The sequence below is a fragment of the Mus caroli genome, unplaced genomic scaffold (assembly GCF_978045245.1).
Source record: "Mus caroli unplaced genomic scaffold, Mus_caroli_1 scaffold_20, whole genome shotgun sequence".
NCBI classification, from domain to species: Eukaryota; Metazoa; Chordata; class Mammalia; order Rodentia; family Muridae; genus Mus; species Mus caroli.
The window spans coordinates 39,850,014-39,922,102 of record NW_028227275.1 but is presented as its reverse complement, the minus strand read 5'-3'; the positions used below and the strand labels follow the sequence as shown (position 1 = coordinate 39,922,102).

Here is a 72,089-nt window from a genome sequence, read left to right as displayed (position 1 = left end):
GCAAATGACGTCAAGAAACAAGAAACAAGAAGTGTCACTGTTTGAAATCTGACAAAATGGGCTTCAAGCCAAACAGATGAGAAAAGATTTCTTTAAAGATCTCTTCACACTTCCTAGGGGAACAACCCACTAGGACGGCTGTGCTTTGCTTGTCTGTTGCTGGAGTAAAACATTCTAACCAAAAGCAGACTGGGTAGGAAAGGGTTTCTTTAGATATATTCATCAGGCTATAACCCATCCTAAGCAGAGATCACAGAGAGTTGTTCCTGGCTCTCTCATATACATTTTTTTTCCTTGTTGGTTTGTCAAGATAGGGTTCCTTTATGTAGTCTTGTCTGTCTTAAAACTAGCTTTGTAAACCAGGCTGCCCTTGCATGCACAAAGATCGACCTGCCTCTGCTTCCTAACTACTGGGATTAAAGGCATCCACCACCACCATCTGGCCTTCACATACTTGGCTTATATAGCAGAGGCCCATCTGCCTGGACTAGCACTGCTCACACTGAACTTGGCCCTCCTACATATATTAACAGTAAAGAAAATACCCCCACAGATATGCTTAGAAGCCAACCTGATGGGGGCAATTCGTAGGCTGAGCGTCCCAGTTCCCAGTTTGCAGTGATATTAGTGTGGAAATATCTCTTGATGCCTCCCCAAAATTGAACTTTTGGCAGACCTTACAGCAAAGTTACTAATAATCCGTGGGAATCATTTGAGACTATGTATTTAAGCTGCTTTGCTACTGTGTATTCAGCCTGATTTAGTTTAATCTACCTTTAAGAGAACAATGTGGCAATCTTTCTATGCCTTGGATTGCCCATGTGATCAGTTTTTATAACCCAAACCTACCTATAACTTTTATCTTAAATTATGAACTCTTATGCCATAGATTCAGAGTAATTTATGTGTATATTGTGGTAATCGTTGTCCCAAACCAGCAAACAGGTTGGAAGAAATATTATACAACAATTATATATCTTAATAAGTGTTGGAAACAACATGTGGATAGAGCTTAAAATGTCTGTTTGTGGTTATGTTTGCTAATATGAGTCAGTTGAGGTCAGTAAAAGGACTTCTCCTCTTAGAAAACTCTGTTAGCATTTTCTGTAAAATTTGTCATTCCTTTCCCACTAAATGTTTTCTTTCCTTTTCAGTAAATATAAAGCAAAGCCCTTGGTTAGGGGCAGCAGATGGACAGACAGACACAAACACAGTACAGCCACAGATTCAGACGCATGCACGTGTCAGACCAGGCAAAGACACCTAACAGATTGCAGATAGGCAAATAGTCACAGAACGTAAACAGCAAAGATACAGAGAAAGAGAGAACTGAGGATTCAAATCAGACTCGATCTTCGTCAAATTCACTCAAAAGAAAGTGTTTCCATTTCTTTTCCTTTTTTAAAATTAAGTCATTTTTATTAGATATTTTATTCATTTACATTTCAAATGCTATCCCCAAAGCCCCCTATACCCTCCCCCCACCCGGCCCTGCTCCCCAATGCACCCACTTTTTAATGGAGAAAATGGTATATCTTGGTGACTCTGAAGTTCTTATATGTGTGAATAAAGGCATCAGGTGACTCTAATTTGTTTAACATTGAAAAAGAGAACTAAAGCCAGGCATCTGGTAAAGGCAGATCAAGCCAAACCCTAGTCACTAGGATAAGGGTAAAAATTAACAAATGGAAAGAAAAAGTTAATAATACTAAGAATCAACAAAACAAAGAGTAAGTTCTTTGAAAAGATAGACAAACCCTAAACTAAAGGAATCCAAAGAAAGAGGAAGAACCACATTCATAAAATTAGTTTGCGAAGCCAATTTACCCTCATTTAAAACATCCTTCGTGTGGACATTGTCTTTGATTGGGGAGGGCCGGTGAGATGGCAAATGCCACTTGCGGGCAAGCCTCATGACCTGAATCCAATCCTCAGAGCCTGCATGGTGGAAGAAGAGAAGAAACTCGAGTGGGTTGTGTTCTGGCCTATACATGAGCACCATGGCATATATACAACCACACACACACAACCACACACACACACACACACAAAATGAATCTTGAGTGGGTAGAGAGTTTAGCAGTTCATAACTGAATAAACAGAGGTAGGTCTTAACCATATCAAGGAATTTAAACCATCGTGCTTCACCTACAGTGATCTACTAGCACGTCCTGGGAGTGTCCCAAAGGCTTCACCAGATGTCCCATGTTAAGTGCCTATTTCACAGGACTCCAACAAAGGTCAATTAACACTCTTTATAAATCAAGTCAAATAATTCCATGCCACCCAATTGCTAGGCTGCTTCTTTATAAACAAGTAATTGGTACATTACTTTTCCAGGGCTTCCATAACAAAATAGCATAAACTGGGTGTCCTAGAAGAGCGGTTTGTTTTCTCCCAGTTCTACTTTTCAAAATTCTGAAATCAAAAATATTAGCAGCACTACATTCCCAAGAAATTCTGGGTTGACTCCTCCCCAGACTCCCTACGGACCTCCCCTTACGAGTAACCAGTGTTCCTTGTCTGGTCATCCCACCAGTCCATTGCCTGTTCCCTCTCTTCAGATGACAATCCCTCCTGTGTGTTTCATTGTCCACACTGGATAAAATCTAGCATCATCTTAACCAGTTCAACCTGTAACAGAATACAAATAAAATTAAATAAAAGACAATGCCCACACAAAGAATGTTTTAAATGAGGGTAAATTGGCTTCACATTGTCCTCACTTATTAGCTGAGTAACTAAAAGGAAAATTTGTGTCCAGTAAATTCTGTGTCCTTGGTTCACACACCAAGTGGATAGTGAGGAAAAAAAAAAAAAACTGGCTCCCAAGCACTTCCTAAACATATCTGTGGAAAAACACGGCTATGGCTGGAAGGCAAAATATACCCCACTGCCTGAGAATATGTCCTGAGAATTGTAGACATATTTTTCCAACTGAAATTGATTTTATATACCATTTAGAGTGAGTCAGGTCTCCTACTTAAGCAAGAAACAAGAGCTGAAAGATTAGAAATTATTTCCCATCATTTTTATTCAGAAAGTTTTAGGGTAAAAATATTTATAGGTATTTGTGGGGATGTTGCTTCTTAGAGCATGGGTAAGAGACTGGACAAGAATACAAGGTGTACCATGAGCCTCTTGGTTTGGGACACGTTGAATGGGAAGACAGAAAATCCTGCTGTGGTTATGGTTCTATGCCAGAGTTAAGAGGAATGCCTTTATGATCTGTCTCATGTCTAATGAGAAAGTCATAAATGTTCAAACACTACTATTAAATGTTGGGAATTAAGCTTTCTGGTAAACCCCTAGAACCTCCTTGCCCCCCCACCCCCATGAAAGATGAAGAACAAACAAAATACCCATTCCTTCCTTTCTTGCCCAGGAGTGTGTACTTACAGAGTAAATAAACACAGCATCTTCCTTTCAAGTTAGTAAGATATCAATACACATAAAACCACTGACAGCCACATACAGATGGTAGTGCATCAAATGCAAGGCAGTTTCAAGAGAGATTAGTCTAGGCAAGCCTTTGAATCTCTGAGTGCCAATTGCAAGGTCTCTGAGCCAGAATCTCCTTATCATCATAATGTTCATGCTGTATGGAATAGCTCAGTACTTAAAATTCTAAAGCTTTGCTCTGTACAAAGTTTCTACTCCGAAGTCATAAACCACACATACACATGACAATTAGTTGAATGGTTAAGCTAAGCAAGTGTATGATGTTTGATATATGAATATAATGCTGACTAAATTCGAAGAATTATTCAAGAAAAGAATGGAATATGCTTAATAAATTATTAAAATTTTTGAAAAAATATGTATTTTGTGACCTGTTTCCACTAGTTTAAGTTTCATGTTTTGATGTACTATTTGACTAACACACTTTCCATGTACTTCCATGACTGGCAACATATAAATTCCAAAATAGCTTGGGCAAGTGTTCCTGTGTCCCCTGGAGGGCTACTTAGTCCTCTCCTTCCTGGTTCTTAATCTATAATTTAACCATTTATGCAAGATTATTCCATTCCTAAATAATCTATACCAATCATCATTGTACTGTACAGGAGAAATCTCTTCCTTGTTATAAAGGAAAATACTTCAATGCCATCATTGACTGAAAACCAGTTTCCTTTTAGTTGCAACATTAGGTCTCCTCTATCCCTAACTATTGTCACCCTTTCCATTATGAACTGTGTTTGCTGAATGCTCTGAGTTTCAGCTTGGAAAGCTTGTGGAACAGTAAGAGGGAAAGGTTTACAGACAATATGGGAGTTGTCTGTTAACCATGAAGCTGATGGATCCTCTGAAAAAACAATGCGAGAACACAATATGTTTTCTTTATTCCAATTACCTAGGGATGCCTTGAGTTTTGTTACTACTCCATGAGCAATCCCAATAATGTCTTGTATACAGACTATAAGCCCATCAAATTCCAAAACAGCTAGTAGCCATTAGACCAAAGCTAACTAACAGGCACTGCAACTCACAGCTTTCAAAGATACAAGTAGGGGCTTGCCCTGTTTGATCTTATAATGGAAGAACAGAGGAAAACCTAATTGTAGAAGGTAAATGCTGTACCCTAAACAACTGCAAAATAGCCAGTTATTCCCCCTTAGGAATCCAAATTAAATTTGGAGCACAGCATGGTAGGAAAATATGCTTTCATGTTAAGTCCCTAAAGACTGCTGATGCCACTCCTTGCGAAGCAGTTCCTCCCCACTGCTGGTCAGCAGGAAATACAAATGTGCAGATTAAGTTTGTGGTTTAGAAGCCAGAGTCAAGGAGCAAGGAGTCTGCAGTTCAGAAGCTACAGCCCCTACCATGAATGAAAACTCGAATTGCTGCACCCAGGATAATGAGGTTTATTTCAGCCTCTGAAATCGGGAGTTGCACTCATAAATGAAACAGTTTGAGCAATAAATCCATCTTTACATCCATGAATGACATTACATGAATGACATCACTCTGAAACAAACTAAACCAAAACTGTGTGTACAAGGCTGTAATTACTATGACTTAAAGGAGAAGAGCAGAGGAACCAGCCACAAGAACATCAGAAGGGACACTGTTGGGATCTAAGGGTCACCTCCAGCCCAGTAAACAAACACACATTTATGAGAAGGGTTGGTTAGGCAAAAAAAAAAGGGCCTACTGAGGCTGTCCTGTTAGCACGTGGGGTTACATGGCCAATTAATTTACAGATATGAGAATAAGAAAACCTTTGCTTTTTCCACAGCATCATTGATGCATTGTCCTACTAGGCTCCCCATCAATGTGGACCTGACCATCCAAATGACCGAAGCCCCTGCAAGTGTATCCTGTCATTCAGTGGTCATATATTAGTAGGGCCCACAGAAAGACATATTTCTTGAGGGGGGAGCAGGTCGAGAAGCAAAGCATGCTTGCTGTGGCTTGGATATGTGAGTCCCTCCATCACTAATACGTTTGAATGTAAATCCACATGATTAATTACCAAGAGGGCCCTCTAAGAGGCAAGTAAATCATGTGCAGAGCCCACATGAAAGGATTGGTGACCTTTGAAAAGGGCAGGAGGAGAGCGCTGGGCCCTTTCATGTGTTTCTTCTGTCGCAGGAGGACACGGCATCAACTCTGCCCTTGGCGTTTCCATCCTGTGGATATATCAAGGTTTTACCAGAAACCACAGCTGCTGGTTCCCAACCAAACTATGATATTGGACTTCCCAGCTTCTGGAATCAGAAGAGTAGGTTTCCAATGCCTGTCCAATACCTAGTTTTGGTCATTTTATTACAAGAACATAAGCTGATTAAGACAGGTTGCCTTAAAATCATAAAATTCAGAGGGAACCATGTCTAATAAACTCTTTTGAAGTATTTTTCAGGCTCAACTCCCTGTGTCTCCTTTTGACTCCCATCTTTTATTTCATTACGCTGAGAAATCTAGATGGTGTCTTCCTCTTGCCTTCCCTGACCCAGACCTCCTGGTCTCAAGCAGCTGGTGTTGTATAGTCTCAGCACAGAGCACTCACCTGACCCTTTGTATCACAGCAGCCCAGTTGTGCTGTGCATATTTGGTCAATGATGTTTGTGTCTGAGCTCTCCTGGGTAGGTCATATGTACTTTCCCTGAGGCCGAGGTGGACACAAGACAGGGCTAAAGGTACATTGTCTATTGAGAATTCTCTCTTCTCCCATTGTGAAATGAAAAATAGTACTTCCTAACCTTAGTCTACTAAGATTTGACTTTCATATTTAGTAAAGAAAGGAAATGTCTTGTTTTAATTTAAATCTACTCTCATGGTCTTTTGAAATGAATGTCATCACAAGTTTAAACTGAAATGCCAGGTCATTGTGCAAAAACTACAGAGGCTAATTTATCTTCTCAGGAACAGTTCATTTTAACTCTGTAGACAACGATTGTTTGTTTGTTTGTTTGTTTGTTTGTCTGTCTGTTTTACTAACATGTAGAACATACTCAACAAATGGGACTCAATGAATTCTTGAGGAGGCAGAGGCTAACAGAATGAGCAAGGGCTCTCCCACTTTCCCATCAAGAAAATAGAAATCTTAAAACTATTAAGGTTGTCACTGGTGTTGTGACTCCTGATACCTTTATATCGCCATTTCTAAACTTTCGTAATTTGTATATTACTTTAAAGATTTTTGCCATATCTACATAGCAGCTATACAATACTATCACTCTATAATCTGAATTAACTAATTGCTCAGTGTTTAAATAGGCAACTGTATCTTGAATGTTTGTTTATAAAAACACTTCAGCTCAACATCCATCCATAGGGTCCCCTGTCAACACAAATCTCCAACCCTAGCCCTTCAGATCTTCCAACTGGAAGGCAGGACAGGAACAGAACAGGTCTGTTTCACACCATTGTAAGTTCAGGCTTCCTGTGGGGCATCCTGACCATGCAGAACACAGATATCCCAAAACACCTTTGACCTCTGGATTTGTCCAGAAACTGAGAGAAGGGAAAGTACTGCACATACAGGTGCAATTTATTCTGCCAGCATCCATCAGTAGTGAGCACTTGAGGAGCTTCGGCCTCTCTTGTTTCGTATTTTATTATATGTGTACAGGTATTTTAACTGTATGTATGTCTAAACACCATATAAGTGTGTGGTGCCCATGGAGCCCAGAAGAGAGTATGAGAATCCCAGGACCTAGACTTGTGACAGTCATAAACCACCATGTAGATGCTGGGAATGGAACCCAGGACCTTTGGAAGATCAGCTAGTTCTTAAATGCTTAGCCATCTCTCTAGATCCCACTTCAGCCCCTTAAAGAAAATCCATAACTGCCAGTTTTCCAACTTGTCTTAAGAACAGACACCATGACCAAGGCAACTCTTACAAAGACAACATTCAATTGGGGCCTGGCTTACAGGTTCAGAGGTTCAGTCCATTATCAACAGAGTGGGGACATGGTAGAATCCAGGCAGGCATGATGAAGGAGAAACTGAGAGTTCTACATCTTAATCTGAAAGCTGCTAGCAGAATACTGACTTCCAGGCAGCTAGGATGAGGGTCTTAAACCCCATACCCACAGTGACTCATCTACTCCAACAAAACCATACCTACTCTAACAGGGTCACACCTTCCAATTGTGCTACTCCCTGGGCCAAGCATATACAAACCATTACACAACTCATTTCTTTCTCTCCACTCTATTATTACAACCTTTATTTTCTTCTGTCTTAGTTCCCCAGCCTGATTCCCTGCAGAAATCTCACCTGGCTTACTAAATAAATTTGTTTACAGCTATTGCCTCCTCCTGGGATACATATCACTGTGTATTATCCTATTTTCTTTCATGACTGCATCTGAATCAGTGGGGCTTCTAACTTATTATGTTATGCAGAAATCCCAGGTCCTGGGCTTGAGCTCTAGGACTGAAAAGAAAAGAAAAAGACAATAACAATACACGGTAGGGGAAAGAGGGGAGGTCAGATCTGTACACGTGTACTACAAATACACTATTAATTTGTGTTTGTTTGTTTGTTTGAATAATTTTTATCTTTGCTTGCTTGAGTTTGTGGCTAAGCAACCCATATAGGCAGAGCTGGTTGCATGGTCATATCTGAGGGGCCTTAGTTTAGGATTTCAACATAGAAACTTAAGGGAAATTCAGATCTTTCTAGTGCATTCAACATACTTAAGAATATGTGAGCATTTGGTTCAGCCCTATCAGAATACATACGAGCCATACATAGTTCAGGCAAGGTGTATATTCTATATTTCTAGTACATCCTAGTCTGAAAGTAGGAACTTCATTTGGTGTTCTAGCTGCCCAAGAAACTCTAGCTAAGATCAGTTGAAGTTACCAGGCGAGTGTTCCCCAACACACACACACACACACACACACACAAACACACACTGCAGGAATAGTTAAGTGGGCTCACCAAGAGTGAGACACATTGATGAAGGTGAAACTCTGAAATTAAAGATGCTGAGGCAGAAAGTCAGCCCCAGGGTTGGAATGAGCAGGCCTCTGGTTAAGTCAGTTAGAACCACCAGACAATGGATTACACCTGCTGTTATACATGCCTAGAACATGCAGGGGAGAAGAGCTGCCTGTAGGCAGCTGGGCGCCTAAAAGATGGCGCCAGCCCTACTGCGCAGGCGCTAGCCCGAATCTGGCGCCAACCCCTCCAGAGCAGGTGCATACAAATTAAAGTGCTGGCAGACTGACCAATCCCAGGAGGACACATAGCTCTCCCCAGTGCTGGGGTGTATATAAGCAGTCCTCCCTGGGTTCGCGGAGTTCCCGTAGCATTGAGGCGTTCCTGCAATAAAGCTGTTGAGAAGAATCCGACCTTATCTCTACCATGATTCTCACTGAAGTCATTAGGAACCAGCAGCAAGGGCTCTGACCCTCCGCTCAACACTACACACCCAGGTGATGTGTTGTTGAACTCAGAGAGGTTCAAGGAAGACACAGACTTGAGTACAGACTGTAGATATGTAGTTGGAGATTTTCCCTACAAGTTCAGTTGTGATAGTTTTGTCTCACTGCCATGCATGCAAAACCAACTCAAATCAAATCAACCCTGGTACTCTTCAATCAGGATGTACTGAAAGTACCTGTGAATAGAATCTGTCCAAACCTAATTCTCATCAAATGGAGGAAGAAATCCTCCTATTGCTGAGAGAGATGTATGTGTTCAGTTAGGAGTCTGGGGTCGCTAGGAGCATTGTTGGAGGGCAATGTGTGTGCATTGTATTTGCCAGTGAAGTGGCAAGACTGTGGATTGCATTATTAGGAGGGCAGTGCATAACCCAAAACAAGTAGAGTCCAGGTAATTAAACTATTTCCTATGCTTGCTTGCCTGGTCAACACCATGAGTGAAGCACCTTTTACAAACAGTTTCATCATTGCCAAAATCTTATTGGCTCTATTCAACACACAGGTATGGGGAAAAAAAATCATGTTCCAAGCATGTATTGAGAACTGTAAAACCAATGTTGAACAAGATTTATAATCTATCAGGAAATAGATCTTAAACAAATAATTATACAAGTAGAGATTCAATTGAAGAAAAATGCCACAGCAACCAACAGCTGAAGGCGTGCTCCCTGATCAAGCTGGATAGAGGGTGATGAGAACAGAATTCTTTCCAAAGCAATTTACTATTAGGGTAAGATCGTTTGGTCAGAGATAAAAAGAAGGAGAAGAGAAGGAAGGTTGCTCTCATAGCATAGACCATGTCGTGGCCAGGAATTTACTAGCACATTGAACAACACTGGAGGCAGGGATTCAGAAGAGGCACAGATAGTGAGGCTGTTAGACTGTTCTAAAAGAAGTGACAATCCATTCATAAGTTTTTGCAGGTTTTGTTTTCTTGTTTTGGTTTTCTTTTGTTGAGATGGGACCTTGCTCTGTAGCCCAGGCTGTTCTCAAACTCTTTTTTTTTTTAAGATTTATTTATTTATTATATGTAAGTACACTGTAGCTGTCTTCAGACACACTAGAAGAGGGCTTCAGATCTCATTATAGATGGTTGTGAGCCACCATGTGGTTGCTGGGATTTGAACTCGGGAAGAGCAGTCAGTGCTCTTAACCACTGAGCCATCTCACCAGACCCTGTTCTCTAACTCTTAATACCCCTGCCTCCTACTCCTGAGAGCTGGGATGACAAACACTCACTACCAAGCCCAGCTCATTTGTGAGGTTCAAGCAGCTGTCTAAGGAAAGAAGAAAATTAAATTTAAGACTAATGAAATAGAGAAATCAGTGCTGAAAAACATGGATTGATCTTGCAGAAAACCCAGGTTTGGGTTGCAGCAACCACATGGTGGTTCACAAACACTAATAACTGCAGTTCAATGGGACTCAGTGCTCTCATCTGACTTTATCTGGCATGTGATGAACATTCACTCAGTCACACACATGTACACATACATATAAAATTATATACATATATATATATGCATATACATGCCTATACATGTATACATTATACATATACATATATATTGGAACATGCCTTTAATCTCAGCACTCAAGAGGCAAAGAGAGGCAGGGCTCTGTGAGTTTGAGGCCCACTTGGTCTATATATCAAGTTCCAGAGCCAGTCAGAGCTACACAATGACAACCTATCTCAAACAAAATAATACAAAACAAAGAGAATAATGATGTGAATGTCTAAATGAGATGCCACCCACATTCTCATGCATTTGAAGGCTTGGAAACCCTCTTCCAAAAGGCTTAGGAACTGAGGACCTCTTGGAGGAAGTATGTCAGTGGAGGTGGGCTTTGAGGTGTCAAAAGACTGATACCATTTCAAATGTGCTCTCTGTTTCTTGCTTTGTGATTTCAGATGAGAGCTCTCAGCATCTAGCTCTAACCCTCTTGCCTGCCTCTTCATACTATGCCTATAGTTAAGAGCATGGTTTAGTTGCTTTGTATTTAGCAGTAGGTTAAAAGGTTAATGTCATTGTCTCACAGCCAGTTTAACTGGATTCAGACTGCAAGCTCCACCACCACGTTGAGCACTGTAACACACCTCCATTGCTAAAATAGAGCTCCTGTTACACAGGTTCTTTAGGAAAAATAAATAAAATCAAGTATACTTAACATAAAAGTTGTTATAATATTGCTAAGTAGGAAAGTCAGACAATCATTTACTCTGTATTTGGAAGCTAGGCAAAGATAAACTTTTAAGTTATTTGTTATATCAGGAAAATAACAACTACACCACTGTTTTAAAGTGTGAATATAAAAATTAGTTGCAAACAAAAATCTTAATTTCCTCCTCAAATATATTTCATAATGCCAAAATATAAGCACTCATGGAATTCTCTAGATAGTGTTTAAAATAAATGGTTTGGATTAATAAGAACAATCCAGGATCAGGGATAATCACAACTTTTTACATTTTGTATAAAGTATTTGCTAGAAAAAAAAAAAAAAAAAAAAACACCAGTCTTTCTCTTATAGACAAACGCAATGCTTTCACATCTTGTGGGTGCAAAGCGATAGTACAGCTGGGAATAAAAGAGTGGGGCATGATTATTAACAGAGGTGGGAGCACAGGGATTATCCCCTTATGTTGCCTAAACTACTCATAAGAGGAAGAACTGGAGCAGGTACACTTGAGCATTTTCAATTTAAAGGGCATGCATCCAAAAGGAAAGGTGGAAGATGCTAATATTTCTGGGCATGCTCAGTTCAAGTTCTAGTGTGCATGCATGGTCAAAATTGAAACATGAGGTAGATGTGGTCACATATCTTATAATTCCATCACTGGAGAGGCAGAAGTAAGAATAGTGTCTCTATGTTAAACCCAGATTAGCCTACAGATTTTCAGATCTGCACTGGCATCAGCTACATAATGAAATCCAGGCTCAGAAAAGAAAAAGGGAGGTGGCAGACACTAACCACTAGCCACCCTAGGCTATGCTCTGTTGAGTATTATGAAAAGGCGTTTTCTTTGGTTGCCTGAAAAAGTGGATCTGTGGTTTAGTAACGTTAGCTGATAACTTGCAAGTCTCCCCAAATAAAAAGAACCATGTCAAAGGTGTGCTAACAGTCTTTTGAAGGGGATGGAACATTCTCTCCCACAAGTGTGACACTTCCCCTCATAGTGCCAGCCTTGCTCAGCAGCTGACATGTTCTTTCTATTTTTAATAAGTGTAGTTTGAACTTGAATAGATTTAAACTGGTTGATATATTTGCTCCACCCTTTTCATCTGTGCTTAGTATATATATATATATATATATATATATATATATATATATATATATATAGTCTGCTGCTTTAAAAAAAACAAACAAACATACTCTTTGTGGCTAAAAGTAAGAACTACATCTTGTTTTCTGGTCACTCAGTCACAGAACAGGGCCAGTCTCCCAACCAGAAATCAAGGTATCCTTGGGTACCCTTCTGGTAGGCTGAAGTAACAATTTCTTTTCTGGCATGAGGTTGCCTACTTTCATGGGTACGTGGTCTCTTTCTTGTGTTAAAGGGTAATGACTTTGGAAAAGTCTTCCTCACATCTCACCTTGGTCTCCTGTCCCAAATAGATGGCTTAAACACAGGGTTTATATCTCAGGGGCCTGGAGACTGGGTGTCTGAGATCAGGAAGCAGCGTGCTCAGGCTGGGATACAAACACTTTCTGGCTCACAGATGGCTGTCTTCTTTCAGTACCCTTACATGTCAATGCCTTCTTAGAAGGGCACTAATCACAGCATCACTGGAGTTTCCCAACCCGTGAGCTCCTCCAACTCTAATCATCTTTCAAATACCTTGTGGTGGTTTGAATACAAATGTCCCCCATAGGCCCATAGGGAGTGGCACTATTAGGAGGTACAGCCTTGTTGGAGTAGGTATGGTTTTGCTGGAGAAAGTATGTCACTCGGGGTGGGCTTTGCCATCTGAGGACTCAGCTGCTCAAGCCAGGCCCAGTGTCTCATTCTCTTCCTGCTGCCTGTCAATCTAAATGTAGAAATCTCAGCTACCTCTCCAGCATCATGTCATGCCTTCCCACCATGATGACGATGGGCTCAACTTCTGAACTGTAAGCCAATTGCAATTAAATGTTTCCTTATAAGAGTTGTTGTGGTCACGGTATCTCTTCATAGCAATAGAAACCCTAAGGCAGACCCCCATCTCCAAATCACACAGGGTTTTGGAACTTTTACCTCTCCAGTTGACAAGGGTGGGTACACCATTCAGTCTGCAATAAGCCTTGCTGTCCCAGCATCCTCTTTTTGCTTCCTTTTCCACATTTAAAGACTTGTCATTACAGTGGGCCCAGCTGGATAATCCAGAGACATATCTCTACTTCAAGTCAGTTCATGAGCAAAGTTAATACCCCTTCCTGTTAAGGTAAAGTATTCACAAGTTTTAGGTTCCTTAGATGCTATTTTTCCTCCTGTCACAATAGTATGTCTTCCACGAATGCAATGAGTCCAGACAAGGTGGTTAAACTGGAAGAGAAGGAGTCCAAAGTAATGTTCCAATGTGCTTTATCTTCCTGTGAATTTTAACAGTTTTTTGTTTGGGATATTTGTTTGTTTGTTTGTTTTTGTTTTTGTTGGTTTTAGACAGGGTTTCACCATATAGCCCTGGCTGTCTTGGAACTCTCTGTGTAAACCAGGCTGGCCATAAAGTCATTAAGCTACTTGCCTCTGCTAGAATTAAAGATATAAACCAACGTGCTGGCTGTTCCTGTGACTTTTAAACTCATACTACAATAAACTTAAAAATAAACTAAGGCTGGTAAGATAGGCAGTCCAGCAACCTGAGTACCATCACTAAGAATTCACATAGTGGAAAAACAAAACAACCTCCTACAAGATGTCCTCTGATCTTGAATAGCAATATAGAGAGAAATTTGTGTTCTAATGGGAAACACTCCATCCTACATAATGGATAATTAGCTCCCTAAGCTAAAAATGTAAACAACTCAAATTTAAGGAAATCCTTGAAACTGACCGAGGTCCTCTCTCCTCAAGCTCATATGAGTAGCAAGAAGTAAGTGTTGACATTTTCAAACAAGTCGGGGTGCTTAGAACAGGCACAGACCAGCTAAGTTGCCTTGGAAGAGACACTAGCAAACCTGTTGATCAAGTCATGCAGTAAGATCCTAGATTTCACCTTTCCTGCTGGGGTGGCTCTTAGTGATATAGCTTTCTCTAAGCCATTTCTGTTCCTGTAAGTAACCCCTCACACATATTCCTATAAGTAACCCCAATAAAACTCATTAATTCACCAAGTTGAAACTTTAGTGGGATCCTTATTTTGGTCTGTCATTGGTCCCTTTTCTGGAGTGAATAAATGTTCATTCATGTCTCCGTAAGAGTAGTGACATAAAACAGACCTCTGCATACATGTATACACACACACACATACACACACACACACACACACACACACACACACACACACACACACACACACACAGGGAGAGAGAGAACGCAAATGTAAAATAAAATTGAATTATCAAAATTTATGAAAGATGTTATCTGCTTGTCATACACTTAGAACGTAAATAATAATGTATGTTATAAAGTAATGAAGTAATGAAGATTACTTTCAATCACATAGGGGGACTTTATCCAATCAGCTGGAAGCCTTGAAAGAAAAATCTGAGATCTCCTAAAGAAAAAGGAATGTCAGGGCTAAAGAGATGGCTCAGTGGTTAACAGTACTTGTTGCTCTTGAAGAGAACCTTGGTACTATTCCTAGCATCTACATGGTAGTGTACAAAACCTTTTAATTCCCAGGCACTCACATGGTACACATTCATGCATATAAAATAAATAAAATGAGAAAAGATGTCGGCCTTCAGGCTGCCATTGCAAGCGTGGCTATGAGACTATCAGATCTTTTGTAGAATTTCCGGCCTTGGTGGTTTTGAGACCAAGTCTTGTTATGTTGTCCAGGCTTGCATCATACTATATAACCTAGGCAGTACATGAGCTCATATCAGTTCTCCTGCTTCAGGCTTCCAGGCTCTGGGATTGCAGGCGTGAATTGCTGTGCTTGACTAAGATCTTCATTGCAGGAATTTAGCAGTTGGATCCACTGCTATGGAAAACAATAGATAGTACTATGTGAAATTAGTGTCTGAAATTGTCATAATTCAAAGCCAGTATCATTTTCCAGCAGAAAGGTCACTGTGAGCTTCAGGCAAGATTGATCTACAGAGGAAATTCCAGACCATTCTAGGCTACAGAGCAAGACTGTTTCAAAGAAGAAAGAAGGAGGAGGAGGAGGAGGAGGAGGAGGAGGGAGAGGAGGAGGAGGAAGAGGAGGAGGAGAAAGAAGAAGAAGAAAAGAAGAAGAAGTAAAGGAGAAGAAGGATGAGGAGGACGACGAGGAGGAGAAAGTAGGCATACCTGCCTGTAAGAATATAGTCTTCTTGGAAACCTGCTTGAGAAGAATAATGATGAAGCTGTCTTTTTCTTAGTGTGTCAGCCTTAGTATTAAGAATCTAAAACATAAATAAAAGTCCAATACTTTTGTACATTTAGGACATAGTCACAGTCCTTCAGTTTTTCACAGACTTGCCAAAAAAGATCCCAATATTAAAAACTTTGTCTTAAATTGTGTACTGAAACATGTTTCTTCCTAGTATGTGACCATAGGTCAGTCAGGCTCTGGGTGGGTATGCCAGAAGGGTCACAAGTGCCTTGTCAGACTTTGTATAAGAAGAAATGAGCAATTCTAACACTCAAAATTCTGTACTAGTGCTTTTTCGGGAAAAAAAAAGGAATCTATAGAATTCATCATGAATTAGAGTAATAAAAGAGAAAAGAAAATGTGCTACCATTATAATTTTCAAGTTGTCACAAAACTAGGAATTTGTCAGTTCAGTGGATTTCTCTAGCTTTCAAAATGTCTGCTAATCGGGCCCTAGGGACCCTTGAGAAAACATCTGTGTCTAGCTGTCTAAAGTGACACTTTTTAATAAAGGACTAGAGAGGAAGGTCTCTGCTTTTATGGATAGCCTCAAGAAAAGGGCTAAAAAGATGGCTCAGTACTTAACAGTACTTGTTGATATTGTAGAGAACCTGGGTACCACTGCCACAACTTCCACAGAAAAGCAACTGAAAGTCATTTAAGAAAAGAACAAAGCTGGGTGCCCATTGGAGTGAACCTTTTTACAGTTTCTACCTGCCCTAGACATTACACTGATTGTTTCCAACTATGAATAAATGTTCAAAGTCATTAGTAGAATAAGCTACACTAAACAGGCAGCAGGCAAGGCCTGGGCATGAGGATGAAGTTGGTCCATCCTCTCCATAGACAGCAAACCTTAACCTCAGTGAACAAGGTAAACTTTAATTTCTGGAATATACCACTTAATCTCTAAATGTAGAGGGGAAAGACATTTCTGAAATGAAGGTATGTAAGTAGCCTTAAGATATGTGGGAAAAAATGTTCAGTATCACTAATCATCAGGGAAATCAAAACCATAAGATACTACCTCACTCCAGCTGAAATGGCTGTATCACAAAAGCAAAACAAAACAAAACAAAACAAAACAAAACAAAACAACCCAAAAAAACAAACAAACAAACAAAAACAAATGAACACTGAGAAGACGTAAAAAAACAAAAGACTCTTCTGCACTGTTGGAGGGATTGGAAGTGAACTAAGTCAGCATGGAAAGCAGTTTGCAAGGTTCTTTAACAAACTGAAGAAACGTACTAAGGGTTTGAGCCAGCAGTCTAACTTCTCAATCACAAAGGAGAAGAAGCCAGAGTGCCAAAAAGACATTACATGCTCATGGTCATTGCAGCACTGTTCACAATAGTCAAGACAGAGCAGCTCCCTGGTGTGAAGTCATTGTCATAGTCATAGTTGTCATAGTTGTCGTCATCGTCGTCATCATCATCATCATCGCTGTCATCAACTGACAAATGGATGGGGAAAACGAGGTACGTACCCACAATGGAATACTCTTATACCGTAAAAAAAAAGAATAAAATCCTGTCGTTCAGGATAACACAGAAGGAGCAAGAGCTCATCACATCAAGTGAAGCCAGCCAGTCACAGATAAATGCCCCATGGTAAGTCACAGGAGCGGAGCGATCTGAAAAGGAGAGGGCACAGGGTAGAACAGAGGTAACTACTACACTGCTACCGGTCAGATCTTCAGTGTTCTCCAAAGCCCTGTGCATTGAAGGCTTGGTCCCCAGTCTTTGGTGGTGTTGGTGACACTCTTAGCAGTTGAAGCGAGAGTATTTATTAAGATAGTTGAGACATTGGAGTTGTGCTATTGGATGGGATATTGGAAGCCTGACTGCTTCCTGCTTCTGTTTGATCCTACACCACCATGAAGTAAACTGCTCTCTTCAGGTGCGTGATCTCAGAGCAGCCACCGCTCAAAGCTACAGAGCCAAGAGAGCACTGGCTCACACTTCTGAAACCCTGAGCCCAAATAAACCATTTTGCTTTTATTCTTTCAAATACCAGAGGCTGAACCCAGAACCTCGGGACAAAATAAATCTTTTCCTTTCTGATGCCGATTGCCTCGGTTATTTTCTCATAGTGAGGAAACCCGGCTAACCCACAGGAGCTAGGGAGAGTGGACTAGACAGAGGAGAGCAAGAACTGTGCCAGCTGGTACAAGTTTGCTGATCAGAGGAATGTGCTCTGATGTTCTACTGCATGGGTACTACAGGGTGGTTATAGCTAATAGAATTGTTTTGTATATTTCAAGTAGCTAGAAAAGATTATCTTAATTTTTATTACCACCAGGGAATGAACAACATAGGTTAGGAATTTGTGTTCACTATTCTAATTTGATCATTGTATTATACATACATGTATCAAAACAGCACTCTATGCCATAAACATGTAACTAGTGTGTGTTATTTAAAAGTAAATTTTTCAAAAGAAAAAATAATTCAGTGTTAAATCACATCGATTATCTATATACTGTATCGGAAAGCTGCTTCCCTGGTACAGCCACTTGTCAATATTTAAGATACAAGTTAATAATGGATACATTCATTCACATATTTCTTCAGTTAGTATGTATTGAATTTCTAATGTGTTTCAGAAAATGTATGAGGGACTCCAAAAACAGACAAACGTTTGAAATTTATAATGCTCAAGAATTTGGATTTATCAAGTTAAACTGTTTTAATTTACAGAAATGTTTGACTTTGGTTTCTATTCTTCCTTCCTAAGCCCAGCAAATGTATAGTCAAAAAATAAACGAGATGAGATGGTGTCAGCCTAACTCTGAGGTGTTAAAAATGGGAGTGAAGCAAAAACGGAATTTAACATGAATGATAATAAACCTTCTGACTAAAAGTGGTGAGGAGCCACCACTTGTTTTATCGTGTGTTCCAACGGTGCCTAATTAGAATCACTGGAGTGGCTCTGCTGACAAAGGGATGCTTTGCCTTCCTGCCCCATCTCTAGTACCATGAAATTAACTTTTAGTTACAATGACGAGGGGGTAAGTTCACATCTTTCGGGCTACCATTCATTCATTTATTCTGAGAGTAGGACATAGCAGAGACAATCTGATTATCAAAGTCTATTCAGAGGCTGCCTCTTCACAGCCTGACTTGGAAAATTAGCCTGTGTCTAGTTCCTAGTGAATAGCTGACATGCTTACATATCCACCATGACAGGGACAAGTATGTGACAGGAATAGACAGTGGAAATGTTATTTGGTACACTGTGGCTATTATAAGAAATTATTCCAAATCCACAGCTGCAAAAATGTTAACTGTAATATACTAAAGAGTTTTCAGAAAAAATGGGTTATAAAGATAACATTGATAGTTAAATCCAATTTACTTAACTTCACATTCAACTTTCTCAAGCTGTTCTCTAACTTCAAATGTGTCCTGTGGTGGCACGCACACCCATGTACACACACTCACGCCAACACTTTTTGTTGTAAGGCTCTATCAGAAACTGTTACGGTACATTTAAATAAGAGCATATGGGAGTGGGAAACTGAGATTTCATGTCATTATAATCCAATGTGTTAATTATTCAGAAGGTGAAATAAAACTATAAAATACCTTAAACTAGAATAACAAAAAAGCTATTGAATAGAGATCAGGAAAACATATCTGAGAAGATAGTAGTTTAACAGTTTTCTGAAATTAGTGAAAGACACATATATGCTTGGATTTTGAGAATCACCATGCATATAAAGAGATAAATCTGAAAAACTAGTAAAAGAAATAATTTACGCAGAACTTACTATGCACTTTACACTAACCACTACTCCAAACTTCCACTTCAACTCGAACCCTTGCTCTTCACGCAATCCCACCCTGTCTGTACTCCCTGGACAAGTGGAGATGATAACAGAAGCTAAGAGAGGAGACATAGTACTGGAGAGGTTATTACTGTCTTGGCGCTCGCAGGTCTAGGAGAAGAACCCTTCGAACAGCTGTTGAAAAGGGTAAGAGAGACATTTTCAATGTCCTTTTTAGAGTCTGATTTTCTCACCATGAAATCTGGCCACCCTCAGGCAACAGAATTTAATTCTGGGTCTGAATCGAACTTCACACAAGTATAGTGTTTTCTGGAAGTAAATGATTCATCTTTAAGAGGTAGAGGTACTTTTCTAGAACAGCCATTAAGTTTATCAAAGAATTATAGCTATTGATTGACACAATGCAATCATTGTGCTAACTCCTGCCTTTGGCGAGGGCAGTCTATAAAGTCTGTGGCATGCTTTGTAAATCATACCCTGCCTCTTCTCCTCATCCATCTCTACCTTCTTGCCTATGGCAACTTCAGGTAAACCTTGAAGTTGTTCAGTTAAAGGCATCCACACTTTAAACATGGCATCTTTTTTGGCAATTGAAAGCTCTGGACTGATATTGCCATGTGCAACTCATTGATCAACTCTTGATAGTACCATGTGCTCCCTTAAAGAGTTTTACCCATTCCTATTTTCTAGCTTTTATCTGCTCAATATCTGACTTCTGCTGACACTCATTCCACAATACCGTTCTTTTGTATTTTGTTTTTATTTTATTTTATTATTTCTTTGACAGTCTCATACATGCATATGATGAATTTTATTCACTTTCAAGGCCCTCTCCCCCATTCTACTTTCTCATCCCCTACCATGTCCTTCTGAAACCCTTCTCCTTCCAGACAAATCTTCCTCTTGCTTCCATGTCTTTTATGTGTTTGTGTCCCACTGAGTTTAGCTATGGCTGCCTGCATGAGCATGGGAGGGAGGTCATTTACTAGGGCTTGAGAAACTTATCAGTGGATACACCACTGAAGAAGGTGACACTCTCTGTCGCCCAGGAACCAGACTATCAACAATCCCTTAGAACCAGATGGACTTCCTCTCTATTCCAACATAAAATATTGATGAGCCCAATCTTCCACAGTCTTAATCACAGCTGTAGCTCATGGGTACAACTGCCACGGCATGTCAGGAAATAGTTTCCCAAGAGTATTCCACGGACTTGATATTCTAGTGCTGTGTACTGGAAATACATGAGAATGTAACCCACTTATTTTACTTTAATTTTTTTTAACTTATTCAAAATTTTAGAACAACATGGGTAAAGTAAATTCTAGCAATAGTTTTTACTGGACTCCGGGTGCCCAGTAGTATTACTAGAGTATTCAGTCAATATTTTAAAATTATTAAGAATATAATTTACATATTTAAAACTATTTGTTTGTTTGTTTATATTTAAGACAATTTTCTCTGGGTAGCCCTGGCTGTCTTGGAACTCACTCTGTAGATCAGGCTATCCTCAAACTCAGAGAACCGCCTGCCTCTCCCTTTCGAGCCACCACTGCCCAGCTTAGTTTATGTACTAAATTCTCAAAATATGGAGAGTAAGAAGATGGTTCTGTGAGTAAGAACATTTACCATGCAAGCATTAGGAACAGAGTTCAAATCCTCAGCACTTACATAAAACAGTATGGCTATGCATAGCTGTAACCCCAGAGCAGTGTGGAGTCCAGACAGGAGGATCATTTGCCAGCCTAGCTCCAGGTTTGCTGAGAAACCCTGTCAAGGGCATAATGCAGAAAGCGATAGAACACGTGTCTTCATCTGCCCTCCACACTTGTACACACAGGTGCATGCACCTGCATATACATTTGCACACACACACACAAATAACACATGCCATACTCTCCCACACACATGATTTTTTTTAAATATGCATTTTATATTTACAGTACATCTTAGTTTGGATGAGTCATATCTGAGAAGCAACCATACTTAATCCTGCAAGAGGATACGAAACAAAATCAGGTATTCAGACAAGCATCATTTGTTTGTTTCAATTTTTAAATTTTGACAGTTTCTTACTTGTACAATATATTGTATTCATATTGTTCATATCTCATTAGTCTCTTGTCTTCCTCCCACTCTTGCCAACCCCTTTCTTCCCTCTTACTTTCCTCTGACTGTCTGTCTGTCTGTCTGTCTGCCTGCCTCTCTGCCTCTCTGTCTCTCTCCCTCTCTGTCTCTCTGACTCTTTCCCTTTCTCTCTCTCTCTCTCTCTCTCTCTCTCTGTGTGTGTGTGTGTTTGTGTGTCTTTGACAGGTGACCACAGCTACTGTATGTTAATGGCTATAGCAGCCATGTTACAATCAGAAGTTCCTCCCTCTTCCATCCATCTCTAAGCCTTTCCAACCACTTTTTCACAATGTTCTTCTGGCTTCATAAGGTGGATGTCCTATGTAAGGCTAAGTACTTGGCAGTCCTTTAGTCTCCTGACTTTGATAGTTAAGGTGTTCCTGTTTTGACTATCAACAACTGCCAAAAAAAATCTTGTAACCCAAGGCTGAGTGCAACATCAGTCAGAAAGCAACTTACCTATATTTCCCTTTAGCATAACATCAGTAGTAGATGTCCTCGTATGGCCCACAGCTTTCCTAGTCATAGCCTTTTGACCAGGTTTGCATTCTCTCTAATGGTCTCGGGTCCAATCACAAAGTAGTTGGTTACACCAGGAATAGTCATACCACTACATCAGTATCTTGGCCAGCATGTATTGTAGTGTACAGGGTTCACATCTGGATTAGATCTTTGATGACTTCTCTCCCCCTACAGCTTGGATGGTACCTTCTGGAACTATGAACATGAATCAGCAGGTAGGAAGTTCAGCTCAGTTTGCTAGTCTTTAATGAGAATATGTGCTTTCTTCACCAGGAGTGTCTTACAATCCATTTCTAACGGACAACCAAGAACAACGGCAGTAACCTGTGTTGTTTTTGAGAAGCCAATTCTCTGGCAGTTAACTTATAGGGAGGTATTTCTTACTTGGCACAAGAATGTGGACTCAATAACCTGTAAATTATGGGGACAAGATTATCCATTCACGAAAGATAACTCCATTAAAAAAGAAAAAATATAGTTTTATTAACTTATAAAGTATTATATTCCTACATGTCTTTTCCATACATCCTTAGTCTTAGTTGACTCTGTCCCCTCCCCCAACATGAATCTGTCCTCAGTTAAATCTTTCCACCCATGGTATTCTTCCCCTTTATTTCCATGGCAACCCCTCCCTTTGGTCCTCTACTTCGCCCACCTCATGACTGCTTTTGTGGGTTCCTGGAATCTGCAAACACTCCAACTTAGACACAGACATTTAAAACTTTGAATATAAACTCTGCATATGAAAAGGAAAGTATGTTTGTTTTTCTGACCCTAGGTTACCTCACTCAGGGTAATATTTTTCAGTTCTATCCATTTTTCCTGCAAGTTTCATAATTTTACTTTCTTCAGTACTGAAGAGAATTCCATTGTGTAAATGTGTCATATTTTCATTACCAATTAGTGAATAAATCATTAAATGATATCAAGTATATAGAATATCCTTTTATCCATTTATTTTTGTTTAATTTTTAAAATTAAAACACATAGTATTAGATTTTATTATGGCATATTTTTGAACAAAATTTGCATTTTTAATTTTCCTGTCCTCCTTTCACTTGTGCCTTTTCACACCTTAAAGCCTTCTTCCCACTTTCACGTCGTTCTGTGGATACTGGAAGTCACCTAGTGGTTTGCCAAGCTCATTCTATGATATGGACAAAGAACTAGACACTCAGGGAAGACAGAAAGTCAAGCACCAGAGAAAGACAAAGTTGCTTCTCTATTGCTTTGGGGAGGAAGGAGCTCCGTAGCTGTAATTCAGCTAAACAGGCCCTGGCTTGGATGTTTTATAGGACTCCTGAATCCTCCCCTTTCCCTTACTGGTCCAGTTCAGATTCCCATCTTCAATGTCTTCTGTCTAAGGGAGACTTCTTTTGCTTTCCTTGTGATAGTTTGAATGTGATGTTCACAACAGTTTAGAGCATTTGATGACTTAGTCAACAGTTGGTGCTACTGTTTATATAGAATTAGATGTGACTTTGTTGGAGGAAGTCTGTCACTGGGGGCATGCTTTGAGGTTTCTAAAGCCATACACTGTTACCAGTTTGTTCTTTTTGCTTTAGTTATAGCCCAGGATGTTCTCTCAGCTACTGCTCCAGGAGCCATGCCCGCCTGCTGTCACATTTCCCACTGTGATGGTAATGGACTCTTATCTCTCTGAAACCATAAGCTCAAATAAACCCTCCCTTCTATTAATTGCTTTGTTATACAATTTTCTTACAATAAAACAATGTAAAGGCTTGATGCCCCAGTATAGGGAAATGCCAGGACCAGGAAGCAGGAGTGGGTGGATTGGTGAGCAGGGGGAGTGGGAAGAGGGTGGGGAGCTTTCGGAGGGGAAAACAGGAAAAGGGATAACATTTGAAATGTAAATAAAGAAAATATCTAATAATAAAAAACAATGGAAAAGTGACTAATGATTGTCTACGTCCCTCTAACTCTCCTTCAGTGTCATGTGTCTTAGTCTCCTCTCTACTTCTCACCTCTCTCCTCTGTTATGGCTTTCTTTCTAGTTTTAAACCTATATTTACACTCAACTGGCTATATCTGAATACATTTAAATTTGATAAGCTAGGATTCACACACAGAAAGAGAATATATAATTTTTGTCTGACTTTGAGTCACCTTTCCAATTTATATCTGTTTTCCTACAAGTTTCATAATTCCCTTTTCTTCTCTACAGTTGAGTAAAATTCTATTTATTTACCACATAGAAATTATGTATATTTATTATATTTGTATTATCCATCTGTCTGCCGATGAGCAGCTAGTCTGGCTCCACTTTCTTGATATTGTGAATAATGTAGCAATAAACATGAATGTGAAGGTTTCTCTGTGATAGGATATGGAATTCTTACAGTATAAACCCTAGAGTGGTGCAGCGTGGTCCTGTGGTAGTTCCATCTTTAACTTTTCATGAACCTTTGCATTGATTTTCACAGTGGCGGTGCTACTTTCCACTCTGCCACCAGTGAGAAAGAGTCTCTTAGGCCGGGCAGTGGTGGCGCACACCTTTAATCCCAGCACATGGGAGGCAGAAGCAGGTGGATTTCTGAGTTCAAGAATAGCCTGGTCTACAGAGTGAGTTCCAGGACAGCCAGGGCTACACAGAGAAACCTTGTCTGGGAAAAAACAAAACAAAAAACAAAAACAAAAACAAAAACAAAAAAACAAAAAAGCAAAACAAAAACAAAGAGTCTCTTTTTCCCCACAACAGTGCCAGCATTTGCTCTTGCCTTTTTTCTTAATAAAACCATTCTGATTAGGATGACATGTATCCTGAAGTAGTTTTAATTTGCATGTGCTTGGTAATTAAGGATATTGGATACTTTAAAAAAATACTTATTGGCTTTTGTGTTTTTAATCTTGAGAACTGTCTGCTCATTTTAATAACCCATTTGTCCCATAGTTTTACTTTCTTTTTGAAGCTCTTTATGTGGTATAGCTATGATCCTTCATTCTGATATGTGGTAAAGATATTCTCCCATTCTGTTTTCCAAATGTTCAATATGCACTCCTTTTAAAAGTGTTCTTTCTCCATTACTATACTCCAATCCATCCTTATCAACAAGATAGAAATATCCCCCCTTCCCTCCCCCAGGTTGCTTCCTATTGCTGTGATAAAAACACCATGACCAAAACAAACTTGGTGAAGAAAGACTTTATTTCATCTTACAATTCATCAGAAAGGAAGTCAGGGCAGGAACTGAAGCAAAAGCCATGGAGAGACACTGTTCAGCCCCTTGCTCCTCACGTCTTGCTCAGTTTGTTTGTTTGCTTGCTTGCTTTTGTATATAACCCAGGACCACCTGCTCAAGGGTGGTACTGCCCCATGAGATGGACCCTTAACAGTCATTAAGAAAATGCCCCATAGATTTGTGTATTAGGCCAGCCTCATAGAGAACTTTCTTCAGGTGAGGGCCTCTCTTCCCAGATAACTCTAGTTCATGTCAAGTTGACAAAAAACTACCCAGCACATCAACCAAGTTAGTTCCCATCTTTCACTCTCCCTTAGCTTGCATCTTCATTTCATGAGTAGGTGAACTGGTACCAAGAAAGGCTGACAACTAACCTAAAGCCACACAGTGGTTAAGAGCAAGCACCTGCATCCTGTCTTATGATGCCCAGGTTAAAGTTTGGCTCACTGCTTTAACGAACTAAGCCTCCCTTTCTCATTTCTCCCTCAGTCCAACAAGAAACAATTCTCTCCTTCTCAGGTATGGCTAGAGCTCAGATCAATAGTTGAGTATAGGAATGGCCTAGTGGAAGCTCATACAACCACTTCTTTTTTCATTTCTTTAAATAAAAGACTAATCCACCCCAACCTAGGAAAGTAATTCACACACGTATTTCACCGCTACAGTCATTTTCTATGGTAATCTCCCAGGTGCCAGAGGCTGTTTGCTAGTGTTGTATATCTGTAGACTTGGATATTTTGCTATGAATATATGTATTTTTCTCTGTGCAAACAAATACTTCATGATCTGCGACTAATGCCTTTTATAAAGAGACAACCTCACCATCCAGTCTGGCAAATTCTCTCAGATCTAAAATAGAACCCTTTACAAAAACATTTAAGGGAATTATCAAAAATGTTTTCCAGGGTTAGAAATGTAGAAACAAGAACATGTTGCAGCTCTATAAAAATCACCCATGTGTATAAAATGGCTTGACAGGGTTCCTTCTGGATTGAGTACCCAGAGAGCTTCACATACATTCCTATCAGCAGAGAACACGACCACACCTGAATGCTTGAGCAGTCTGAAGGGGGACTATTGACTGTCTACTCCCAATAGCAAAACGTGAAAGGGAATGGTAAACAGGATAGCCCAATTCAGATTTTAATATCGCAAGACGAAATGTACTGAGTTCATTGCATGAATTTTTAAAGGTATGTATATGTACTGTATATATTTTCTTTTGACTTAGTTAAGTGTATTAATGAAGGCTATCTAGAGGAACAGAACCAGTATATGCATATATAAGTGATACACACACACACACACACACATATATATGTATATGTATGTATATGTATATATATATACACATCACAATGTAGGCTTACAGAATATGGGCTGAGTAGTCCAACAGTGGCTATCTACACACTGGAAAGGCTGAGAACTCAATAACTGCTCAGTTAAATGAGACTGGATGCCTCTGGAATCCCAATCTGGCAATGGATGATTGCTAGAGAAACACTGGCCTTTACCCCATTTGGGAAGAGTAAAGAAGATAAGCTCTGACATCAGACAAGAAACAAAGCCTCCAAGCAACAGAGTAAATACATTCACAAGTAAGGAATGAAGGAAGACAAGACAAAAACAGCACTGGGTTTCCCTCAGATCCATTTATAGTGGAACCTCAAAGGTGCTGACCACTGTGAGTGAAGGCTTCCCACAACTTCCGTTTGCCTTCCAGGAAATCCTCTCACAGGTTTCTTAGTTTGGATTCCAAATCTAATCAAGTTGGCAAAGACTGACCATCGCAGTAACCTTAGAACTCTTTCATTGACCATTTTCAATAAATTAAAAATCAAGTATCCTAAAGATGACTCAGGAGTAAGAAGTCATTACAGGTCTTGCTGAGAATCTACTTTGGTTCTCAGCACCCATGTTGGGCAGTTCACAACTTTAATGCCAGCTCTGGGGCTCCAACCCCTCTGGCCTCTGTGGGCACCTGCACTTAGGTGCCTACACACACACACACACATCTATACCATACTCAACTTTTACCAAACAGCTGCTAAAAGAAGCATACGTTGTTTCAGATAGTTTAAACTTTTGTTGCATTTATTTGTTGATGCTTGCTTATGTATGTGCGTTGGTGCACACATGCCATCATACATATGGTCAGAGAACAACATGCAAGAGTTGCCTCTCTCCTCCCACCATGTAAGTGCCAAGAACCAGTCACAGGTCCTCAGGCTTGGCCACCTGTAGTCCTCTGCCTGCCGGGCATCTCACTGGCCCCACTGCAGAGATTTTTAAGCCGGGGCTTACATTCTAGTAGACGGGAAGAGTTAAAGAAGATGGGAAACTGAACTGTGGAAATTTGAAGTTAGTTGTCCCGGTTTTCAAATAGTAAGAGGAGACTATTATCAGGTCCTGTCAGGCATGGAGTCTCTGCTCCAGGGAGGCCAGCTGCTGTTGAGTTTTGTGCTGTGACTTACCTCAAGGGTTTTTCACTGCTTCTTGTTTGGTTCGGCATAAATAAGGATTTTAAACAACCTTTTTGTTTTGTTTTGTTTTCAACCCACTGTGCTAAAATAATTCGATCACTGCATGTACCTTCTGTTCTTTAAAAAGATGGTTTTAAATAAAAGTGTCCTGAAAAATAAGCCTTCTTTGAATTCTTTTTCTCCCCCCTTGACCAATTACCACAATCAGAACTAATTTTGAAAAATACTCAATTAGACAGCCATTGAATGTGAAAAGTAACCTTTCCAAAGATTGCCAAGCACTGGGCACACTGACTTTTCTTGATTTCAGAAATAATGTGATGTGATGTGTGTGTGTGTGTGTGTGTATGTGTGTGTGTATTTTTTAAATGTCCATGATATAATTCTGAGTGAAAAACTCCCCATAAATTTCATTTTATATGTAAAATAAAGAAAAAAGAGAGCAATCTGGAACAAAAGTTGCTTACAATTTACTCCAGATGGAAGAAAAGAACATTCAGTTTTTATGTAACAGACTTAATATTTAACTGTACATCAATAAATGCACAACTTTAAAAAAAATAAGCCAGTGAACATTAAGAATATTTTTTGCTGAATTCTTTAATCAAGTGAATTAACCACATGGTATTTTACAAATGAACGATGAAAAATTATGGGCCATATGAAGCATTGTTTATGGATATGTGCTTACGAGGTACTGATTGAATCTTTGAAAAGCTCATTGGCTTGGGTGGGATTTTTGTTTGTTTGGTTTTGTTGTTGTTTGTTGTTGTTTGAATATGGTCTTGCTATATAATTCAGGCTTGGGTCAAACTTACTATATATTTGTACTTGAATTTTTTGAAGCTGAGCATCAATCACTCTATAGCCCAGGTTTACCTCGAACCTGTGGTAGTTCTTCTGTCTCTGGCATCACTATGCCTAATACGAGCATCGGTACTACAGCATGTATGTAGAGATCAGAGGACAACCATGGGTATATGTCTTCACTATGCACTTCTTTGAGATGGGACCTCTCTGTTGTTTTTGTACTGCATAGGCCCATCTAGATAGCCTATGAACTTCTGCAGATTCTTCTATCCGTATCTCCCATCTTCCTGTGGTACTAGTTGAATGGCAGATGTCCATGCTTCCCACCTGGCTTTTACATGAGTTTTGGGGATTTGAACTTTGATCTTTACACTTGAGCTGCAAGCACCTTTACCCACTAAGCCAGCTCCCCAGTCTTCTCACTCCACCAGTTTTAAAGCAGGCTTGTAGTGGTACTTTTAAACTCTTAAGTCACCACACATGTAACTAGCTCCGTAATCACCAATGCTTAGAACTGTAATAAGATAGCATAGTGGAAATAGGACCTTACAGAACTGTGCTGCAACTGGGTGAAGGAGAAAAGTTATAGAGGATTCTTGTAATAAATAAATAAATAAATAAATAAATAAATAAATAAATAAATAAAAAGACTGGATCTTTCTGACACTTGTGGCATCCAAGTAAAGTTCTAAGAAGAAAAGTATGAGGTAAACTCAGAATTGTTCTAGACATGGCTTTATCATCATCGCCGTCATCATCATCGTTTTAGATTTATTTTTATCCCTTATGTATGCACACCATCTTTGTCCCTAGTGCCTCTGGATGTCAGAAGAGGGCATCTGAGACCTTGAAACTGGAGTTATGGATAGTTGTGAACCACTATATGGGTGCGGGGAACTTAACAAATGCTCTTCCCCAATGAGCCATCTCTCCAACCCTCACACCTGCTGCAACATTCAGATGACCTAGAAGATAATGCTTATTAACGATATCATAATACAAAATCATAAATATAGTAAGTAGTCATATTATAATTACAGTGTGGACGACTGCACCCAGTAGGCAGGATTTAGGAGAGCATGATGTCTTCCACCAGCTGAAGCCACACACATTTATCTGTACTACATTGTTCAAATCACCCAAGAACACAGTTTTCAAACCACTCTTTCAGTGCCTAAAATTGCTTAACTCCAATAGAAAAAAACAAGCAAGTAGAGACACACCTATTAATTCGTGGAACAACTAATCCTTTAAAAATCTACTAGGTGATTGGGGTTCTGCCGATAAATAAGTGAAAAAAATTTAAAAAGAAAAACAACAAAAAATGACATAACATGCTTGGATAACTTCTGCATTCCAATTCACACAAAAGACATAGTCATTAATATCATGCACTATCTTTAAATAAAGATATTATGTATTCAAAAGTATGATCTGCCTGTGGCCTGTGAACAATGCCTGACATGATGACATACATCTGTAATCTAGCATTTGAAGGGTAGAGGCAGGAAGATTGGGGATTCAAGATCGTCCCTGGCTATAAGTATCTCATAGTACATGAGATACTATCCCAAAACAAACAAATAAGCAAACAACTTCAATACAAGGGTAAGAGCATTACATATAAGTGCTGGCTCCCAGAAGTGCTGTATTATTATCAGTTATAACAATTATTGTGTATTATGTACCACTACTAGAACTATGTTGGAAATTAACTCTATCCTCAAAACAGCTCTGCAAGGAGGTGTTATTTCCATTTTACAGATGATTTATCAAGATGGTTTAACAGTGCTGGGTTGTGCCTCAGAGTAGATTGCCTAGAATTCAGAATGTCCCTGTTTTAAACTGCACCCCTCCTACACACACACACACACACACATAAGCATGCATGCATGCGTACTCACATGCACATGCATACACAAAAGGGCTTATTATCTGTAAAGTGGGAAGTTGATTTATTCATACTTAAAATGATGAATTACATTACCACTCTCAGTACAAACCGTGGTATTCTGAACAATACACCATCTCAAAGCAACAGCTATACATGTCCCTGTGGAGTCCCAGTGGCCATCTGATGAACTCCTGTTCTGCCCCCATACTGCTCCAAGCCCTTTACACTCATCATTTTGTTCTTTCAACAATTCTCAAGATGTATAATGATGTCCTGCATTACAGAGACAGAAACTCTGATTCAGAGGGTCTAAGTAATACATCCCAAATCATTCACCCTGTGGGGCTATTAACCAAGAGTTTGTCTAACTTTCAAACACTCTGTTATTCTGAAATGTTCTTTGTAAACTGCTGCCACTTCTTCTCTGTGCCTGTTGAAGTTATGCCCCCTCCCCAGCCTCTTCTCAGTCTTCAAGACCAAACACAGTTGTTCCAGCTTCAATCTCAAACACCCCAGGCATTATAACCAGAGAAAATGTGTCTACTTTAAATCTAACACTTATCTTGCAGCACTGTGATTATTTGGATATTTTTCTCTCCCCATGGGAGGTGAAAACCTTGGCTAGAAAAATGTTTCTTACTCACTGTGAGTTCCCAGTGCATAATGCACAGTTAGGCTCCTAGGTTGACACTACATGTGACCTTTGGTGACAGACATGACAGCATGGGGCAAATTTAAGAGACTTCCCCAAAGAGACAGGACAGGTTCCCCCACCCAAGGTAGAACCTAGTCTTGATTGCTTATGTTTACTTACTTACTTACTTATGTAGTTGATCTATTTAAAGATTCTCATGAAATGTTAAAAATCTCTCTCCCTCACTGTTTGTCATTCACCTACTGGTCATTCTATCTCTATTCTCTCAGGTCAGTCTCAGAGGAGTCTGCCATTTCACATCAAAAAACAATCAAGCAAACAAACAAACAAAAAACCACAATGGAGGCCTGGGCCTAGGGATAAAGTTGAGGGTAGCATGTATGCCTCCCATGTACAAATTCAAGATGGGAAGTGGAGAAAAAAGAAAGAAAGGAGAGAGAAAGGGAAGAACGGAAATAGTGAAGGAGAAAGGAAACAGAAAATAGGATTTTACTTATTTATTTATTTATTTATTTTACAAAATCTAGATTATTTTTTTTTCTGGTTAGCTGGGTATAAATGACCAAAAAAAAAAAAAAAAACACCCTTCTCTTTCTTTTAAATCTATGGGTTCTCAGCATAGGGAAATGAGATAGCCACAAAACATAGACGTTTATAAAGAACCCCGTTGAATCATGGTTTGCCTCAGCCTTGCACATAGATGAACATGCCTGAGCTAATGTGTGTCCCCAGAGCATCCACCATGTTTTGTGCTCCTATATGAGAAAAGTAACTGCTTTCCTTCTCCCTCAGCAGCTTAGAAAACTACAACACGGGGAAATGAACAACCCAGTCCATACTGTCTTGTCCTACAATCTAAAATTTAATCCCAAAGTTTACATTGTCCAGGTTATATACAAACCCAAGGCAAATTTTCCAAAATTAATTTCAACTATAGTATTTCTTTAAAAAGACAACCATATCAATATAATTAGGTCATTCTTTTAATAACTCCTTTCTGCTTTAGAAAAGACGAAGAGATGCTTAGCTCAGGCTTCTATGTAAAACAGACTAATAGAAAGATCTGGCTTTTTTTTTTTAATAGAGAAGTTCAAGGATAATTGGCAGTTCTGTCTGGACAGAGTGTTACTGCTTTGTGGTCTAAAAAACACAGCCTACTTGTCCAAATTAGTTCAAGAAATCTCCCATTTCTGAGATTGGGGCTGGCTGCCAGCTCTATAAGAGAGAAAAACAGCCTCTGAGGAGATGAGTCAGTGTGTGTCACGTTAAGCCTGAGTTGTGCACACACGGGCATCTAAGAGATTGCTCAAGACTTGCCAACTATCCCCCCAGCATACATAAGGTGTATCTTTGCCAACCAAGTTCAGCCTGTTCTTTTCCTAGCTAAACTATTTACCAAGAACATTGCCACATGAGATTATAAACAGGGTCACAGTAGGGACTTGGAGCTGATGTCAGAGGACACATAGGCTAAGCTTGGGTGCCTGACACTATTGGTTTTTTGCCAAACCCGTTTTTAGAACAGATTGGTTGTCCTTATACCTATAACTGTTTACTTAATCTCATTCCTGAAATGCAGCCTTCTTGGGGAGGAAGATATAATGAAGGCTTCCTGTTCTTCAGAAATATGCCTCACTCAAAGTGTGACCAGGAACAGAGGGGAGGTCACAAGGCCAAAGAAAAGGATCAGTAACAAGGTCATTTGCCAGAAGTGAGAGGGACACATGGGTACCTTTATTCTTCTTCTTAGCCACACTCAAAAGTACACTGGGTGAGCAGATGGACAAGGAACAGTAGATGGAAATGAGACCAAAATAGTTTCAAACTCTTAAGGCAAAGATTCCAGATGTCTCAACACACATTCCTTCAAACACAAGCTTAACAGTGCACAGAGACTAAACTGCTTGGATTTACAAGAATAATTAATTGATGTGCTCTTTAACTGCCTTGGCATAAATAACACATTCCCTGGGGGAAAGTTGTGTTTATTTTTCCTGTGTTAGCTAGAAAGTAAAAAGAACTACTAAGTTGAATTAAAATGAAACTTATTCCTTCCTTTATAAATATTTATGATTTTAATTTGGTGTAATGGTATATGCCTATAATCCAAGGACTCAAGAAGTATAGGCAGACAGAAGAATGGCCAGTTTAATACTAACCTAGGCTACATGCAGTAAAAGTCTGTCACACTCATACATAGATACACACAAATGCACACACACACTCAAATAGATACACACAAACCCATACAACACACTCATACATACAACATACACACACTTGCACACATATACACACAAAACACTCAAACACACACCTACACACACAAACAAGCACAAGCATTCACACATACACACACACACACACACACACACACAGCTTTATTATTAGATTTTTGACTTTAATCCCTTCTAGCTTCAGCAGTTATTTTAACATGGTAGAGCCTCAATTTCAAAATCAAAAGTTACAACTCTTTTTAACACTAAATTGGCCCATTTAATATGTTTTATCATGTGATTATATAAATCAGTAGTTATAAATACCCATAGAACTATCTTCAGTGACCAGCACAGCTTTACCAACAGCATTCAATACCATGACCATTTCTAAAGCAGTTATGGGGGTGGGGGGTAGACAGGATCTACCATGTATTACAAACCTACCTGGAACTATATCTGTAGCCCAGGCTAACCTTGAACTTGCTGTGATGCTCCTGACTCATGGTTCTCAATGCTGAAGGCACAGACATGCACTACCTTAACAGCTTAAATCTCCTTCTTGTTCTTGTTCTTGTTCCTGCTGCTGCTGCTGTTGTCGTTGTTACTTAGTACTCTGGAATGAAAACCTGCACGCCTTTTTCAGAGCATTTTCTTTAAAAGAAAGAAAGAAAGAAAGAAAGGAAGGAAGGAAGGAAGGAAGGAAGGAAGGAAGGAAGGAAGGAAGGAAGAAAGAAAGAAAGAAAGAAAAAGAGTAAAAGCAGACTAGCCATTAAAAAATAGATAACTTCCCTTCTTGAAAAATTTTCATGTGGTTTGTTAGGGTGCTTTAAATGTGCTTAATTTGAGCCAGACATGATGGTACAAGCTTATTATTATAGTATTTAAGAGGTTTAGGCAGGAGGATTGATGCTAGTCCCAATTTATTTTGAGCTATATGAGACTCTATCTCAAAAAATGGGGGGTAGGGGTGAAGTGGGGGAGGAGGGTAGAAGGAAGGCAATTATAGCCTAGAGAACAGCACTTTGATAGTGTGGCTTGGGTCTTATTTATGAATATCAATTTAGATGTTAACTTCCAGTGGCTGAAGAGATTTGGAGCTCATTACATGACTTTTCTATATTTTTCAGTTTTTAGTAAATATAATATTGATGCTATTTTATTAGTTACTTTTGTTATTTAGATAATTGTCTTACAATTCTTTTTTATTTAAAACTTTACAGTTGAAACTTCCTTTTGGCTTCTGAAATGGGTCACATATTAAGAATACACCTAACACATAGACCTGTCCTAAAGCAAACCTCCCTGTGATGGTTGTCCAGTGGTCCGTCATCACTTCTGCCATGAAACTGGGTCAGACCTCTGGCTTGAAGAACTGAATGCCACATCTTGGAAAAGATAAGGGAGATCCTCATTGTTCCCACCAGAAACATCACTGTCACTTTTGAGGAGCCCTGGTAACTTCAAGCATTGTGGGTAAGCAGAATCACCTTACAGACAAATGGGAGATTTACTCAATTTTATTCCAGTTGGCAAAGAAATCATCCCTTGGGCCCACAACTGTTACTAGTATAGAAGATCAAATAGAAGCCATTCCACTGCACTCATGGTTGTCCACACAAGATCAAACCAACAAGACCAGCCAGTGTTCTAGTTGGAAGCACTAATTAGACTCAGTGAGTTTACAAAACAGAAACAATGAAGAGGAGATGAAGTGCATGACATGTTGCCACCCTCGCTGCTTCATGCCCTGGGCTTCCTCTCAACCAGGAATTAGAACCAAGATATACTAGAAAAGAGGGTGTCTATTCCTGCACAAACATCCTGAGCAAGAAGCAAGTTGGGGAGGAAAGAATTTATTCAGCTTACACTTCCACATTGCTGTTCATCACTTAAGGAAGTCAGGACTGGAACTCAAGCAGGTCAAGAAGCAAGAGCTGATGCAGAAGCCATGGAGGGATGTTACTTACTGGCTTGCTTGTCCTGGCTTGCTCAGCTTGTTTTCCTATAGAACTCAGCTCAGGGTTGGTACCACCCACAATGGGCCCTCCCACCCTTGGTCACTAATTGAGAAAATGCCTTACAGCTGGATCTCTCATGGAGGCATTTCCTCAAGGGAGGCTCCTTTCTCAGTGATAACTCCAGCTTGTGTCAAGTTGACACACAAAACCAGTACAGGTACTTACTGGGGGAAAAAGGAAAGGAGTGGTGGATGAATAAAGGAAAGTTGACATTCAGGCTTCTCAGCTCCAAGTCATAGCCACACTGATCTCAAGACCAACACCTAGGAATGAGTACTAATAAAATCTTGAAAGGAGGATCCCTATCAGACCCACTTATTCCAAAATTAAAGGGACCCTACACTGTCCTTCTGGCCAACCTGATGGGAAAGTTCATTGAAGTAGACAACTGGGTTCATCTTTCTAGGGCTAAGTCCATCCCACTGACTGCAGAATCAACCAACAATGAAATACTGTTGTGAGCCTACTGAAAATCTATCACTATTCTTCAAAAACTCATCCACAGTCATTTTGCCTGACTATGATGACTGCAAACTAACACCAACCTTGATCATTTTTCTAAACAGTTTTTGCTTTGTCCTTTTATTAAAATTCAGCTTCCAAAACTCAGGCCAGCAAATCAGATAGGCCAACTGTGGATCTTTACCCCAGTCTCATCAGTCTTACCCCAGCCCTGTAGCAGATGGTCTGCTGCAGCCTCCTCCTCCTCCTCCTCCCCTTCTTCCTCCTCCTCCTCCTCCTCCTCCTCGCAGCCCCATACCCAGTGGATCACATAGACTTCCCCCTCTGAACTTCCATCCTCTACTCATCCCTTTATCCCAGTCCCCAGCTCCAGCAGGCACTCCCCAGGAAACCTGCAGGCCACTCTGGCCAGGGAAGCAGGTAGATTAACTGCAGATGCTCAGGTGGCCCTCCTCTACTCCAAATCCTCCATCCCTGTAGCAAGCTACAGGCTGCACCCCACCCCCTCCTCCCTTGTCCCATCTTCAGTGTGTCACAGAGATCTTTAACTTTAATCTTCCTCTCCACTCACTCTATTACCCCAGTCCCCAACTCCAGCAGGCACATTTCAGATCTCCACTCTTGCTTCTCACCTCACACACAATCCCCCAATCTCACCCCCTGCTCTGAATCAGACTACCTGCTGTGACTTCTCTGCCCCAATTCCCCAGTGACTAAGTAGATCCTGGTGGAACACCCTGCCTTCCTCCCTCCTGCATCACTCTCTCACCAGCACATTCCCCCGTGTCAACTCCTAACACCCGGAAATACATTTTGACCCAGAAATCCCCTATAGCTACATCTATCAGGATCCCAAAAGAATTTCTTACCAGAAAACACACAGCCACCATACTTTCCTAAGAAACAAAGAAGTCCACAGAAACTAAGGAACAAAGACTCACCCAACAAGAACAAGACCAGAAATTAGCACCTAAAATTACAAACTTTCCAAACCCAGATGCCTAGATGCCCAGATGCCATAAAAGCATAATAGATGTAATACACCATATAAACAAATGGAAAGAGAAAAACCACAGGATTATTTCATTTGATGCAGAAAAGGCTTTTGACAAAATCCAACACCCCTTCATGATAAAAGTCCTGGAGAGATTAGGAATACAAGGGACATACCTAAACATAATAAAGGTAGTTGACAAGGCCAGAGCCAACATCAACTTTAGAGAGAAACTCAAAACAATTCCACTAAAGTCAGAAACAAGACAAGACTGTCTGTTTTCTCCATACATCTTAAATATAAGATTTGAGATCTTAGGTAGAACAATAAGACAACTGAAGGGGATCAAGGGAATATAAATTGGAAAAGAAGAAGTCAAATATCTTTATTTGTAGATGATATGTGCACAAGTGTAGATGACAGTATACACAAGAGACCCTAAAAATTCCCAGGGAACTCCTACTGCTGATAAACACTTTCTGCACAGTAGTTAGATACAAAATTAACTCACAAAACTTAGTATCTTTCCATAGATAAATGACAAATGGACTGAGAAAGATATCAGGGAAACAACACCTTTTGCAATAGCATCAAATAATGTAAACTATCTTAGGCTAACTCTAGCCAAGCAAATGAGACTTGTAATAAAAGTCTTAAGACATTGAAGAAAGAAAATGAATTTATGAAATTCCTAGCCAAATGGATGGACCTGGAGGGCATCATCGTGAGTGAAGTAACACAATCACAAAAGAACTCACACAATATGTATTCACTGATAAGTGGATATTAGCCCAAAACTTAGGATACCCAAGATATAAGATACAATTTGATAAACGCATGAAACTCAAGAAGAATGAAGACCAAAGTGTGGACACTGTGCACCTTCTTAGAATTGGGAACAAAACACCCAGGGAAGGAGTTACAGAGACAAAGTTTGGAGCTGTGATGAAAGGATGGACCATTTAGAGACTGCCGTATCCAGGGATCCATCCCATAACCAGCTTCTAAACGCTGACACCATTGCATACACTAGCAAGATTTTGCTGAAAGGACCCAAATATAGCTGTCTCTTGTGAGACGATGCCGGGGCCTAGCAAACACAGGAGTGGATGTTCACAGTCAGCTATTGGATGTATCACAGGGCTCCCAATGGAGAAGCTAGAGAAAGTACCCAAGGAGCTAAAGGGATCTGCAACCCTATTGTTGGAACAACATGATGTACTAACCAGAACCCCGGAGCTCTTGTCTCTAGCTGCATATGTATCGAAAGATGGCCTAGTCGGCCATCACTGGAAAGAGAGGCCCATTGGACTTGCAAACTTTATATGCCCCAATATAGGGGAATGCCAGGGCCAAAAGAATGGGAATGGGTGGGTAGGAAAGTGGGGAGCGCTATGGGGGACTTTTGGGATAGCATTGGAAATGTAATTGAGGAAAATATGTAATAAAAATATTAAAAATCAAAAAAAAAGAACATAAAAAAAAAGAAAATGAAGAAAATATCAAAAGAAGGAAAGATTTCTCATGCTTATAGATCAGTAGGATTGATATAGTAAAATTGACCATCTAACCAAAATCAATGTACAGATTAAATGCTATCCCAATCAAAATTCCAACACAATTCTTTACAGATCTGGAAAGGACAATTTTGAGCTTCACAAGGCAGCACATACATACATTCAAACTCATACTCACGTGCATGTGCGCATGTGCAAAGCAGCAACAACAAACAAACAAACAACAACAAAAAAAACAGGATAGCTCAAACAATCTTGACTAATAAAAGAATTGTAGAAATATTACTAGACCCAATTGCAAGTTGTAATATAGAGCTATACTAATAAAAACAACATGGCATTGGCCCAAATGTAGATACGTCAACCAGTGGAATCAAATCAAAGAGCCATTCATAAATCCACACACCTATGGACACCTGATTTTTATAAAGAAGCCAAAATACACACTTACAAAACGTCTTCAACAAGTGGTGCCCATCAGATTGGATATCTGCATAAGAAAGAGTGAAAATAGATCTATACTTATCACCATGCACAAATCTCAATGCCGGATGGATTCAATATTTCAGTATAAAACCAGATATGTTGAACTGATAAAACCTGAACACTGAAGAGAAAATGAGGAATACCCTTGAAATCATGAGCACAGAAAAGGTCTTCTGAACAGAGCACTGTTAGCACAGGTACTAAGATCAACAATGAAGCCATGGGATCTCATGAAACTGAAAAGCTTCCATGTGGCAAAGAACACCATCATTCAGGCAAAGCAGCAGCCTAAAGAAGGAGAAAGATTTTTTATACCAACTACTCATCTGTTAGAAGGCTAATATCCACCAAAGTATATTATAAACTGCAAAAACTGGATATCGAGAATACAAATAACCCAAGTATAAAAATGAGGTACAGATCTAAACAGAATTCTCAAAAGGCAAAATTCAGATAGGTGAGAAGCACTTGTGTCCGTGAATGCAAATCGAAACGACCTTGAGATTTCCTCTCCCACCTGTCTGAATGGCTAAGTTCAAGAGACAGCTCATGCTGTAGAGGATGGATGTGCAATACGAGCAACACTCATCCATTGCTAATAGGAGTGTAAACTTGTACAGCTGCTATGGAAATCAGTATGGCAATTCCGCAGGAAAATGGGAATAGATCGATCTCAAGATCTAGCTATACCATTCTTGGGCATATACCCAAAGGATGCTTCATCCTACCATAGGGACACTTGCTCAACCATGTTCTTTGATGCTTGTTTCATAATGGCCAGAAACTGGAAACAGACCAGATGATTGTCAGTAGATGGATGGACAATTAAAATGTGTATATTTACATAATGACTCAGCCATTTAAAAATTACATTATGAAATACACAGGTAAATGAATGGAACTAGAAAAAAAATCGTTCTGAGTGAGGTATTCCAGGCCCAGAAAGACAAATATGGTATGTATTTGTTTATTAGTGGCTATTAATTAATTATTATTATTATCAATAATAACCAAGTTACAGTCCATAGAACAACAGAGATTAGATATAGAATAATGGACCCGGGGTGGTAGCAGATAGTTTGTCCTAGGATGAAGAAGTAGAACAGTTATTTTCAAAGTCTAGACAATCAAATCTATCCCAAATGACCTTGAATTTCCCCTTGGCCTGATACCAATTTGTCAGTATAAGGAGTGACCCTATAAAGCTCAACCTGAGAGAGTGTACCCAACTTGCTACCTGAAACTCTGCTTATTGGCCTTAAAATCATTGGTCACATGCAGCTCCTGAGAGGACCTTCCCTTCCATCTTACACTTCTGACCCAAGCTGCCTGATTCATATAACCTCTACTAGATTTATAGTCAATCATTCTTTTTAATATTATCACATTTCAGATAACTATGTAACAGCAAATATTTCTGTGGCCTGGGAAAATGTCTTCTTGCTCCTCCCAACACACAAAACATCCATACTCATAGGAAAGCAGCACCTCTGAGTTCATAGATAATGGATCTGAGTAGCTTGCTTGAGGAAGATATCTTGGTATCTGGGAGTGGGGGTACTGGGGAGGGGGAATCTGTATTTGCAAAAACAATGGTGAAAAGAAGCTTCTAGGACCATGAAGAAGGTAGCCCCAAATTAGTATCAACTAATCTAGCAGTCCTCCAAAATAGGAGAGCCTGAGACCTACTCACTGCAGAAGGAGAGGGAACTTGCATATGTTTCCAGGAGGAATGCTGTTTTTAATCCATAAGTCTGGAGAAGTCCAAGGGCAGATCAGCAATCCCTCCAAGGGACTGATGCAGTTGCTAATCTGGACATCAGACTTTTTGTCCAGGCTGGACAAGTTGGACACTGTCAGCACTCCTTACCATGGTAGCAGTGTTTTTGTTTTTATTTTTGTTTTTGTTTTTCAGAACCAACAGGTCAATTTCCAAACAGTCCTTCAACAACAGCTGCCATCTGGAAGAGAAAAAGACCAGCATGTGATCATGGCAAAGGGAGACATCTGTCAACCCTGAATGAGCAAGCTGAGAAAGTTTATGGATCGTCTCCAATAGGGCCCCAGGAAATATAACAGCTTTAGGGACAGAATAGGAGAGACTTTTTCTGCCCTACTCACTCAGGATAAAGCAGTTCCAAGAAGGATTACTTTCCACCTTCAGCTTCCCTAACAAATGAGGCAGGCAAGCATAGGAGAGACTACAGCCTGAAATCCTATTTGGTTTTAGTTACAAATACATCATCTCTTCTACTAATGCTCTAAGAAGCCTAGCCCCTTTATCTATATGTACTAAGCACATATACTCTTCTTGACTTGATTTCTATTGCTGTGATAAACACTATGACCAAAAGCAGCTTAGAATGGACAGAATATACTTTACCTTACAACCCTCAGGCCCATCACTGAGCAGGAATTCAAGCAGGATTGTAATATTGAGACTGACACTGAAGTAGAACCACAGAGGAATGTCTTTTACTGGAGTGCTCCCATGGTTTGCCTAAAGTCCTTTTTTATATCACCTAAGACCATCTGCCCAGGAACAGCACTGCTCCCAGTGACCTGGCCTCTCCCATGTCAACCATCAGTCAAGAAAATGCTGCCACAGACTTGTGTACAGGCAGTTTGATGCAGGGCTTTGCTCAACTGAGGTTCTAAATGCCTCTAGCTTGTTTGTGAAGCTGGCAAAAAAAAAAAAATCTAAACAAGACAAACCTCTATGGAACAGTGTTATATCAGAGGCAACCCCCACCTCAATCTCCATTATATATATGTGACTCTGAACAACAGTGTAAAGTTTCTTTGCCTCTAACACCAATTACATTTAGGGGATGAAGAGGCCGACTGGTTATTCTGAGCATGTGCTACTCTTGTTTCCCAGCACTCTGCATATGGCTGCCCACAAGCATCTGTAATTCTGTTGTACTACTATGGCTTCCACAGGCAACCATATTCATGGGCACATACCTCCACATAGACACACATGCATACACATAAATTAAAATAAAATAAATCTTAAAAATATAAATGTCGGGATGGGCATGGTAGTGCACGCCTTTAATCCCAGCACTCGGGAGGCAGGTGGATTTCTGAGTTCGAGGCCAGCCTGGTCTTTAGAGTGAGTTCCAGGACAGCCAGGGCTACACAGAGAAATCCTGTCTCAAAAAAACATATATATATATATATATGTCAGGATGGTTTTGACGCTAAGGTCCTGTTCCCCAATTGGTTCTTTGTGGGGCAATGGACTGTAAGAGGAAGCCTGGGCCTCTGTTGAGCTAAAAGCTTGAAAATTTGGGGTTGAAAGGCATGAACATTGTTTTAGGTATTCCTGTTAGGGAGAAGCATTTTTTAAAAGTCTAAAATATTTGGAGTTAAGGGTTTCAGATGTGGAGTAGGGGACAGTGAGAGGAAGCCTGGTTCTCAATTGAGCTAAAAGCTTGAAGCCACGGAGACCCTAAAGGGACAGTAGGAGCTTCACCGAGTCCCAGTATGAGCCGCCTATATGAAACCACAGCCCCGCACAGAGGGCAATGCCTCCAAACCTCCACACATAGATAAGATATCCTTAACATCTCAGACAGAGACAATAGGAAAAGAGACGTAGCCTGTGGTCATGTAAACTCAAGACAGAGATCTCCTTGCGAATGAGGTACCTAGAGGCCCAGAGGGCATGGCCAATAAGATTCCCTTCCCAGAAAATCCTCCCTGCAAAAGGCATTTAATCTCAGGCTCACCCTGAGAAGTGGGGTATGGTTTTACACATCTATTTTCCACCATGACAATAAACAGTTTGGAACCACAGACGGTCTCTCTAAATTGGGATCTACCATAGGGATCCTACAGAGCCATAGCCTAGTCTCCTGTAGAAGGTCTGTCAAGCCAAGGACAATTACTGTAGGGCTAGTCAGAGCTCCTCTCCACCACCTCCAACTCTGGGCTAGGCACAGCCCACAGGCCCCCAACTCCATTCTCAGCTCTTCTACAACTCCCAGGGGAGCCTGGATGTCCAAAAACCTGAGAACCCCAGGGCCCAGGCTTTGTTGAAGGCCTGGGGACCCCAGAGCCAGCTCTGGCCTTCGCATGTCACAGTCTGTGCTTTCCCACCCCTGGAGCACCCATCCTGGCAGCAAAGTGGAATAAGCACAGTCAAACTCCCCACGTCCCACCTCCCTAAGCAGCCATGTTCTATGGCAGAGAGAACTCAGGTCCACAACCCAACAACTGGTGCCTAATGTAGGGCAAACCCAACTGAAGCGTACCCCCAGCTGGTGACCCACAGAGACCCACATCGGAACTCCATATTACTCAAGGGCTGCAAGTAACCCATGACCTAGTTCAAAAGACCTAGGCCTTCCTCTCATCCTTTCTCTCTCCCCCCCCCCTCTCTGTGTATGTGTGTATGTGTGTCTCCCCATGTGTTCCTGGCCACCCCACCCCCCACTTTCCCCTTTGACTCTTAGCTACATTCTCCAGATGTTATTTTAGACTTAACTCACTGTGCAACTGTGGTAACTGGCCTCCACTCTCTACCCCGAGCCCAGTCCCTCAGCAAGGGCTACTACACAACTATTGAACTGCATTTCAGATGACAATGCCTGCCCAGAGCTCTCTGTCTTCCCTTGCCTGCCAACCGGAGCCCAGACCAAGGTCCCCTACGGGCCAAAAAGTGGGCAGACAAGCACTTGCCTGTTCTCACCATCCAGCCCACTGCAGCTACTGCAGCTAGAGACACAGACAACGCGGCTATAGGTGCTGCCTCTCATTCCCTTCTGGTCCTGTGGATACTGTGCTACCAAGCCTCTATGCTTCTTTTCCTTTCACTCTACTTTTAGGATATACCAGGCAAGAAGAAACAAACAGGAAAAACATGGGACCTGCCTGCTAAAAAACAACCCTGGCAAGGCAGAACAGGCCCCTCCCCACCTACACCTAGGCCCAGCAGGTGCTGAGAATTCAAAAGAAAAGCACACCTGAAACCCTTAACCCAAAAGTTTTCAGGCTTTGTTTAAATACTTGTTCTCCTTAATAGGAACACCTAAAACAGTGTCCACGCCTTTCAACCCCAAACTTTCAAGCTTTTAGTTCCACCAAGGACCAGACTTCCTTTCATGATCCACTGCCCCACAGTTCTCGATCTTTCAGTAAAGAAATTGCCACGGGCCAATTATGGGGTAAAAGGTACAAGTGGGGACTTCTGGGTCCCTGGAGGAAAAGGGAGACAGAGACAGTGGTTTGCCATGCTTTGAAGAGAGAAGAATCAAGCAGCCATGTGAGTTCTCTGGAGTAGCGATGGATCATGGCCACTCCTAGAGGAGGGCATTTAGAGATGTGTAACAGGGCCTAGATTCAACTAATCAACTAAGGTTAGGGCAGGTGGGAGGTACAGAGCTAAGAGTAATGATAAGGGCACATTACTATCTTCCAGGTGGGAGATAATAGTGCCCAACAATTGTGCCAAGAAGGCAAGTTGAAAATGAACAACTATGTGTTGTCTTGAATCCATGTCTTTATCCATGGATTCAAGGGACACTGGGTGGGGGCTGGTAGTGTGGCCCTATCCAGGATCTAAGGCTATAGTGAAAAGCTACATGCAACATGTAAGTGTTAAACAATATCTGTTCAAATATAGTTTCTTTGTATCTAGTTAAAGGAAGGAAGGAAGGAAGGAAGGAAGGAAGGAAGGAAGGAAGGAAGGGAGAGAGAGAGAGAGGGAAAGGAGGGAAGAAAAAAAGAAAGAAAGAAAGAAAGAAAAAAAGAAAGAAAGAAAGAAAGAAAGAAAGAAAGAAAGAAAGAAAGAAGACAGAGAAAGCAAAGCAAAGCAAAGCTAACCCATTCTGAACTGGCTCGGGTCCATGAATAATAACACAACTGTGTCCTCCAGTAAATTCTGAGGGTAAGCCCTCTATTACCACCTTGTGCCTGTGTGTAATTAGACATGCATGTGGTTAAACTCAGACGAAATATGGGAAAGGGCATCATAGCAGGGAACAATGTATGTGACCTAACCTATCGATTAAAACAGAGAATCGCCCTTACAACACCCTTTAAAAACCAAACTCCTGCTCTTGGTCCTCACAAAAAGAATCCCCGGACAATCATCTGGGCCTTTGGCTGTTTCTTACTCACAGGACCCACGGATCCCATGGGTTCTGTTTCTTTTCAATCTGTACTGTTTATTCACCTTGCTTTTAAATGAAGCTACTCCCTGCTACTTTGCAATTTTTTTTTGACTCCTTATTTCCATGTCTTTGAATAAGAGGCCAAGAGCCTAAAAACACCTGATCCTGACCCCCCAAAACCTGGATCAGATCCTGAAGAGGTGCTTCAGCCTAAGAAGTCCCTTCCCATGTCTTTTAACACATCACCTACTGCCTTCTCCTTAACTATGAGCTCCACTGCTGTAGAGTCTCTTCCTTGCTTTTCTTTATATCTTTGCCATTTAAGAATGTATTGCTCTGCGTCGTGATTTTGCTTCTAAATGTTTCATAAATTGAAGTGGGAACTATTTGGGGTATCAAACTTTTTAAATTGATTCCTTTTAATTTGAATGTGTGTGTGTGTGTGTGTGTGTGTGTGTGTGTGTGTGTGTGTGTGAAAGAGAGAGAGAGAGAGAGAGAGAGAGAGAGCAAGCTCAAGAGTTACTCCTCAGACATGGGAGTCTGTTCCCTCCAGGGATTGACCTCAAGTCCTCAGGATTCTGTGGCAGGTGCTTGCACCCACCACTAAGCCATTACCAAGCCATCTTCCCAGCCCATGCACTGGACTTTTCTTAGCTTGGCATTAGATTTGTGAGGTTCATTTGTATTGTAGCATTTCTCTCTATAAGCTGTGCTCATTGCTACATAGAAAAGAAACTACAGAAACACACCACAATGTATTCCTCTTTTCCCACCAATGAGTGTTTTGCTTATTCTTGAGTCTATTTCGAATGAAGTTAAAAGGTTTCTTATACTTGACTAAACCTGGAAAGAATCTTTATTATTTAAAACAGATTATCTTTATTTTTAGCAGATATGTCAAATTGCTTTCCAAATTGGTTAAGCCAGTTTCCATTCCCACTAGCAGCATACAGGGGCAGGTCAGGGGATGAGGGGGCTGGCACCCCAAGCCCTTGGCAACTCCTAGCATTTTGGTGCATATTTAATTTCAGGCACTTTTTGCAATTTTAATGTTCATTTCTCTGTCAAGTAATAATGTTAAGCCTTTTATCACATTTGTTTACAAATTTAACATTGTCTGGCCTTGTGTTTTTGTTTGGGGTGTGTGTGGCTTTGCTGTTGTGGTCATTTTTTTATCTGTATGGGTAAAACACCCATATATGCCTGCATATATGCATGTCTGTACACCATGTATAAGTTAGATGCTTTTAGAAGCCAGAATTTTGTCCCCTGAAATTAGAATTACAGACAGATGTTAACTTATATATAAGCACTGAGAATCAAACCTGGGTCCTCTGGAGGAGCAAACAGAGCTCTTAGCCACTTATCAACTCTCCAGCCCAACATGCCCTGTTTGTCTGTTTGTAGCTGGTGAGTCCATTTATCTATTTTCTCCATTGGGCATTACTTTTTTTTTTATTGAGTTTCATGCGTTCTTCAATAGTCTAGATACAAGGGATTTGTTGATTGTACAAATAGCTAATGGGATGTATATTTCAAATGCCTTCAGATCTGTGGTATACTGTTTTGCTATTTCATTTTTAATGCTCTTAACTTTATTATAACCAAATTCACAGTTTTAATTTTAAGAACACTGTTTCTTTTTCTTTGTTTGTTTTTAAGACAGTACCATGGTTTGTAACCTAGTCTGACCTTGAATTCATGACCCTCCTGCCTCATCCTTCAAAATTTTGAGATTACAGGACTGAGCCACCACACCTAGCTAAGGCCAGTGCTTCTTGATGTTCAGCATACTAAAAAAATAACTGTCTTAGTCAGGATTTCTATTGCATGATGTTTGCGTCATGACCAAGAAGCAAGTTGGGGAGAAAAGGATTTATTCAGCTTACACTTCCACATTGCTGTTGATCACCTAAGGAAGTCAGGACTGGAACTCAAGCAGGAGCTGATGCAGAGGCCATGGAGGATGTTTCTGTCTGGCTTGCTTCCCCTGGCTTGCTCAGCCTGCTTTCTTATAGAACCCAAAATTACCAACCCAGAGATGGTCCCACCCACAAGGGGACCTCCCCACTTGATCACTAATTGAGAAAATGCCTTACAGCTGGATCTCATGGAGGCATTTCCTCCCCTGAAGCTCCTTTCTCTTTGATAACTCCAGCTTGTGTCAAGTTGACACAAACCAGTCTGTACAATAACAGTAATTGATTTTTATAAAATCAGTTTCTATACAGAATATGAACTTTTTAATATTATTTTCACATAAAGGGCCTATAGTCTATTTAGACTTTGTATTTTTATTTACAGTGTGGATTGAATTATATCATCTTCCTTTGCTTTGTTTTGACAAAAAAAAAAAAAATCTCTTCTGCATCTCCCAGCAGGGCCACTTTTTGGCAATATTTAAGCTTTTGGTCAGATTCTTTGACCTTCCATTTTTGAAAAATTGAGATAGTTGTACCTTCCTATCTCGCCCCCTTCTACCTGACTCTCATCTCCCCAGATCTATCAGTTAGAGTTTAAAGATCATCAAAGCTGCAGGACCTCATACTCTGCTCTTAAGCATTTCCTCCATGGTTAGCACTTGGATATATTGAAAGTTGATAGTTGGGGTTGGGGATTTAGCTCAGTGGTAGAGTGCTTGCCTAGTAAGCGCAAGGCCCTGGGTTTGGTCCTCTGCTCTGGAAAAAAAAAAAAGACAAAATACAGAAAGACCAAAAAACAAAAACAAAAATAAAAAACAAAAAAATAAAAAACAAGTTAACTGGCAAAAGTTGATAGTCAATGAACGTAGTTGCATTATTATGACTAATAAAGTTTTTTATGGTAGAACCAAAGTGCTAATAGTTATATTCTCTTGGAACAATTGTGATCGTATGATTCTTGTGTCAGTCAAAGATAATACATAGACATTGAGGTTATATAGAGTCTCCTCTTAACAGTTCACCAATTGATTAAAAAAAATCATGTTTTAAATTATTGTGTGCTGAAAAGATGACATTCCTGTGAGGTGATATGACTTACCTGGTGTTTCTGATCATTCTTTTTTGTTTTTTTAACATTACTAAGATAAGGTTAAAAATAGGCCTTTGAACCATATTCTAGTACCTGGCTATCCATCTGATATATACTTCATGTTTTTCTTGAGATAATTCTTCCTGCATCAGCCAAGCTCTGCTGTAAACTGGACATATGTCCTTCTGGGTCTGCACCATGGTCATCCTGGCTCCTCATAGCTAATACCACTCCTTGTCTCTCTGAGAAGACCTAGACTGCTGCAAACTTAAGGAATATAACCCACAAATGTCCACCTTCATTTGTGGCATCACTGTGGAGTTGGGGAAATTCTACAAACCATACTCTTCATTTTGATGATTTTCTAGAAAAATCTCAAAGAATCTACTGAAGCATTATACTCGTAATCAAGAGTCACTGTAGAGAATGTGAACGTAGGAGAGGCACTAGCTGGAAGAAAAGGGGGTTGTCAGGAGTGAGAGGGGAGGGGGTATGGGGCTGGGGGTAAAAATGATCAAAAATTATATATGTGTTTATAAAAGTGTCAAAGAATAAAAAACAATACATTTAAAAGAAGGGGTAAAAAAATTCCCAATGGAGAAAACAGGCAAACAGACTCAACAGCTACAAGGACATTGATTAAAACTGGCCAGACAATGGAGAGCAGAGTGAGATCTAAAGCCATCTGTTACAGAACTCTTTTTTTGTCCTGCTGTGGAGGTCATTAACATCATCACCATCCCAGCACTGATGAGTGACAGTGAGCACAAACTATGCCAACCCAGGGAGTGCTCACCAAGGCTCCATTACAAAACTGGCTGCCTATACATCTCTTTGAGTCTTTTATTTCCAGCCCCTTGAGGTGTGACATGAGGTCCTGACCTTAAATCACACCATTTCTGTCTGGCTAACAAAGATCACCAGGATCACACAAACACTCCTGTCGGGCATGGTGTTCCAAGGTTAGAGGGTTTGTGATTGCCCAAAGTCAAGATTTCTTTAGGGACAAGATCAGTTCTTCATTACCCAACTCCATGTCTTCTTTCTTTGGGGCATTTACTTCTATTTTGTTGGCACACATCTTCAAGTGTGGAGCATTAAGGTAAAGAGCCATTTTAAGCCTTTGGTCTGAGGTTTCACAAAGGATCCCTGTTGCTTTATCTTACTGGATTTGGACTCCTAAAATTCCTTTGAATTAAAGATCTCGGCACTCATTTCAGCTGGGCAGATGTTACTCCTTTAACAATTCTGTTTCCATAGTGCTACAGACATTTTCTCTTTCTAGAAGGTGTCAGAACATCTTGGATTGATGTGCCAGCTCCAAACTCAAAGCTCTTGTGAGAGTTTTCAGGGCCCATAGATGACGTCTGTCCTTGTGGTCCCCAACCCTCATCCATCATATCCCAGAGTTTTTGTTTTTATCTCACCTCTTCCTCTGTGCTCTATTTATAAACCAGAAACACATTCTCTCTAGTTCTCTCATAACCCCCCTCCCCACACACACACCACACTTCTGGTTCTCCCTCTCCAGTATTGAGTGTTGAATCTAGGACCTTTTAGGACATGCCAGGCAAACACTCTTGTCACTGAGCTACAGTCTCAGCCCTCTTTTTTTCTTAATTAGATATTTTCTTTATTTACATTTCAAGTGTTATCCCCTTTCCTAGTTTCCCGTCCAAAAATCCCCTATCCCATCCCCCATCCCCCTGCTCACTACCCTACCCACTCCTGCTTCCTGGCCCTGGAATTCCCCTATACTAGACACTGGATCTATGTGAGTTCATAGATGGCAGAGATCTATGTTATCTCTGGATCTATGTGAGTTCATAGATGGTGAGATCCAGCTGGCAGAGACAGCTGGATCTATGTGAGTTCAAGGTCAGTCTGGTCTACAGAGTGAGCTGCAGGACAGCCAGAGGCACAAAGAGAAACCCTGTCCCAAAACAAACAAAGGAAAGAAAGAAGGAGAGATGAAGGGAGGGAGGGAGGGATAGAGGGAGGGAGAGAAGGAGGGAGGGAGAGAGGGAGGGAGGGAGGGAGGGAGGGAGGGAGGGAGGGAGGGAGGGAGGGAGGGAGGGAGGGAGGGAGGGAGAGAGAAGAAACAAGAAACAAACAACAGAATCTGGAACAGTGAGAGTACACCTCTATGGCCACCTCTCTTTCCCTGAACTAAATCTAAAAAATGATTTAGAAACAAATCCCTAAGTTTCCCATGGTTTCTACCAAATAAATAAACTAGTAAATACTCATTAAGTGGCAAGGCCATTCAAAAATACCTTCAAGAATTGTTTAAAAGCAGCCACACCAATGCTTGACATCCAGAAAGATATTTCATTTCCAAGGAAGTCATGTATTTACCTCCATTTTCTCAGTGAAATGTTGGGTCTACCAAGTGACATGGGCCAGATGTAAAATAAGAAATGGTCCTTGAATTGGAGCTTGAAAACTGAGTGGGATTTCAGTTGTTTTAGGTAAGTAGAAGGCCATTCTGAGAGAAGGGAAGTGTAATCTCAGAAGTTAGAGATGTTTAAGAGCAGTCCTTTCTTGTAGGGATTGTGAAAAGGCTTTGGTAGCTTGAAGAACAGGTTCCATGAGTGTGGGCTCTATCACACTATGGATGCTCTCTTACAACAGGCACTGGCCTGGCCTGTGTGTCATGGGGAGGGGGGGTGGCAGGCTTGAAAGTTTATTTTCTACCAACTCCTTTTATGCTTTGTGTGACTCCACACCGTTCTGTGGCAGCAATGTTATTATTCTTTGTTGCTAAGATAACCTTTATACTCCATCTGGAGACTGCGGCTCCTGATCCCAAATCCAGGATTCTTCAAACTGACGTCCAATGCCACAGGAAGGAGCGTTTAGAATATCCTGAAGTAAGTAGACCTTGAATTCAGTGTCGCAGCTCCTAAAGAGAACTTCTGAGATAGAATATAGTTTCGGGGCTGGGGTTTAGAAAATGATACAAAAAATACTTAGTTTAGACCTGTCTGCTATCCATAAGGTGGGAAAAATAGAAGTGTGCAATCTCATATTTCTTTGAAGTCTGTCCTGAAGTTCTTAGCACTCAGCTAGGCACCCAACAATGCCAATGTGCCAAATCCAGTCATTCCCTTCAGCTGGGCACTGACATACACTTGGTCTGTTCAGAAAGTCATGAAGACAAAGAAAAATTGGAGACAAGAGCAGGGTGTACCTTAATCCTCACATCGTGTTGAATTTTATTAAATGTCCCCAATAGCTGCCTCACACCACTGCAATAGAATTAAAGTAGGCGCTTCTCCCAACACAATGGTCTGTTTGTCTAGATGGCAACTGTCAGATCCCCTAAGGACAGGTGAGCCATGTGAAAACTGAGCATGGAGCTCACTCACAACTGCTCTCTCTGACAGTCAAGAGTGGGCAACTGTGAAGAAGCCAAACAATTCTTCATTGTTGAAATCTTAACTGTGAAGAAGCCAATTTTTTACTGTTGAAGTCTTAGGCACGGCTGTTTGTCTAAAAGATTCCCTGCTAGTGATGATGATTATATAAATGAAAATATTTTTTAAGATATTAAAAGTTTTACTATTTAAGCATTTAAGTATGATAATAAAGAGCTGTGTTTGATTCAAGCTATCTAACAGTGCAATATAAAGCAAGTGGGATAAAAATTTCCTGGTGTTATATTACTCTTAAAGGCTAACATGGTTAAAACATTAAACAATGCCTGTCTTTCAAGTATTCCTCCTTTGCTCTGGATTGGAGCGGTCTGAGCCTTTGGAGACTCCAGATCCTTCTCCTTCACTCAGTTCAGATAGTTCCCAGTTATTGAGAAGAGATGATAGAAACGTGAAGACTGACCTCTCCTTACAGAAACTCCATGAAATTCTGGAAATTGCTTATTTTCTAGTGTTTATCACAGGGAGCCCCCCTTTTTTTTTTAACAAGGCATCTTATGTAAATGCCCAAGCTATAAAAGTCACCAGAGACAAAATGAAAAGAATATTGGAACAAATGGAGATCTGATCATCCACACACCATGTCATCAGTCATTTGCTGAGCATGGAGTAAGGCTATTGACCTGAAAGAGTCTAACCTCGTGTAGAACTTCCTAATGATCCTCAGAAGTTCAGCCCATAAAACCAAGTCAGAGCTTTTAGAGCTTCTCCTTGCTCACTTCACTCATCCATCCATCCATCCATCCATCCATCCATCCATCCATCCATCCGTTCTCTCCTCAGCTATTCACTGAGTATTTACAACACTCCAAGGACTGTTCTAACCATGAGAAACCAGCAAAAGAGATGAATTTTCTGCCTTCATGGAGCATATATGATCACAGGGGAGAACAGTAAAAAATTTATGCATGTCTGATAAGAAAATGGATTTAAAAATAAAAGCAAATTAGTGTAAGAGAATAGTGTAAGACATGTAAGTGTGAGGGGATGCGTGTATGTTCATATGCATAAAGTCTTACATGAAGGTCCACAGAGAGACTCCTTGTAAAGGGGATCTTTAAAAAGAGAATAAAGAATCAGGCCTGTTGCTGCATGCCTTTAATGTCAGCACTCTGGAGGCAGAGGTAGGTGAATCTCTATGAGTTGGAGGCCAGCCCGGTCTACAGAGTGAGTTCCAGGACAGCTAGGGTTATATAGAGAAACCCTGTCTCAAAAAAAAAAAAAAAAAAAAAAAAAAACCAAAGAGAAGGGAGGCAGAGACAGAGACACACAGACAGAAACAGAGAGAGACAGATATAGAGACAGAGACAGAGAGTAACAGGCTGGTGAAAGAACAGCTCCACCATCTCTGAGTTCAATCTCTGGGTAGCAGAGATAGGAGGATCATGGGGGCTTGAGGGCCAGCCAGTGTAGCAAATTGGTGAGCTCGAGGTTCAGTAAGAGACCCTTTCTCAAAAATAAGGTTGAGGGGCCCTAGAGACAGCTAATCAGTAAAGACCAGCTATTGCTCTTCCAGAGGACCTGAGTTCAGTTTACAACACCAAGATCTGGTAGTTCATAACCACTTGTGGCTCAAGCTCCCTGGAATCTCATACCCCTAGACTCCCAGACCACTTACAAGTACACAAACCCTTATAAGGACACATGCATAGACATAAGTTTAAAACACTAAAATTAAATCATCTTTAAAATAAAGTTAAAAGTGATTAGAAGACACTTGATATCAACCTCCAGCCTCCACGTGTACCTAAGCCCATACCCACATACAAACACCACACACACACACACACACACACACAACACACAAAGATGAAAATGGTAATTCAGGATGAGAGATGTGCCAACAGAAGAAACAGTAAGTGTAAAGTCTCTAAAGCAGGACCTCACACGGCGTGTTTGTGGACAAGTAAAGAAGTCTGAGTAGAAGGTGCCAGTGAGCAAGGATGTGAGCAGTAGAGTGTGACATTCTCTAAGGAAGACACAAGTCATGCTTGGCCTTGCTCTCTAGAGTCCAGTGTCCAGTGATACAGCAGAGTCTCTATCTTAGTGTGTCCTATACTACTATTAACATAGTCAGCTGAGTAAGTAATACAGAAAAGGGGATCATTTGAGCTCATAATGTGGAACAAGATTGAAAGGGAACATCTGGTGGTAGCCTTTGTATTAGAAAAGTTCCAGGCGAGATGGCTCAGCAGTTAAGAGCGCTCACTGCTGTTCTTCCAGAGGTCCTGAGTTCAAATCCCAGCAACCACATGGTGGCTTACAACCATCCATAATGAGATCTGACACCCTCTTCTGGTATGTCTGAAGACAGCTACAGTGTACTTACATATAATAAATAAATAAATAAATAAATAAATATAGAAAGAAAGAAAGAAAGAAAGAAAGAAAGAAAGAAAGAAAGAAAGAAAGAAAGAAAGAAAGAAAGAAAAGAAAGAAAAGCTCCAGGCAGAGTAGGGCATCACATAGAGACAGATAGGGCATGGATAAGAAACCTTGCCAAGCTGGCTTCTGGAGCAGACTCTCAGGATAACCCATTAACCTAATAATCCATTAGTTCACTAATCTCATAATCAGTCCATTAAATTATTCATGAACCTAGAGCCCTAACAACCTCTTAAAGGTCCCGCCTGATTCTACCTACTACTATTTCATAAGGGAGAGTAAATGTCAACATAGACTACTTTGTTTGGGTCCTGGGAATTAAAGGCTAGGCACACCCAGGCAACAACATGCTCCTTTTGTTGTGTTTTTAGGCAAGGTCTTACTGTGTAGCCTGAAACACACAGAGATCTGGCTGCCATTGCTGGCCAAGATCAAAGAAGCATGGGCTCAAAGGGCCCAATAACAAGGTATTTGGAGAATGCAAATTTTATTATAATAATCGCAATCTTAATACATATGTGATGAACAGAATCAGAAATTCCATCCCACCTCCCCACCCCCACCCCAACCCCCATGTATTAGTTAGGGTTTTACTGCTGTGAACAGACACTATGACCAAGGCAAGTCTTATAAAAAAAAAACAACAACATTTAATTGGGGCTGGCTTACAGGTTCAGAGGTTCAGTCCATTATCATCAAGGTGGGAGCATGGCAGTATCCAGGCAGGCATGGCACAGGAGGAGCTGAGAGTTCTGTCTTCATCCAAAGGCTGCTAGTGGAAGACTGACTTCCAGGCAACTAGGGTGAGGATCTTATACCCACACCCACAGACACACCCATTCCAACCAGGTCACACCTATTCCAACAAGGCCACACCTTCAGATGGTGCCACTCCCTGGTCCAAGGATATACAAACCATCACATTCCACTCCCTGGTCCCCATAGACTTGTTAAAAAACATGAGTCTATGGGGGCCATACTTAAACATAGCATAATGCAAAATGCATTTAGTGCAACTTTCAAAGTCCTCATAGTCTATAGCAGTTGCAACAATGTTAAAAGTCCAAAGTTCAAGGTCTCTTCTGAGATTCATTCAACTTAATTAACTGTAATCCCCAAAGCAAGGCAGGAAACCAACTGGGCAAACTCCAAACTCTGCATCTCCATGGCTGATGTCAAAGTGGTCTTCAGATCTCCACTCCTTTTTCATCTTTTTTGACTGCAACAAACTGCTTCCTCCTGGGCTGGTTCCACTCCCTGTTAGCAGCTTTCCTCAGCATGTATCCCATGGCTCTGGCATCTTTAACATCTTTGAGTCTCCAAGGCAATTTCAATGTTACAGCTTCTTCTTTCAATGTCTGGGATTCCACTTGATCTTTTGGACTCCTCCTAAGGACTGGCATCACTTCTCCATCTCTGTCCTCTGTAGCACTCTATGCTCAGGTTGATCCACTCCATTACGGCTGCTGTTCTTGGTGATCATCCCATGGTACTGACATCTCCAATACACTGGGGTGTTCCACTCCAACTAGGCTTCACCAATAGCCTCTCATAGGCTCTCTTCAGGGTGCCAAGCCTCAAATCCTTTGCATGACCCCTTCAATCCTGGGCCAGGTCAACACAGTTCAAATTACTCCCAGCAACAAAGTCTTCCATATTCCTACTAGGATGACCCATTAAGCCCCATTTAAAGCATTCCACTGCTTTCCAAATCCAAAGTCCCAAAATCCACATTCTTTCAAATAAAAGCATGGTCAGGCCTATCACAGCAATACCCCACTTCTGGTACCAACTTCTGTATTAGTTAGGGTTTTACTGCTGTGAACAGACACTATGACCAAGGCAAGTCTTATAAAAAAAAAAACAACAACATTTAATTGGGGCTGGCTTACAGGTTCAGAGGTTCAGTCCATTATCATCAAGGTGGGAGCATGGCAGTATCCAGGCAGGCATGGCACAGGAGGAGCTGAGAGTTCTGTCTTCATCCAAAGGCTGCTAGTGGAAGACTGACTTCCAGGCAACTAGGGTGAGGACCTTATACCCACACCCACAGACACACCCATTCCAACCAGGTCACACCTATTCCAACAAGGCCACACCTTCAGATGGTGCCACTCCCTGGTCCAAGGATATACAAACCATCACACCCCACCTCTGCCACCCTTCTCTATGCAACCACTAGCTGTCCTGGAACTCTGAGATCTGCCTGTCTTTGCCTCTGCCTCTGGGAAAAAAAGGTGTGCAACACCACACCCAGCTAGAAACGTCTTCCTTTAGGGAAGAAAACTGTATTGAAAATTCATTGAAACTACTCTTGTTGGTTTATGTTTGTGTTTGTTTCAGTTTGGTTGCTTTCTTGAGACAAGGTCTCCTGCAGCCCAGAATGGCCCTATCATAGAGGTGAGGATGACTTTGGGTTTCTGATTCTGCTGCCTACAGCTTCCAGGTTTTGGGGTTACAGGAGCATGACACTGTGCCTGTTTTATAACACATTTAATTTCTCAGCGCCTCTCTCCAAAAGTCGGAGATGAGAGGCTTATGATTTATTGGTCTGATATAGTTCAGAACATCCCCATCTCTTACAGAAAGCACCACCTCCCTCTCTAGTGTCCCCTGCCTAGAGAACAAATTGTCCACAGTGTGGACAGAGCTATATCCCCCACCACATCCTCAGAGTCATTTCTGATGTTCTCTCTGCTCAGATTACAGTGTGGCTTGTTCCCAGGAAAATGAGGGCTGGGGAAGGATGGGTGCCATTAATAACTCAGATGCCCTGGCACACAAAGCATGCATTGTTTTAAATCAAAAATGAGAGACACTGTTGCAGTATCAGTGTCTTCACACTGTACCCCTGGAGCGAGGAGAGAGAGAGACCTGGTATAACTCTGGCCTTGAGCTCATAATCTTCTTGGTCTAGTGCTGAGATTAGAGGCAGGTGCTACCAAACCTGGCATAATTTTGTCTGTCTTTTGAGGATATTGAGAAAATGTCATATGGTGACATATATGGCTAATTAGATATTTATTTATTCTCCCTCCCCCCTTCCTTCCCTCCTTCTCTCTCTCTCTCTCTCTCTCTCTCTCTCTCTCTCTCTCTCTCTCTCTCACACACACACACACACACACATCGCATACTTAGTTTGTTTTGAACACTGATAATGAAACAACTTAGAGTGTTAGCTTCATCTGAAACAACAAAAAGCACGGCATTTACGAGATATATTCTGGACAAAGGCAGGACATTAGATTTAACTGTTTGACATTTAAAACTAAAGGAACCAAGCAGCCATGACAGCACACACCCTTCATCCCAGCACTTAGGAGGCAGAAGCAGCTCAGTCTCTGTGAGTTGGGGCCCAGCCTGACCTAGAGTGAGTTCCAGACTATATAGGACTGCATAGTGGCCAATGAGACCCTGTTTCAAAAAGAGAAATAAAAGGAATAATATATTTTGTTGTTTTGGAGTCTGTGTGATTAAGTCTTGTCCATTAGTCTTTCTGCCACTATGACAAAATGCCTGAAACACACAACTTCAAAGGACAAAAAGTTTCATTTGGCTCATGAAGTCAGAGGTTTGTCTACAAACACTTTTTCTTGGTGCCTTGAGCAGTTAAGACAAAACACTAGAGCAGAGAGTGCATGACGTAGGAAACTGTATGTGTCATAATGGCTGAGTAATAGAGAAAAGAAGAGGGAGAAATGGAGAGGAAGGCAGGAGAAAGAATCCAAAGTTCCAGTGGCCTCTTCAGTGGCACATCCCAGTGAACTAACTTCCTTCCAGGAGAATACACCTCTTAATGGATCTACCACCTAACTACTGCAGAATGGCAACCAAGCCTTTGGTATAAGAACCTTTTGGGAATACTTTAGATGTAAACTACAGTATCCTGAGAAGTAGAATGCTAACCACCTACTATCATAGACGTTCATCAAGTATGGAAGAGTTCTTTAAAAAAACAAACAAACAAAAAGCAGATTCTTACCCTGTAGCCCTGGCTAGCTTGTAATTCACTATGTTGAATGACCTTGAAATCAAAGAGATCTCCCGCCCCTGCCCCCGCCCCCGCCTCCAGAATGCTGGGATTAAAGGCTTATACCACCATATCCAGCCCATGGAGCACTTCTTGGTTGGCTGCTTTATGAGCTTACTCATCGATGCTATAAAATTCCTGACAAAAGAACTTTACAGGAAGGAAGGGTTTATTTCGGATCATGATACGAGGGCCCTACCCATCATGGTGACAGAAACTTGAGGCAGTTGGTCATATTGTATCTGCTCATGGAGGAGAGAGAAGGGTCCATTTAGGCTCACCTCATTGCCTTTTTTGCTTGTGCCCGGGACCCCAGCCTTTGGATGGTACCACTCACATTCAGGGTGAGCCTTCTACATCATTTAATCCAGGTTAGAAAGTCTCTTAGGGCCATGCCCAGGGGCTTGCCTCCCTGGTGACTCTACATCCTGACAAGCTAACAGGTAATACTAACTATCACCACAGCTGGGATCATAAGGGCCTTAATGGCCCTGCTCTGCCTCCTCTTAACAGTGAAGGAGGCTGACACAGCTGGGACTCCATGGAGAAACTCTCTCTTTCTCTCTCTCTCTCTCTCTCTCTCTCTCTCTCTCTCTCTCTCTCTCTCTCTCTGTGTGTGTGTGTGTGTGTGTGTGTGTCTCTCTCTCTTCTCTCTTTCTTTCACCCTCTCTTCCTCTCCCTCTCCATCCCCCTCCCACCCCCCTCTTCCTGTCCCTCAAAATTGTAGAAAGGAAAAACAGCATAAAAAACAAACAGATAACAACAGTGAAGGATCAAGGCCTCATGGTCCAGGCCTTTGAGGTGCACTGCTCTGTAGTACTATACCATTGCTTTTCCACCAAGGGCATAATAGCCTCTGGTAATTTCCACATTATCCAAATGGGATTAGTAATTATGCCTCCATTTTAATACTCCTATGAGAATCGAAATATTACATGCAAACTGCTGACAATGGAGTCAGTACAATATGTTTATCAAATGTTACCCACTGGTATTACAGTTCCTAGAATATCATAGGAGAGAAATGATGGACGACTTGCCTAGCCTGTGAATCTTAAGCAGCTTGCTTGTATCATCTTTATAACTGTTGAAAAGGGGAGAAAAGAAGGGAGAAAAGAAAGGAAGGGTGGGTTTAAATATATGCCCAATTGTGACAGTGATTTTTAAAAACTTTTTGAAATTCTTTTATTAATTAATTAAAGAATTAATTCTTTGAGAATTTCATACAATTATTTGTATCATATTTATCTCCCAAACACCTCTCATATCCACTCTCCAGATTCCAGTCTATTTACACAGCTCTGAGTTTTCTTCTTTCCACTCCTTATCTCCTAACCCCCAGGTTCCCCACTCCTGCATCAATGAGTAGAGTTTGTGCAACCCAACTAACCTTAGAAGTGGGAACAGCCTTGGAGTATGGTTGACCTACCAGAGGTCACATCATTAAAGAGATCTGACTCTTCCCCTCCCAGCAGCCATCAAATGTCAACAGCTCCTCAGCCAGTGATGGTCTTTAGTGCCCACCTCCTGACTCCATGCCGTGTTTTTTTTTTTTTTTGGTCTGGCTTGAGCTTACAGAGTCATATGCATGCTGTCACATTCACTGTGAGTTTATATGTGCAGCTTCCCTGTTGCCTCTGGAAAGCCTTTTCCTTGAAGTCACCCTCTACCTCTGGCTCTTTCAGTCTTCCCTGAGGTGAGTGATATGAATGAACCCTTTAGAGCAGAGCAGTTTCACATTCTCTGAGTGTTGACCAGTCAGTACTTATCCATTGCGAGAACATCTTCTCCTGTGAGTTTTGAAAGATGCACTGTGAGTTTTGAGAGATGCATTGTTCTATGGGTGTAGAAATAAGCCATTGGAAGGCATTTTAATATTATTCCCATTTAATATAATAGTAACAGCACTTTCTTTCCTAGAGACTATGACCTATCCAGCAGTATGTCCTTATAAATATTATAACAGTTCTAGGGATGTCTGCCATTTCATGAAGTAGATCTTAGATACAATCAGAAAGTGATTGGTCGCTATCATTACACTCATGCAACCATTACAACAGCGGCCATATCTTGTTGGGACAGCCATTATTGTAGCTTGCAAGCTCCGCGGCATGGATATCACCTTCTAGCACTGTGAAAGTTCTTTAGTAAGGACGAAGCTTCCAAATGAATGCCAACCACTTTTTCCATGTTCTATAAGTTCACTATGACACCGCTTCAGCGATAGGATCTTACCATCTAGTTCTGAAGGATAACCAAAATTTTTTTTTCCCCACTTCTTTGAAATAGGATTTCAATGTACAGTCCATGGTGGCCTGTACGTTATAGTTCTTAAATAGCAAGGATAACCTGTTGTGTGTAATTTTAAAAGCATACTACTGCCTTGCACGGGAGCTGCTGTGCTACCAACCCACTCCCTGCTCCCTTTTGCTCCACCCAGCTTAGCTCAGGGATCAGCCACCGTCAGCACTGACCCAGCTTTTCTTTCCTATCTGCCTTTGCTCTGGGAATCTACTGCTCTACCAGCCCACTCCCAAGACCCTTGCTCCAGGAGACATCTAGTTACCAGCCTTACCTGAGACCCTTGGATCCATGGATAAAGGGTACACACTTAGGTTGTCACTTTACAGTTGCTTTTCCAGGCACAATTGGTGGGCACAGCTACCTCCTGCCAGGAAAGGTGTGCCCTTACTAATTTATAATCTCCACCTCTCCTTCTGCCCTTAACTTAGTGACTTATTCCAATTAGCCCTCACCAAACATCTTTGGCCACCTGCTCATAGCAGAGGCTGCAGGCCCTAGCTGCCCTGAGATCTTACATGGTTGTTTCCTGCTTCTCGTTCCAAATCATGGCAGAAAAAGTCCTTCTCTCCCGGAATCTCCATTTCCTCTTGGGACCCAGAAGTCCTGCTTGTACCTTACTTCCAGCAATTGGCCCCCAGCCTTCGTTATTGACAAGTCAAGAACCAACCGGGGAACAAGACCTTATTGACAGACCCTTCCCTTATAAGAAACAAAATTCACCCCCCACCCACTTTTTTGAAACAAGATTTCAATGTGTAGTCCAGGCTGACCTTAAACATATAGTTTTTAAGTTCTGCTGAAGCTTGATCAGTAAAGAAAACTATATTGTTCTTAAAAATCTAAGAAGATCAATGTACAAAAGGAAAGGTGTATTTTGGCACACAGTTTCAGGCCATGGTAGTTTGGCTCCATTGTTTTGGGGGCTTGTGGTGACAGTACATTGTAGCAGGGGCATATACTGTTCACATCATAGTGGACAGAAGGCAGATAGAAGGGACATAGAATATCCCATTTAAGGTCATACCACTAATAACAATCTCCCTCCAACTAGACACCAGTCCTTGAACACATAAACATTTGGGGAACATTCCAGATCAAAACTATGGTCTTTGACCTCCAGAAGTTTGAACCAAAACAAACCAGGAATTGAATTTGGAATTGTGCATGTAGTAGACAAGCCATCTTCCACTCAGATACCCTCTCTCATCTTCCTTTAAAGTTATTTGAGAGAAACCGGCCTGAGTAGGACCACAGGCCTCATCCGGCCAGATCAGCACCGGGTAGTGGGAGCACAGGGTCGGCTGACACTCACCAGCTACCCACAACACCCGCCACAGGATCTTAAGACTTCTGGTGAGTGGAGCACAGCTTCTGCTCCAATCCAATTGCGCGGGACCTGAGACTGCATTAGTTAGGGAAGCAGAAACCAGCCCGAGTAAGGCCACAGGCCTCATCCGGCCAGATCAGCGCCAGGGTAGCGGGAGCGCAGGGTTGCCTGACACCCGCCAGCTACCCACGACCCCCGCCGCAGGATTTTGGGACTTCTGGTGAGTGGAGCACAGCTTCTGCTCCAATCCAATTGCACGGGACCTGAGACTGCATTAGTTAGGGAAGCAGAAACCGGCCTGAGTAGGACCACAGGCCTCTTCCGGCTGGACCAGCACCGGGGTACCATCAGCTACCCACGACCCCCGCCGCAGGATTTTAAGACTGCTGGTGAGTGGAACACAGCTTCTGCTCCAATCTTTAAACAGTGACAACGATAACAACTAACCCCAGAGATTACCAGATGGCAAAAGGTAAACGTAATAATCTTACTAACAGAAACCAAGACCACTCACCATCATCAGAACCCAGCACCCCCACTTCGCCCAGTCCAGGGCACCCCAACACACCGGAAAAGCTAGACACGGATTTAAAAGCACATCTCCTGATGATGATAGAGGACTTCAAGAAGGACTTTAATAACACACTTAAAGAAATACAGGAGAACACTGCTAAACAGGCAGAAGACAATAAAGAGGAAGCAAAAAATCCCTTAAAGAATGGCAGGAGAACAATGCAAAAGAGTTACAAATCCTTAAAGAAAAACAGGATAACATAATCAAACAGGTAGAAGTCCTTACAGAAAAACAGGAAAACACATCCAAACAGATGATGGAAATGAACAAAACCATACTAGACCTAAAAAGGGAAGTAGACACAATAAAGAAAACCCAAAAGGAGGCAACACTGGAGATAGAAACCCTAGGAAAGAAATCTGGAACCATAGATATGAGCATCAGCAACAGAATACAAGAGATGGAAGAGAGAATCTCAGGTGCAGAAGATTCCATAGAGAACATCGGCACAACAATCAAGGAAAATGTAAAATGCAAAAAGATCCTAACTCAAAACATCCAAGAAATACAGGACACAATGAGAAGACCAAACCTACGGATAATAGGAGTGGATGAGAATGAAGATTTTCAACTCAAAGGACCAGCAAACATCTTCAACAAAATTATAGAAGAAAACTTCCCAAATCTAAAGAAAGAGATGCCCATGAACATACAAGAAGCCTACAGAACTCCAAATAGACTGGACCAGAAAAGAAATACCTCCCGACACATTATAATCAGAACAACAAATGCTCTAAATAAAGATAGAATACTAAAAGCAGTAAGAGAAAAAGGCCAAGTAACATATAAAGGCAAGCCTATCAGAATTACGCCAGATTTTTCACCAGAGACTATGAAAGCCAGAAGATCCTGGACGGATGTTATACAGACACTAAAAGAACACAAATTCCAGCCCAGGCTACTATACCCAGCCAAACTCTCAATTAACATAGATGGAGAAACCAAAGTATTCCACGACAAAACCAAATTCACACATTATCTCTCCACGAATCCAGCCCTTCAAAGGATAATAACAGAAAAAAAACAATACAAGGACAGGAACCACGCCCTAGAAACAACAAGAAGGTAATCCCTCAACAAACCTAAAAGAAGACAGCCACAAGAACAAAATGCCAACTTTAACAACAAAAATAACAGGAAACAACAATTACTTTTCCTTAATATCTCTTAATATCAATGGACTCAACTCCCCGATAAAAAGACATAGACTAACAAACTGGCTACACAAACAAGACCCAACATTTTGCTGCTTACAGGAAACTCATCTCAGAGAAAAGGATAGACACTACCTCAGAATGAAAGGCTGGAAAACAATTTTCCAAGCAAATGGCATGAAGAAACAAGCTGGAGTAGCCATTCTAATATCTGATAAGATTGACTTCCAACCCAAAGTCATTAAAAAAGACAGGGAGGGACACTTCATACTCATCAAAGGTAAAATCCTCCAAGAGGAACTATCAATCCTGAATATCTATGCTCCAAATACAAAGGCAGCCACATTCATTAAAGGAACTTTAGTAAAGCTCAAAGCACACATTGCACCTCATACAATAATAGTGGGAGACTTCAACACACCACTTTCACCAATGGACAGATCATGGAAACAGAAACTAAACAGGGACACAGTAAAACTAAGAGAAATTATGAATCAAATGGATCTGGCAGATCTCTACAGAACATTCTATCCTAAAACAAAAGCATATACCTTCTTCTCAGCACCTCATGGTACCTTCTCCAAAATTGACCACATAATTGGTCACAAAGCAGGCCTCAACAGATATAAAAATATTGAAATTGTCCCATGCATCCTATCAGATCACCATGGCCTAAGGCTGATCTTCAATAACAAAATAAATAATATAAAGCCAACCTTCACATGGAAACTGAACAACACTCTTCTCAATGATACCTTGGTCAAGGAAGGAATAAAGAAAGAAATTAAGGACTTTTTAGAGTTCAATGAAAATGAAGCCACAACATACCCAAACTTATGGGACGCAATGAAAGCATTTCTAAGAGGAAAACTCATAGCTCTGAGTGCCTCCAAAAGGAAACTAGAGAGAGCACACATTAGCAGCTTGACAACACACCTAAAAGCACTAGAACAAAAGGAAGCAAATTCACCCAAGAGGAGTAGACGGCAGGAAATAATCAAACTCAGGGGTGAAATCAACCAAGTGGAAACAAGAAAAACTATTCAAAGAATCAACCAATCAAGGAGCTGGTTCTTTGAGAAAATCAACAAGATAGATAAACCCTTAGCCAGACTCACTAGAGGGCACAGGGAAAGCATCCTAATTAACAAAATCAGAAATGAAAAAGGAGACATAACAACAGATCCTGAAGACATCCAAAACACCATCAGATCCTTCTACCAAAGGCTATACTCAACAAAACTGGAGAACCTGGATGAAATGGAGAAGTTCCTAGACAGATACCAGGTACCAAAGTTGAATCAAGATCAGGTTACTGATCTAAACAGCCCTATATCCCCCAAAGAAATAGAAGCAGTCATTAATAGTCTCCCAACTAAAAAAAGCCCAGGACCAGATGGGTTTAGTGCAGAGTTCTATCAGACCTTCAAAGAAGATCTAATCCCAGTTCTTCACAAACTATTCCACAAAATAGAAACAGAAGGTACTCTACCCAACTCATTCTATGAAGCCACAATTACTCTGATACCTAAACCACAAAAAGACCCAACAAAGATAGAAAACTTCAGACCAATATCCCTTATGAATATTGATGCAAAAATCCTCAATAAAGTTCTTGCTAACCGAATCCAAGAACACATCAAAACAATCATCCATCCTGACCAAGTAGGTTTCATCCCAGGGATGCAGGGATGGTTCAATATACGGAAATCCATCAACGTAATCCAGTATATAAACAAACTCAAAGACAAAAACCACATGGTCATCTCGTTAGATGCTGAAAAAGCATTTGACAAGATCCAACACCCATTCATGATAAAAGTCTTGGAAAGATCAGGAATTCAAGGCCCATACCTAAACATGATAAAAGCAATCTACAGCAAACCAGTAGCCAACATCAAAGTAAATGGTGAGAAGCTTGAAGCAATCCCTCTAAAATCAGGGACTAGACAAGGCTGTCCACTTTCTCCATACCTATTCAACATTGTACTTGAAGTCCTAGCCAGAGCAATTCGACAACAAAAGGAGATCAAAGGGATACAAATTGGAAAAGATGAAGTCAAAATATCACTTTTTGCAGATGATATGATAGTATATATAAGTGACCCTAAAAATTCCACCAGAGAACTCCTAAGCCTGATAAACAGCTTCGGTGAAGTAGCTGGATATAAAATTAACTCAAACAAATCAATGGCCTTTCTCTACACAAAGAATAAACAGGCTGAGAAAGAAATTAGGGAAACAACACCCTTCTCAATAGTCACAAATAATATTAAATATCTTGGCGTGACTCTAACTAAGGAAGTGAAAGATCTGTATAATAAAAACTTCAAGTCTCTGAAGAAAGAAATTATAGAAGATCTCAGAAGATGGAAAGATCTCCCATGCTCATGGATTGGCAGGATCAACATTGTAAAAATGGCTATCTTGCCAAAAGCAATCTACAGATTCAATGCAATCCCCATCAAAATTCCAACTCAATTCTTCAACGAATTAGAAAGTGCAATCTGCAAATTCATCTGGAATAACAAAAAACCTAGGATAGCAAAAACTCTTCTCAAGGATAAAAGAACCTCTGGTGGAATCACCATGCCGGACCTAAAGCTCTACTACAGAGCAATTGTGATTAAAAACTGCATGGTACTGGTATAGTGACAGACAAATAGACCAATGGAATAGAATTGAAGACCCAGAAATGAACCCACACACCTATGGTCACTTGATCTTCGACAAGGGAGCTAAAAACATCCAGTGGAAGAAAGACAGCATTTTCAACAAATGGTGCTGGCACAACTGGTTGTTAACATGTAGAAGAATGCGAATCGATCCATTCCTATCTCCTTGTACTAAGGTCAAGTCTAAGTGGATCAAGGATCACATAAAACCAGAGACACTGAAACTTATAGAGGAGAAAGTGGGGAAAAGCCTTGAAGATATGGGCACAGGGGAAAAATTCCTGAATAGAACAGTAATGGCTTGTGCTGTAAGATCGAGAATTGACAAGTGGGACCTCATGAAACTACAAAGCTTCTGCAAGGCTAAAGACACCATCAATAAGACAAAAAAAACACCAACAGATTGGGAAAGGATCTTCACCTATCCTAAATCAGATAAGGGACTAATATCCAATATATATAAAGAACTCAAGAAGGTGGACTCCAGAAAGTCAAATAACCCCATTAAAAAATGGGGCTCAGAACTGAACAAAGAATTCTCACCTGAGGAATACCGAATGGCAGAGAAGCACCTGAAAAAATGTTCAACATCCTTAATCATCAGGGAAATGCAACTCAAAACAACCCTGAGATTCCACCTCACACCAGTCAGAATGGCTAAGATCAAAAATTCAGGTGACAGCATATTCTGGCGAGGATGTGGAGAAAGAGGAACACTACTCCATTGTTGGTGGGATTGCAAGCTTGTACAACCACTCTGGAAATCAGTCTGGCGGTTCCTCAGAAAATTGGACATAGTACTACCGGAGGATCCAGCAATACCTCTCCTGGGCATATATCCAGAAGATGTCCCAACCGGTAAAAAGGACACATGCTCCACTATGTTCATAGCAGCCCTATTTATAATAGCCAGAAGCTGGAAAGAACCCAGATGTCCCTCAACAGAGGAATGGATACAGAAATTATGTTACATTTACACAATGGAGTACTACTCAGCTATTAAAAAGAATGAATTTATGAAATTCCTAGCCAAATGGATGGACCTGGAGGGCATCATCTTGAGTGAAGTAACACAATCACAAAAGAACTCATACAATATGTATTCATTGATAAGTGGATATTAGCCCAAAACTTAGGATACCCAAGATATAAGATACAATTTGATAAACGCATGAAACTCAAGAAGAATGAAGACCAAAGTGTGGACACTGTGCACCTTCTTAGAATTGGGAACAAAACACCCAGGGAAGGAGTTACAGAGACAAAGTTCGTAGCTGTGATGAAAGGATGGACCATTTAGAGACTGCTGTATCCAGGGATCCGTCCCATAATCAGCTTCTAAACGCTGACACCATTCAATACACTAGCAAGATTTTGCTGAAAGGACCCAAATATAGCTGTCTCTTGTGAGATGATGCCGGGGCCTAGCAAACACAGGAGTGGATGTTCACAGTCAGCTATTGGATGTATCACAGGGCTCCCAATGGAGAAGCTAGAGAAAGTACCCAAGGAGCTAAAGTGATCTGCAACCCTATTGTTGGAACAACATGATGTACTAACCAGAACCCCGGAGCTCTTGTCTCTAGCTGCATATGTATCGAAAGATGGCCTAGTCGGCCATCATTGGAAAGAGAGGCCCATTGGACTTGCAAACTTTATATGCCCCAATATAGGGGAATGCCAGGGCCAAAAGAATGGGAATGGGTGGGTAGGGAAGTGGGGGGGGGGCTATGGGGGACTTTAGGGATAGCATTGGAAATGTAATTGAGGAAAATATGCAATAAAAATATTAAAAATCAAAAAAAAAAGTTATTTGACCCTCGGGTGTTTTGTCTTAGCAACACAAAGTGTGTTGACAGTCTATTTCTTCATTCAGTTATTGAAGATATCAAGCTGCTTCTAAGTTTTGACAATAATGAGCAAAGCTACTCTAAACATCTGTGTGCAGGTTTTGTGTTGACACATCTATAGTCCCTTTTGGCAGACAGCAGGGAGTGTGTCTGCTGAATTATAGAATTATGTATAATTTGGGGAAGGATTGCGCATCAAACTGTGTTCTAAAAATGGCTTCATTGAACTTTCAGTGAACAAGACTTTGTCACATCCTTACTAGTGCTTCATGTCTGTCAGTGCTCTATATGATTGGCCTTTCCAGTGGGTTTTAAGTAGTGCTTAATGGGAATTACTGCTCTGTTTGTTTAGAGACAGGTTTTACCTTGCAGCCCAGGTTAGCCTTGAACTTATGATCTGCCTGTGTCAGTCTCTCAAGTGCTAGAATGAGAGGTGAACCTGCCACACTGTGTTTGAATTTTTATCTTCTTCATGACAGATCACATTGAACATCTTTTTGCACACTTGTTTGTGATCTTCTTTGGTGAAACTAAGTTTTATTTATTTCCCCCCTTTTCAGTTTGATTTTTCACTTTACTTTTACCAACTTCTTCATGGGTATATGTGTATATTTGACCCTACACACACACACACACACACACACACACACACACACACACACACACACACACACACACCTGCATGGCTGCGTGGTTTTCAGCACTGAGAGAATGAAGAACAGACATAGGTACAGAAAAGCTGGATTAGGTGGGCTGTGCACTCTGATGGAGACACACCCTCAGCCAAGAAACTCAGCAGCTTTATTATTAAATTCAACCAGGAAGTAGGGTTAGCTAATCTTGGTATAAGGAACAATCTCAGGTGTTAAGCATTTGGAAGGAGGAAGCTGTGGTCTATACACTGTAACCAGCTACACAGCAGCCTGGGCAAAGCTTTGCTGTTTTCCTGATCCTGACCTGGAGAAAGTTTTATGACTATCATGGGTCCAAGGCATTGGCATCCTTGGCATGGCCATGCTCATGTCAATGACACACATTTGCTCAGAATTTCATCCAATGCCCCCAACATACACACTGGATTTTCCCTATATGTTTTTTTATATGTTGCATATTGTGATTGTTTGAATAGGTTTGATCTCCATAGACTCTTGTGTTTGAATATTTGGGCTATAAGAAGTGGCACTATCAGGAACCCAGGAACTCTGCCTGACAAGTGACACAAGTTCCTTCCAGTATGAGCTGGTGCCCTCAGCAGACCTTGGGAGCAAACTCCGCAGCCAGTCCCACAACATCCAAAAGAAGCTCCACTCCCAGTTGCTCTAACATGCCTAGGACCACAGGATCTCAGGGCTGTGAAACAAAAAGAACTATACAAGAATTAACAAAACCAGAAGCTGGTTCTTGGAGAAAGTCAACATCATAGATATACCTTTAGCCAGACTAACCAAAGGACACAGAGACAATATACAAACTAATAAAATCAGTAATGAAAAGGGAGACGTAACAATGAACTGTATCTTAAAATAATTATCCTGTCTCTCGAATATTAACAGTTGAAAATATTAAAATCATGTTCTACAAAAGAAAAGAGTGGCACTATTACAAGTGCCACTATTACAAGGTGTGGCCTTGTTGGAGTGGGTGTGGCTTGTTAGAGGAAGTATGCCCCTGTTGGGGCTGGCTACACCTAGTGTTGTACACCGTCTCCTCCTGGTGCCCATGGATCAAGATGTAGAACCCTCAGTTCCTCCGGCACCATGTCTCCCTATATACTGTTGTGCTTCCTGCCATGATAATAATGAACTAACCTTTGAATCTGTCAGCCAGCCACAAATAAATATTTTTCTTTATAAGAGTTGCCTTGGTCACAGGGTCTCCTTACAGCAATCCAACCATAACTAACACACACACTTAGAGGTACCTGTGGTGTTGTAAATTACAATACAGAAAGAATTTAAATCAGACATGTATCAACAACTAAAAGTTCAGGAAATTGAAGGATCTGACTTCATCTTGCCCACTCAACACAGGCCCACCTTATCCTGTGCTCTCCTCCTTTGCCAGTTTTCTGCCTGAATCCTTCTCCTTCTAAAGGTGTCTACCCAAATTTCTAAAATTCTTTTCTGTTGCTCAATAGCCAGGGACCCAGGACAGTTATTCACTGGGCAAGCTCTGTATCATCTTAGGTGCTGGATCCGAGTCACCAGCCTGGTCTGTGACTATCTTACTGGCTGACTCCTCCCATGAGTCCAGGTTGTTTCTGGGTAATTCTCAGCTAAGTGCTGGTATTGGAAACAAACATAACAGCCTACATCTGACTGGTTCAGTCACAGAGATTTCTTCTGAGTTCTTAAGCCCAAAGAGTCTTGTTTCTTAAAGGGTAATATGATAGCAAATTACATGTACATAGAAAGAACATCATCCATTTCCATTGGATTCAATTATTTTTAAACTCTTTGTTATTTATTTTTCGGATTTTGTTTTGTTTTGTTATGTTTTATTTTTGAGAAAACATCTGTCTATATGCCTCTAGTTGGAACTCTCTCTGTGCACCAGGCTAGTCTTGAACTCACAAAGATCCACTCTTTTCAGCCTCCCAGATGTTTGGATTAAAGGATATCACCACTATGCCCACTTTGAATTCCATTCTTTTTTTTTTTTTTTTAAAGATTTATTTATTTATTCTATGTATATGAGTACACTGTAGCTGTACAGATGGTTGTGAGCTTTCATGTGGTTGTTGGGAATTGAATTTTTAGGACCTCTGCTCGCTTCCGGCCCTGCTCGTTCAGTCTCTGATAGCTCCGGCTCAAAAATCTTATTATTATAAATAAGTACACTGCTGCTATCTTCAGACACATCAGAAGAGGGAATCAGATCTCATTACAGATGGTTGTGAACCACCATGTGGTTGCTGGGATTTGACCTCAGGACCTTTGGAAGAACAGTCAGTGCTCTTAACCACTGAGCCATCTTGCCAGCCCCAAATTCCATTCTGGATTTACACACATAATAAAGACTTTTGGTTTTTTAGTCTTAAACATTATTTATTTCTATATTGATCATATCTTAACTGTGCCAAAGAGTGACAGGATCCTGTTACTCCATCCTACCTAAAGACACTTGAGCTTTAAGAGCTTGTCTTCTGTGCTGGGGATGCAAGGGGAGCTGCCGAGGGGCACGGTCATGTTCTTTACAGGAGCAACATCTGTGACCTAAGAGAGGTCAGGGAAGCTTACTTGTTTGTTTTTTGTTTGTTTTGTTTTTCCAGACAGGGTTTCTCTGTATAGCCCTGGCTGTCCTGGAACTCACTCTGTAGACCAGGCTGGCCTTGAACTCAGAAATCTGCCTGCCTCTGCTTCCCAAGTGCTGGGATTAAAGGCATGTGCCACCATGCCTGGCACAGGGAAGCTTTTTAGGGGTAATTCTTAGGGGGTTAGGAATGCTTTGACTCCTGCGGTTCCCTCTATCAGTAGTGCCAACTGTTGGAATGGGCCAAGGTCATGCTGACCATGGGATTTCCCTTGCAAGTGTTTCGGACATTTTCTTCTGTGTTGACCCTTCCCTTTGTGGAATGTACACTGGAGTCCAACCTGTGGTTATTTGGCCTCTCTGATAGAGAGCAGAGGTAACCCACTGGTGCTATAGAGCCCATTCAGAGTTGTCCCACAATCCCTTGGGATCTAGCTGACCTGAAGGCAAGGCCCAGACTGCTGGCTTTCCTTTTAGCTCCTATAAAAGTATAATTTCCTTTGGCTTTTACATTCTTTCCTCGCCTATACCCTTTCTTTTTGGCTTGGGCCTTCAAGTACAGTTATTGAACACTCAGATGATCAGTCACACTAGTATTGAAGATCAAATAATGACTTAAAATTTTAGTTATTGCTGGTCGTGGTGGCACACGCCTTTAATCCCAGCACTCGAGAGGCAGAGGCAGGCGGATTTCTGAGTTCGAGGCTAGCCTGGTCTACAAAGTGAGTTCCAGGACAACCAGGGCTATACAGAGAAACCCTGTCTCGAAAAACAAAAAAACAAAACAAAACAAAAAAACCACAAAAAACCCACAAAATTTTAGTTATTGTATGACACTTAATATCTTGACAAATTTTTAATTATCCCTTCAGAACTTCATATATGTATACAATCTATTTTGATCTGTATCTACCCCCAACATATTCTCTTCTAGCTTTGTGGGATTTTATTTCTTTTTAAAAAATAACTGAGACCAGTAAGTATTGCTCATGTGTGCATAGGTGTGGGGTCATCAACAGGAAAATGGGTAACCTACATGGGGCCATACTAGCAAAACTTAGCCCTTCCCCCACAGCTGCTCAGCTGTGAATGGGGTGTCCAGAGCTCCTCCCCATCCATGCTAGAAGATGGCCTTCCACTGCACTCCTCCCTGGCTTCTGGCTCTTACATTCTTTCCTTGCCTGCCCTCTTCCATAAAGTCCCCCCTCTATCTTAGGGGACAATAAGTTAATTATCCTGATTTGAATTCTTTTTAAAACAGGAACTCACTATGTCTCCCTGGCAGACCTGAAACTGGAAGCTGGAATTAAAGGTGTGTGTGTGTGTGTGTGTGTGTGTGTGTGTGTGTGCTACCACACCCTTCTAAAATAGTTACATTTTT

The 72,089-nt window shown here is 40.9% G+C and overlaps 1 long non-coding RNA gene across 1 annotated transcript; it reads left to right on the top strand.

Moving 5' to 3' along the window:
- Positions 1-22,019: 22,019 nt before the first annotated feature.
- Positions 22,020-40,761, top strand: LOC110286095 (uncharacterized). The gene is made up of 3 exons (XR_002377112.1): positions 22,020-22,063; positions 34,330-34,582; positions 40,502-40,761. It is a non-coding gene; the product is annotated as an uncharacterized LOC110286095 (long non-coding RNA).
- The last annotated feature ends 31,328 nt before the right edge of the window (positions 40,762-72,089 follow it).